This window comes from Sapajus apella, unplaced genomic scaffold (assembly GCF_009761245.1).
Source record: "Sapajus apella isolate SASKATOON/1434 unplaced genomic scaffold, GSC_monkey_1.0 scaffold17, whole genome shotgun sequence".
Lineage (NCBI taxonomy): Eukaryota > Metazoa > Chordata > Mammalia > Primates > Cebidae > Sapajus > Sapajus apella.
Genome location: NW_022436957.1, coordinates 4,817,778 through 4,889,866, shown reverse-complemented (window position 1 = coordinate 4,889,866; position 72,089 = coordinate 4,817,778). Strand labels below are relative to the sequence as shown.

Below are 72,089 nucleotides of genomic sequence, written 5' to 3'. Positions count from 1 at the left end.
TCTGGCCATGCCTCTGCTTTTCATTTGGTGTGTCCTCTCTCTTGGACATGCTAGAGGCTACATCATCATGTGACTCATAATTTTCTCCCTAGGTCCCTCCACCCTCTACGTGCCACTCCACCTGCCTGCTTCTCCTGCCACGGGGTGTGCAGGCATCAGTCTTTCAGATTTCTACACTCTCCCATGTTTGGCATTTTGACCATGCTTTTCATCTTTGCAGAGTGTCTTTTCCCACTTGTCTCCCTAGTATATTCAGATTTATCTCCAGACTTTTCTCAGGTATCCTTTCTATGACCTTATAGACTGAGTTAGGTTCAGGAAAATCTCCTAAAAGTTTGATACTCAAAGTGTGTTCCACGGACCACTGACAGCATCATCACCTGAGAGGTTGTTGGAAGTATAGCATCTTCAGTTGCACTCCTGAACTTCTGCATCAGAACCTTCGTTTTACCCAGATACACTGGTGTTTCAGCTGCACATGACAGTGTGAGCAGCACCATCCCCGAACATCCCATTCATGCTTTAATTGAAACAAACATGACGTGGTGGTAACTTCTTCAGAAGTGGTCAGCATCCTCCGCTAGGTTGTAATCTGAAGTCAGAGGCTATCTGATTCATCTTTGCACCCAAATTCTCAGGAACTTAGTGGTTATTTAATACATGTGTATAAAGAGATTAAAAAATGTGGTTTCCAGTGGAAAGGGCTTGGCTCTTGGATACAGATTTGGGAATCAATATGCATAAAAAGCAGACCTTAGCAAGTGGCTGGGATTGGCCAGGCAGATCATGCAGAGCAACAAAGAAGAAGGTCCAAGTCACAGACAATGTCAACATTGAGGCAGAAGATAGTACAGAAAAAAAGAGGATTCTATCAAAGTAAATGGAGCAGAGATTAGAGTAGATGAGAAATATTGGAGGCAAAGCACAGTGACAGTGGGAAGAAATGCTCAAGAAAGAAGGGCTGTGCAAGACATAGCAAGCCTCTGGTCAATGATGTTGGATGGTGCTTAAAGGTCTGGATTTGCAGTGAGTTAGGAGATCTCAGATTATTTAACAGGCTTTCATGCAAGTCATATGTAAAAAAGAGTGTTTCTCATGAAAGTGAGCAGCACGTAGAGTGATAACATTTGGCAACTTAAGGCAGGAGGCATTAGAATCCTAGTTTTAAGGGCAATGCAGAGCCCAAGCAAAGTTTTGCTTAGGAAGAAAATCTCATGTCTTCTCTGTGTATTGAATTATAAGCCCCTTATAACTGTGGCTGTATCTTAATGGTGATTACTTCTTCAGGATCCTCTGTAGAGAGTCCATTAACTATAGGAATGCATTACCTGTGTTTTAAGTTGTAGTGAATTGAGGCCAGGCGTGGTTGCTCATGCCTGTAATCCCAGCCCTTTGGGAGGCCGAGATGGGTGGATCACTTGAGGCCAGGAGTTTGAGACCAGCCTGGCCAACATGTCGAAACCCCATTTCTACTAAAAATACAAAAAAATTAGCTGGGCATGATGGTGCCCAGCTACTCAGGAGGCTAAATCAGGAGAATCACTTGAACCCAGAAGGCAGAGATTGTAGAACAGAGATCATGCCACTGCATTCCAGCCTGGGCAGCAGAGCACGACACTGTCTCAAAAAAAAAAAAAAAAAGTTAAAAACGTTGTAATGAACTGAATAAGAGATCCAAGGAGCAAATAACTATGATTACAGAAGTCTCAAAACAGGGGAATAGTTAGGTGACTCTTACAAAATTAGATACAGGATCATTTTGGGGAACACAGCCCATATATCCAACTGGGGCCTGGGTGAGGCTGAGGTGAGTGAGACACACACCTCGGTCACCCCCTAAGCACTTGCCTCAACTTAGATGTGGCACTGTGAAGTCCAACTAATGGAAATATTTTTCTTAGAGCTGATTGGCTTACATAGCACATAGGAGAGCTGTCCTGTTGCAAGTTTTTCAGAAATATGGATCTCTGAATACCTCTTTGGTATTTCACATCCTCTTCTCTACAAACTGAGTATTTATTCCATGCTGTCTCATTTTTTATCATAAGAAGATAAATTTTATGACTGATAATTTATTTTTCTGGAAGAGATTCACTACAGAAATAACTGGCAATTCTGACATTTCTGCATCAAGGAACAAGGTCACATTATCTCCAATTAACTAACAATGAGCTTCTCTCAGTAAGCCATATAATGAGTAATTTAGGGCTTTCAGCCTCTTTGGAGGTTAAAATGTTCCATGACGTGCAGCGTGGGTTTTCTCCTGAGAGACAAATTTAGAAAAATGTTTGTTCAGTTTCATGATAAAGGCCATGTTTACATGAGGGGGAAAATTTGAGTATTTGGAAAAACTTCAGCCAACAATGGAATTCCTTCCATTGTGTTGCATGCTTCATTTTTCTCTAAGCCCTGATTTAGCTTCAATTACTATAAAAGCAAGACAGTGGGTTACAGATGTTTTCAAGGAGTTTCAAAACCTGAGGGAAAATACATTTTCTGGCAAATGCAGACATTGCCACACTCATTTTGATCATTTCTGAGAATGTAATTCCCCCCAGAAAATCAATAACAAAACTCCTATTAAAGAATATCATGACCAAAGAAACTTCCTTTTTCTGCCTTAAAAATGTGGCCATAAGGCCCCTGTGGTCTAATGGCTTGAAAATACTTTAAGAAACTAAAATCTCACCAGTCTTTCGTTTAAGTATTTAAAGATGGCGCTTTACGACCTAGCCATATTTTAAAATGTGTGTTATGATGCTATACTTGGTTATTATCATAGGGTCTAAGTACAAAAGTGGACTCTGCCAAAACCTTGCTGTTATTAGTTTATCTATATGCCAAGAAAGAAGAAGCCTCTAGAAATGGACGTGGGGGAGCAAAGCATCGCTGAAAGTCATTTGAAAACAAGATTGGGTGGGAAAACTATTATTTCATGGAGAAAACTGATTAGGACAGCATTATTAGCCCACTGGATGCAGCTTTCTGGGGAGAGCAGGTAGATCAATAATAGAGAAACCAAGGTATCCATATAGATATAAAAGGGGTGGGATAGGAAAAGCAAGGTAGAAAGATGTTGTCTGAGCTCTGTAAAGAACTGGGTAGGCTCACAAGAAAACAGCAATTTGGCCAGGTTTTTCTGACATTCATGGTTATTAACTTTCTGCTCCAGCTGTTGTTAGCACACGAATTCAAACCTTGCAGTTTAACTTAGTTGTGGCAATGCTGTCTCTCCTATACTGCATTACACGAGAAGATTCCCTTACCAAGATGCTAAATAATTTAATGATGTTGGTAGTTTGGTAGTCGTGCTGCTGGTCAAAAGAGGAAGAGAAGACTGAGATTAATGGAAGTGGTGACTTTTAGCAGGAAGGAGATAGGTTGAGAGGAAAATGGGAGAATATTTTCATGAACGGGAGAAACAAAGAGAGGTGATGAGTGATTAGGGAAAGGCTTGAAGCATTGGGACAAGTTGCAGTGGGGGTGAGACCAGCACATAATGCTGAAAAGTCAATGACACCGTCCTCCATGAGACAAGGAAATTGAAGAGTCTCATGGGTGACAGTGAGGGTGGCTGTGAAGTCAATACTTGGCCAATGGACACTGCAACTTAGCTCCTCAGCTGCATCATGTAAATTGTCATCACATCAATTTCTACATCCTTGTAAAAACCAAATTCCTTCCAATGACCTACAAAGCCCTACGTGTTCTGCCACACTGTGTCAAGCAGACCTTTAAGATGGCCTCTAATGATTCCTCCTCCTCATGTGATCCCCTCCCTTTGAATGTGGTCTGTGACTCGCTTCTAAAATACAGAATACAGCAAAAGTGATAGGGTGTCACTTCCATGAATGACTTACAAAAGCCTCGCTGTCTTGTTAGAAGTTCCTTCCTTGCTGGCTTTGATAAAGCAAGCTGCTGTGCTAGACAGACTCGAATGACAAGGGACTGAGGGTGGCCTTCAAACAAGAGCCAGTGAGGCCCTGAGTCCAGCATCCCTCAGGGAACTGAATCCTACCAACAACCACACGAGCGGATTATTCCATGGTCAAGCCTTTGGATTAGATGCTCAGATGAGATCACAGCCCCGTGAGAGACCCTGAATCAGAGGATGCAATTAAGTCTTGCCCAGATTCCTGACCCATAGAAAATGTGAGATTATAAACTAGTGTTGTTTTAAGCCACTAAGCTTCTGGTAAGTTGCTTCGCAGCTATAGATAACTAATATAATTCCATACCTGTCTGACAACTCCAGTTTCTTTCTTGTTGGTTCTCTCCATTGCAGCCACGGTAAGGTCCTTATTCCATCACTTCCCTCAGGCATTTCCCAAAAGGTCACATGATCAGTGAAGTCTTTCAGATCTTCCTTACTATAATTACTTACCATCCTTATCATACATTCTTATTAAAATCATTTCTCTTTCCTGCTTTATTTTCCTCCATAGTATTTATCACTATGTAATATTCTATTCATTTGACTTCTTAATTTTATTTATTGTCAGTTTTTCCCGCATCCATACTACAATGTGAACTAGTAAAAGAAATTGATTTTTTGTCTGTTTTTTTTTAACCAATGAACTCACAGCTCCTATAATCATGCTTGACCCAGAGTATTTGTTTAATATACTTGTTGAATGAATCAACGAATTTGTAAGAATGGTACAATTAAACCAAATTCTTTCCAGATAAGCTAAAAACTTTTATATACAAATGAATCTCATCTTTCTTTGAATGTATATTACATACGATGTTCATTCAAAAACATAAATAAGTATATCGACATTTACATACACATATATTACAAATACATATGTATAAGTTGGATATAGATACAAACAATTTCCCTTTGCACCTGAGGAAACAATTGCAACAAAGGTGTTATTCAGGAATTCAGTTGGTATTTCTGCTCCCTAATTCTTTTTCACGTGATTTTTTAAATTTTTATTTTATTTTATTGTACTTTAGGTTCTGGGATACATGTTCAGATCATTCAGGATTGTTGAATAGGTACACACATGGCAATGTGGTTTGCTCCCTCCATCCCTCGTCACCTACATCTAGCATTTCTCCCCATGTTATCCCTCCCTGACCTTCCCACCCTCCTGCTATCCCTTCCTTGGCCCCACCCAACAGACTCCAGTGTATGAAGCTCCCCTCCCTGTGTCCATGTGTTCTCATTGTTCAACACCCGCCTATGAGTGAGAACATGCAGTGTTTGATTCTCTGTTCTTGTGTCATTTTGCTGAGATTATGGTTTCCAGATTCATCCATGTCCTTACAAAGGACACAAACTCATCATTTTTTATGGCTGCATAGTATTCCATGGTATATATGTGCCACATTTTCCTTGTCCAATCTATCGTCGATGGACATTTGGGTTGCTTCCAGGTATTTGTTATTGTAAACAGTGCCGCTATGAACTTAAGTGTGCATGTGTCTTTACAATAGAATGATTTATAATCCTTTGGGTATATACCCAGTAATGATATTGCTGGGTCAAATGGAATTTCTATTTCTAGGTCCTTGAGGAAATGCCACGCTGTCTTCCACAATGGTTGAACTAGTTTACCCTCCCACCAACAGTGTAAAAGTGTTCCTATTTCTCCACATCCTCTCCAGCATCTGTTGTCTCCAGATTTTTTAATGATCGCCATTCTAACTGGCATGAGGTGGTATCTCAATGTGGTTTTGATTTGCATTTCTCTAATAATCAGTGATGATGAGCATTTTTTCATATGTTTGTTGGCCTCATATATGTCTTCTTTTGAAAAGTGTCTGTTCATATTCTTTGCCCACTTTTGGATGGGTTTGTTTGTTTTTTTTCTTGTAAATCTGTTCTAGTTCTTTGTAGATTCTGGATATTAGCCCTTTGTCAGATGGGTAGATTACAAAAATTTTTTCCCATTCTGTTGGTTGCCAGTTCACTATAATGATTGTTTCTTTTGCTGTACAGAAACTCTGGAGTTTAATTAGGTCCCATTTGTCTATTTTGGCTTTTGTTGTAAATGCTTTTGGTGTTTTAGTCATGAAGTCCTTGCCTATGCCTATGTCCTGAATGGTTTTGCATAGGTTTTCTTCTAGGGTATTTATGGTGTTAGGTCTTATGTTTAAGTTTTTAATCCACATGCAGTTAATTTTAGTGTAAGGTGTCAGGAGGGTCCAGTTTCTGCTTCCTGCACATTGCTAGCCAGTTTTCCCAACACCATATATTAAACAGGGAATCCTTTCACCATTGCTTGTTTTTGTCAGGTTTGTCAAAGATCAGATGGTTGTAGATGTATGGTGTTGCCTCCAGGGCCTCTGTTCTGTTCCATTGGTCTATATCTCTGTTTTGGTACCAGTACCATGCTGTTTTGATCACTGTAGCCTTGTAGTATAGTTTGAAATCAGGTACTGTGATGCCTCCAGCTTTGTTCTTTTTGCTTAGGATTCACTTGGCTATGCAGGCTCTCTTTTGGTTCCATATGAAGTTTAAGGTGTTTTTTCCCAGTTCTGTGAGGAAGGTCATTGGTAGTTTGATGGGGATAGCATTGAATCTATAAATCACTTTGGCCAGTATGGCCATTTTCATGCTATTGATTCTTCCTAACCATGAGCATGGAATGTTTCGCCATCTGTTTGTGTCCTCTCTTATTTCCTTGAGCAGTGGTTTGTAGTTCTCCTTGAAGAGGCCTCTTATATCCTTTGTTAGTTGTATTCCTAGGTATTTTATTCTCTTTGTAGCAATTGTGAATGGGAGTTTTCTCATGATTTGGCTCTCAGTTTGTCTGTTATTTGTATATAGAAGTGCTTGTGATTTCTGCACATTGATTTTGTATCCTGAGACTTTGCTGAAGTTCCTCATCAGTTGAAGGAGATTTTGGGCTGAGATGATAGGGTCTTCTAAATATACAATCATGTTGTCTGAAAATAGAGACAATTTGACTTCCTCTTTTCCTAATTGAATACCCTTTATTTTTTTTTTCTTGCCTAATTACTCTGGCTAGAAATTCCAATACTATACTGAATAGGAGTGGTGAGAGAGGGCATCCTTGTCTAGTGCCAGATTTCAAAGGAAATACTTCTGATTTTTGCCCATTCAGTATATTGGCTGTAGGTTTGTCATAAATAACTTTTATTGTTTTGAGATATGTTCCTTCAAGACCTAGTTTATTGAGAGTTTTTAGCATAAAGGGCTGTCGAATTTTGTTGAAGGCCTTCTCTGTATCTATTGAGAAAATCATGTGGTTTTTGTCTTTGGTACTGCTTATGTGGTGGATTATGTTGATAGACTTGTATATGTTGAACTAGCCTTGCATCCCTGGAATGAAGCCTACTTGATCATGATGGATAAGCTTTTTGTTGTGCTGTTGCAATCAGTTTGCCGGTATTTTACTGAAGATTTTCGCATCTATATTCATCATGGATATTGGCCTGAAGTTTTCTTTTTTCATTGAGTCTCTGCTGGCTTTTGGTATCAGGATGATGTTGGTCTCATAAAATGATTTGGGAAGGATTCCCTCTTTTTGTATTGTTTGGAATAGTTTCAGAAGGAACGGTACCAGCTCCTCTTTGTATGTCAGTAGAATTCAGCTGTAAGCTCATCTGGACCTGGACTTTTTTGGTTGGTAGGCTATTAATTGCTGCCTCAACTTCAGCCCTTGTTATTGGTCTATTCAAGGTTTCAATTTCTTCCTGGTTTAGGCTTGAGAGGGTGAGTGTCCAGGAATTTATCCATTTCTTCCAGGTTTACTGGTTTATGTGCATAGAGTTGTTTGTAGTAATCTCTGATTTTAGTCTGTATTTCTGTGGAATCAGTGGTGATATCCCCTTTATTGTTTTTTATTGCCTCTATTTGATTCTTCTCCCTTTTCTTTTTCATTAATCTGGCTAGCAGTCTATTTTGTTAATCTTTTCAAAAAACCAGCTCTTGGATATATTGATTTTTTTTGAAGGGTTTTTTTTGTGTCTCTATATCCTTCAGTTCTACTCTGATCTTAGTTATTTCTTGTCTTCTGCTAGCTTTTGAGTTTTTTTGATCTTGCTCCTCTAGTTCTTTCAATTTTGACAATAAGGTGTCGATTTTAGATTTTTCCTTGCTTTTCATGTGGGCATTTTTTGCTATAAATTTTCCTCTAGACACTGCTTTAAATGTGTCCCAGAGATTCTGGTATGTTGTGTCTTCGTTCTCACTGGTTTCAAAGAATATCTTTATTTCTGCCTTCATTTCGTTGTTTATCCAGTCAACATTCAGGAGCCAGTTGTTCAGTTTCCATGAAGCTGCGCAGTTCTGAGTTAGTTCCTTAATTTTGAGTTTTAATTTGATTGCCCTGTGGTCTGAGAGACTGTTTCTTATGATTTCCATTCTTTTGCATTTACTGAGGAGTGATTTACTTCAAATTATGTGATCAATTTTAGAGTAGGTGCAATGCAGTACTGAGAAGAATGCATATTCTGTGGATTTGGGGTGGAGATTTCTGTAGAGGTCTATTAGGTCTGCTTGGTCCATATCTGAGTTAAAGTCCTGGATATCCTTGTTAATTTTCTGTCCCATTGATCTGTCTAATATTGACAGTGGAATGTTAAAATATCTCACTATTACTGTGTGGGAGTCTAAGTCTCTTTGGACGTCGTTAAGAACTTGCTTTAGGTACTTGGGTGCTCCTGTATTGGGTGCGTATATATTTAGGATCATTAGCTCTTCTTGATGCATTGATCCTTTTACCATTATGTAATGCCCTTCTCTGTCTCTTTTGATCTTTGTTGGTTTAAAGTCCATTTTATCAGAGACTAGGATTGCAACTTCTTTTCTTTTTTTGCTCTCCATTTGCTTGATAATTCTTCCTCCATCCCTTTATTTTGAGCCTATGTGTGTCCTTGCATGTGAGATGGATTTCCTGAATACAGCACACTGATGGGTCTCGATTTTTTTATCCAATTTGACAGTCTGTGTCTTTTGATTGGGGCATGTAGCCCATTTACATTTAAGGTTAATATTGTTATGTGTGAATTTGATCCTGCCATTTTGATGCTAGCTGGATATTTTGCCCATTAGTTGATGCAATTTTTTTCATTGTGTCAATGGTCTTTACCATTTGGTACTTTTTGGAGTGGCTGGTACTGGTTGTTCCTTTCCTTGTTTAGTGCTTCTTTCAGGAGCTCTTGTAAGGCAGGCCTGGTGGTGATGAAATCTCCCAGCAATTGCTTGTCCATAAAGGATTTTCTTTCTCCTTTGCTTATGAAGCTTAGTTTGGCTGGATATGAAATCCTTGTTGAATTTTTAAAGTTCTTTTCTCTATTGGATGTTGAAAGTTCTTTTCTTAAAGGATGTTGAATATTTACCCCCACTTTCTTCTGGCTTGTAGGGTTTCTGCTGAGAGATCCACTGTGAGTCTGATGGGCTTCCCTTTATGGGTAACCCAACCTTTCTCTCTGGCTGCCCTTAGCATTTTTTCCTTCATTTCAACCTTGGTGAATCTGATGATTATGTGCCTTGGGGTTGCTCTTCTTGAGGAATATCTCTGTGGTGTTCTCTGTATTTCCTGGGCTTGAATGTTGACCTGTCTTGCTAGGTTGGGGAAGTTCTCCTGGATAATATCCTGAAGAGTGTTGTCTAGCTTGGATTCATTCTCTCCATCACATTCAGGTACACCTATCAAACGTAGATTAGGTCTTTTCACATAATCCCATATTTCTTAGAGGCTTTGTTCATTCCTTTTCACTCTTTTTTCTCTATTCTTGCCTTCTTGTTTTACTTCATTGAGTTGATCTTCAATTTCTGATATCCTTTTTTCTGCTTGGTTGATTTGGCGATTGAAACTTGTGTATGCTTCACAAAGTTCTCATGTCGTGTTTCTCAGCTCCATCAGGTCATTTATATTCTTGTCTAAGCTGTTTATTCTAGTTAGCATCTCATCTAACCTTTTTTCTAGGTTCTTAGTTTCTTTGCATTGGGTTAGCACATGTTCTTTTAGCTCTGAGAAGTTTATTATCATCCACCTTCTGAAGCCTGTTTCTGTCAATTCGTCAGATTCATTCTCTATCCATCTTTGATCCCTAGCTGGTGAGGAGTTGTGATCCATTGGAGGAGGAGAGACGTTCTGGTTTTTGGTGTTTTCATCCTTTTGGCACAGGTTTCTTCCCATCTTAGTGACTTTATCTACCTGTGGTCTTCGTAGTTGGTGACTTGCTGATGGGGTCTCTGAGTGGATGTCCTTTTCGTTGATGATGAAGTTATTTCTTTCTGTTTCTTAGTTTTCGTTCTAACAGTCAGGCCCTTCTGCTGCAGGACTGCTGGAGGTCCACTCCAGATCCTGCTTGCCTGGAGGTCACCCGTGGGGGCTGCAGAACAGTAAGGGTTGCTGCCAATTTCATCTTCTGTTATCTTTGTCCCAGAAGGGCACCTGCCAGATGTGGCCTGAGCTCTCCTTTGTGAGGTATCTCTTCGGGTATAGGGGGGTCAGGGAGCTGCTTGAGGAGACAGTCTGTCCCTCATAGGAGCTCAAGTGCTGTGCTGGGAGCTCCATTGTTCCATGCAGAGCTGCAGGGCAGGTAGTTTTAAGTCTGCTACAGCAGAACTCATAACCACCTCTTTTCCCAGGTGCTCTGTCCTAGGAAGGTTGGCCTTATTTGTAAGTTCCTGTCATGCTGCTGCCTTTTTTCATAGATGCCCTGCCCTGCATGAAATAGTCTAGTCACAGTCTGCTAGAAGAGGTGTTGCTGAGCTGCTGCAGGCTCTACCCAGCTGCTGTGTGAACTGCCTCAGTAGTGGCGGACTGCCTCGGTAGTGGTGGTTGCCCTTCCCGCCACTGAGCTGGACTGTCCTGGGTCCAGCTGTGCTTGCTGCAAAATTCTCAATCCAGAACTTTTCAGATTGCTTGTTTTGTGAGAGTGGTCCCCGCTGAGCCAGATCACCTGGCTCCCTGTCTCTGCCCCCTCCCTTTCAGTTGAATGGGCAGCTCTGTCTCCCAGCCATTCCAGGCACCAGTTGAAATAACCACCCAGATTTGTGTGAGTTTCTGTGCATAAACCCTGCACAGGCTGAAACTGCTGTGCTGAAAACTCCTGGCACTTTTCAGCCTGGGAATCTCCTGGTCTATGGGCAGTGAAAATTTGTTTGGAAATGCAGTAGGCACTCACCCTCTGCATTGTTCTTGCTGGGAACTGCATTCTGGAGCTGTTCCTATTCGGCCATCTTGGATCCTCCTTCACGTGATTTTTGTCTCAATTTCCAGAGTGTAGCTGTGCCAGTGCAAAACCAATTAGCGGATGTGGAAAGCTGCTTTACTTTGAAAGGCAATGCCTTCAAAATCCAGGCTGTCCTTGGCATTTAAAAGTCTGATAGTTATGAAACTGAGGTTGCCACCATAGGGGTTTCATGGGGCCAAGGCTTTGGTAGCAGGGTGAAAGGACCTCTGGGGTCTGGGGATGGCAGGGCCATGTGGGCAAAGGATGAGAGAGGAGTTGGGTTGATCTAATGAAGGCTTCTCTGTGGAGGGAGAAGTGCTCATTGTAATGCAGATATAAATAAAATTATCATCCCATGTGCCATGTTCTCCTTGTTTCTCATGAGGTGGGGCAGGGGTGCATCCCCATCGTAGCTCATATAAATTGGCTGTCCAGGGCTGTCTGGCCATCAGGAGTGTCAGATGTGGATTGTGACAAATGAGAAAGGAAAGTTTTCATTGGCAAATGACCTTCCATGCCCACAATCTCTTTCCAAAATAGTTTACAAAGATGGAAATGACGCTTGGAGGGAGTAGGCATCTAAATCACGTCACTCATTTGAATATGGCATTTTCCTTCTAGTCACAGAATACTGTAAGGGGTAGTGGAGTCACCATCTGCAACCCTGCAAGTGCAGACAGTGACTTCACTATCCTGACACTACTGTTTCCTGTCCTCATAGGTCATAGCAGCAAAGGCTTGTGTTTCCCTAGAGTGCAAGGCCTCTTGGGCCCCGCAGAGAAGTTGGATTTTCACCGTTCTCTGGCTGGCCTCCTCTGTTCTCACTCTTTCCTCAAACTCCTCCTCCTGTCTTTTTAACACTACCCTTTTGCTTTGTAACAGCCTTTTGCTTTGTATGACTGTGAATGCTCAGTCATAGCTGGTGAATGCTCAAAAAATCACTCTCATGGGCAATGTGAGCTTTTGCATCCAGGACTCTGGAAAATGCAAAAACCTTCAATGCCAATGAGGCATACATTTGCAGCGCTGAAAGAGAATAAACTGGGGACTAGATGGTAGAAAGAACAGCCATCCAGCGTTGGCGTGCCAGCCTCTCTGTTTTACATGCTGTATTTCATCTCATCCTCTCAACAGCCCTTGGGGGTTAGTGCCATTTTTACCCTATTCCATAAAGGTGGTAACTGAGATATTGAGAGTTAGGTGACTGGCTCCCAGTGAAATATTTAGTAAGTGGCATATACCAGATTCACATCAGTATTAATGTGACTCCAACATCCACTTTCCTTTGTTTTTTAAATCAAAGAAACACATGCACATGATTAGAAACTAAACTTAAGTGTGCAAAAGAGCTCATCATAATGAAGGGTAACAGTTTTCTGTCCTCTGCCTCCCTCCTAACCCTTACGCCCATTCCTCAGACACAGCTTCTTTTTAATTGCTTTGTTTTTTAATTCTCTTATACCTCTATGACTTTAAAAACCATTTTTATTCTTCTCTTTCTTGATATGTTGAGTTTAGACAGTATCTATGACAGATGTTATCTCTGCCACCACGGCTGTTTTCAAGCTATCTATAACACATCACAAAATGCAGAGTTGGCAAGAGAGGAGCACATCACCTCTTGGAAGTTGCCAAGTCCTGTTCATCTTTGGTTTTCTTCTTTCTTTTCTTTCTATGCTTCTCTCATTAAAATAAAAAAAAAATCTATCGGCCTTTTTAAAAAAAGTTCATTACTTCATGTCAGGCGTATTACACAGATTTTACTACCAAGGTTGCCTTTTGTTTCTCCTTTTCATCAAATTAACCTGTTCAAAATTTAAATTAGTAATGAATTGCTTGGAGAACAAATATTTATTAAACAAGTATACCTAGAGTCTTGTGTCTTACTGTTTGTTCTAGCTGTCAGACATTGCATTTAGTAGAATTATTCACAGACACACAAATACATACTAAAATACCAATCAAGGATAATTTACCCAAACAGCAATGCTAACATTTCTCATTTCTAGTAGTGATCATAAAAGATGGAGCAACTTGAAAGCTTCTATTTGGATCTATTCTATTTGTATCAATCCTATTTGAATCAATCCTAGCCTTTCGGATCAAATTTGGTCCTCTATCCGTGGTGACATTAGATGTAACCACAGGCAGTAATTTGCAGTGGCTATTGTTTCAGCTACTGTCCCTTCTCAGCTCGTGTTTCCTGCTGCTGCCCCTTCTTGTGTCTTCAGATCTCTAGTTCTGGGTTTTGGATTTCAGTATGTTTGTCTAACCCCTCTCATTTTAGTGAACTGAATGTTTTTTCCTTTTCTGTCCCTATGAGCTTAAATTGCTTACTTTCCACTGACTATTTACACTTGTTTTCAGCATTTCCTTTGGACAAAGATCTTTCTTCTCCATGTCCTAAACCAGGGTTGGCAGTTTTCCTGTATAAAGCCAGATGGCACACATCTTCAACTTTGTGGGCCACTTTAGTGTGAAGATGGGCATAGGTAATAGGTAAATGAATGGGTGTGGCTGCATTTCAGTCAAACTTTACAAAAGCAAGTAGCTGGCTGGCTTTGTCCCTTGGGCCACCGTTTGCAGACCCCCGCCTAAATTTGTGGCATCCTCTCTGCTCTGGCTAGTCCCCTGTCCAGCCCAACCCAGGGGGAAGGACTTGGATAAGAAAGTATGATAGCTATTTCTTTTTAGCTGTGATAACTTGCCAAGGAGATGACTGAGAAAATGTAAAATGTTGACCCATCACTGATTAAATTGTGCCCTGTGCCTTTTTAGCTGTATGATTCTAGATGTGCTTATTAATCTCTCAGTTTGCACACATTGATAGCATTCCCTATCATAGATGGCTGACATAGTCTGGCTTTGTGTCCCCACCCAAATCTCATCTTGAATTGTAATCTCTAGGTGTTGAGAGAAGAACCTGATGGGAGCTGATTTGACCATGGGGGCAGTTTCCCTCATGCTGTTCTCCTAATAGTGAGTGAGTTCTCACAAGATGTGATGATTTTATAAGTGTTTGGCATTTCCCCTGCTTGTACTTCTTCCTCCTGCCACCTTGTGAAGAAGGTGCCTGCTCCCGCTTTCCCTTCTACCATGATTGTAAGTTTCCTGAACTCCCCCAGCCATGCAGAACTGTGAGTCGATTAAACCTCCTATGTTTATAAATTATTCAGTCTTGGGTAGTATCTTTATGGCAGTGATGACATGCTGGACATGAATTCTTTTGAAAATCTGGGTAATCTTTTTCAGATAAGTGGATGATTAATTTTCTGTGATTGTAGAAGGACTAATGAAGTATGGAGGCTGTGATGTATGGCAGAGAATCTAGCTTTGAAGCTAGAAGGTTCTGGGTTTGAATTTGTAGGTCTGTCCTCACACTGTGATCTTGGCCAAATTGCTACATCTTTTTGAAGATAAATGCTGCATCTAAAAAATGGGAATAATAATTCCTATCTTTTAAAATAACTATAAGGGTAAGAAATACTGTTAAATAAAGCTACCCACATAACGCATTGCACAGAATACTCGCTCAATAAATGGCAAGTAGTATTATAATAAGAAAATGTGAATGTGAGTAGAATGCAATATGCATTGTACTATTTGGTGCGTGATGAAAATTCTTGATTTAGTTAAACCAAAGTGGTAGAGTAAACCCACTAAATTAAGAAAGTACATCAAAGGCAAATTTTTTAAATTTCATATTTTAAATTGACAAATAATAATTGTACATATTCATGAAATACATAGTGATATTTCAATACACAAATGTGTAGTGATCAAATCAGGGTAATTAGCATACTAATAATCTCAAACATGTATAATTTCTTTGTGCTGGGAACATTCAATATCTTCCTTCTAGCTATTTAAAACTATATAATATATTATTGTTAACTATACTCATCTTACAGTGCTATAAAGCACTAGGACTTACTCCTCCTATCTAGCTATAATTTTGTATCCTTTAATGAATTTCTCCCTATCCCTTTCTCCTTCCCGTCTCAGCCTTTAGTATCCTCTGATTTACTTTTTACTTCTATGGGATCAATTTATTTTAGCTTCTGCAGATGAGTGAGAACATTCAGTGTTCAACTTTCTGTTCCTGGCTTATTTCACTTAATGTCCTCCAGTTCCATTCATGTTACCATGAATAACAAAATTTCATTTTTCAATGGACGAATTCTATTCCATTCATTTATATTGTTGGACACCTAGGTTGATTCCGTATCTTGGCTATTCTGAATAGTGCTGCAGTCAACATGAGGGTGCAGCTGTCTCTTTGATATAAAGATTTTTTTTCTTTGAATAAGTTCCCAGTAGTGGGATTGCTGGATCATATGGTAGTTCTATTTTTTTGTTTTTCTGAGGGACTTTCATACTGTTCTCCATAGTGGCTGTACTAGTTTGTATTTCTACCAAAATTGTGTAAGGGTTTCTCTTTCTCTGCAATCTAGCCAGCATTTCTATTTTTTGTCTTTTTGATAATAACCATTCTAACTGGAGTAAAAGGTACCTCATTATGGTTTTGATTTGCATTTCCCTTATGATTAGTGATGTTGAGCACTTTTTTGTATATTTGTTGGTCATTTCTCTGTCTTTTTTTGAGAAATGTCTGTTGTGATCTTTGGCCATATTAAAAATTGGGTTGTTTGTTTTCTTGCTGCTGAGATGTTTCAGTTCTTGGATATTCTGGATATTAATCGCCTGTTGGATAAGTAGAATGCAAATATGTTCTCCCATCCTATAGGTTGTCTTTTCACTCTGTTGATTATTACCTTTGCTGTGCAGAAGCTTTTTAGTTTTATATAATCCCATTTGTTTATTTTTGCTTATATTGTCTGTGCTTTTGAAGTCTTATTAATAGTCTTTCACCAGACGATTGCCCTGAAGCATTTCCCCTATGTTTTTTGTTTTCTAGTATTTTTATTATTTCAGATCATACACTTAGATCTTTGATCCATTTTGAGTTGATTTTGTATAGGGTGAGAAATAAGGGTCTAGTTTCATTCTTCTGTGTATGGGATATCCAGTTTTCCCAGCATTGCTTGTTGGAGATTGTCCTTTCCCCAAGGAGTGTTCTTGGTACTTTTGTCAAAACTCAGTTGAATGTAGATATGTGGATTAATTTTGGGGCTCTCTACTCTGTTATATTGGTCTATGTGTCTGTTTTTATGCCAGTACCGTGTTGTTTTCATTACTACAGCTTTGTAGTATATTAATATTTTGAGGTCTGGTAGTTTGATGGCTCCAGCTTTGTTCTTTTTGCTCAGATTGTAAAAGCAACTTTTTAATTGTCCACTGTTTTAAGTTCACATTAACCAGTAATCAGTAGCCTTCTAAATAGGTTTTTGCTTAATGAAAACAGCAGCAAAACATTGCTACTTAGATTCTTACTCTGTGCTCAACTTTTGCTATATCCTGAGGAGCACAGCCCTGGCTCCAAAGGAGGGAGAAGGAGTTTCCCAATGGACCACCTAACAGTCATGAATAGACAATTACCCTTTGAGCACATGAAAAGCCAATCCTCCTTCTGCCATACAAGGACAGTATACAATTGCTTTAAAGTGACCAGACAACAGCAATTTTGGAGAACATGACTTCAGTTCTCTAAGCTTTAATTTTGTCATTGGTACAACAAGAAGGCTTGGTGCTTTTAGCCTCTGAGGCCTTTTCTTATTCCAATATTCTACGGTTTCTAGCCATTTCCTTGCTGAATTCAGGAAGGTTAGATTTTCTTTCCAAACACCCATTTTCATTACTCAAACCAAATTTTATTCTTTGCTCTCTGAGGCAAGAGAACTGGCTTGTTCTTTATTGTCTCTTTCCTAGTATCCACTTTAGTGCTAGAAATTTACAGATGTTTAGTAATAAGGAGAAGGTGTCAAAGGAACCAAATAATATACGGGAGTTGATCCCTAAATGTTGCAGGGGTTAGAGGCATGAACCACCACCTCCATTTGGTAAAAAGTTTGAGGAGTTTTGACTCCTCAAAAACTTAACTACTAATAGCTTGCTGTTGACTGGAAACCTTACCAATTACGTAAACAGTCAGTGAAGACATATATTTTGTGTTTTAAGTATTATATGTTTCTTGCAATAAAGAAAGTTAGAGATAAGAAAATGTTATTAAGAAAGTCGTAATGAAGAGAAAATATATTAAGTATTCATTAAGTGGAAGTGGAACATTATAAAGGTCTTCATCCTCATTGTCTTCATGTTGTGTAGGCTAAGGAAGAGAGGAAGAAGGGGGATTGGTCTTGCTGTCTTGGGGTAGCAGAGATGGAAGGAAATCCACTTATAAGTGGACCCATGCAGTTCAAACCCATGTTGTTCAAGGTTCAACTGTAACTCAGTATTAACTAGAATAAAAGATACTGACATAGGACCCTCGCATTGGGATTTTATTGCCTTGCATGGAGATAGCCTTTATATATCTTGAGGCAGAATGAATTTTAGGGGCCATGCTATATTGTCTATTCTACTCACAAACAATGACTTGAAGCTGCATGGTTTCCAGGCATGATTTAATGATGTGGCCATTATCCAACCAATACTTACACCTCTATGACCTCATGCTTGGAAGGGCAATGGTTTAGCCTTTATGACTTCAACTGAAAACAATGTAAAAACCTAGCATATGACTACATGTCTCCCTAACAGTTCATAACATTTCCAAACACAAAACCAAAGCAAAGTATTCTGATAGACACCACACAATTTCAACATTTGGGTTCTCAATGCTGATACCAAACAATAGAAGGGTGGATTGATAAGTCATTTCACAGTTCATTTTCAAAATTTCCATTAGCATGGGAAAAGCCAAAGTCTGCCATTATCATAAAGCTGTATTAAAAGTCAAGTTATATCTATGCACCTGTTAAATAATAAGAAAAAAAAATATCTGCAATGTATTAACTCCCTTTGCAGTGAAAAGTAATCGGTCATGGGAGATTATCATCAGCCAACACTTGAATTTCAGACATATAACCTCTGCAGAAAAGTTTAAAAACAATTAGAAAAATGCTATCTCCTGCTTTTTACAAAAGTTATGCAAGAAACGTCAGGGGATACACATTTATCTCCTAGAATATTCACCTGTTTCCCCATCTTCCTGCTGTTAGTTTGGCTGATAGCTGCAATTATTCAGATAGTGAGAATTCATCACATCGTGTTCTTTGACTAAAGTCATGCTAGGAAATTATTTTCTAATCATTGGAGACTGTTTGAAATACCGTTGGCTATGGGGGACTCATTTAGCACTTGAATTGCATTTAAATCAGTCATTCCTCCACTGCTTGTTTGTCTTTTACCTTATTTTTCAATAAAAAACAAAGAGTCCTCTGTCCAACTCCCACCACCACCATGTTTTTTTTTTTAAAGTTCTCTACTGTGACAGCTGCATAACCCATATGGCAGCAAGGTTCTGACTCCTGCACTTGCTGGCTGTGCTGTCCCTGAAGCTCTGCACTATGAACTCAACCCAAGATCTTCATTGTCTCCATAGCAACTGAGGCAACCTTGAACAGGTTACCATCAAGACAACAGAGCAGCTACAGGTCCTGGCATTTCCTTTTGGCAAATGGGATTGAGGACAGATATGTTGTTTAATAGATACATGGCGCTTAAACCAGTTCCTCTAAATTCCTGAAAAACCAAGTAAAATGTCTGCATATCAGGAGTACTTGGTTTTGAGAGGCACTCAGTGAAGAATCCCTTAATCAATCAGACACCTCCATTCTCCCAACAATTTCTTTTAATATACACTACACTAAATACGAGCACAGTACACCTATAGAGATCTTATCCAGTTCCATTCTGCTAAGTCCTAGTGGTTAAAGATAGACCCTGTAATTGTGGAAGAAAAATAATTTTCCACTGATTTTGTTCAGATTGTTGCAAATGGTATATGGCTATCAAAGCCTTCATGTCTATCAATGTTTTCGCTTCTCCCTGAATCTCTGACTGTAGTTTGTGTCTGGTATGGAACTTTCTGTTCATTCCTCTTTTGGATTATAAGTGAGAAGTCAACATAATGAAGTTTTCACATCCATTTTTCAAATAATTTAGTGTCAGTTAGACATTATTTAATAGGAAGAGGCTCTCCAGAATAATGCATACAATTGCGTTATAACCCTACCATTGCCAGGGACCTGATCTGGATCATGCTGACATCTTCTGGTACATCCTGTGTTTCAGGCTCCCCTAAGGGGCCTCTTGAAGCTTTGACCCCACCAGCCCTGTGAACTAGGGAGAGTTGGTTGTCAACTAATGCCCCTTGGTGTGTGGTTGTTTGCATAGTGGTCTATATGGTTCACATGATTTTTTAGTACTCCTTTCTCCTTTGTTGGTACCTGTGTCATATGATGGTTAAGTATTTTGAATATCATACCTGGAAAGAGGTATTATTATCACTCTTTGATAGAATGTAAAGAAAAACCTAAACTTACAGAAGAAGACTCTTCCACAAAGTTACCTTCTTATAATGACTAAACTGTATAGATTCACTTTTTGGATCCAGTTAGCAGGGATGCTTCAGTTATACCTTTTGAGAACCACATTGCCTTAAAAAAACTTATGTAACTTTTACCTCTTTCCTCAACATTTAAGGATGAGGATGCTTTTTGTATTTTCACATGAATACAACCCTCAGACTTTCTACTGGAAATTACTCTCTCTATATATATATATATACCCATTTTCTCTTTGTTGATTGTTGTGTGGTTACATTTAGAAGCAATTTAAGAAGATTTGTGATAAGGAAGAAAGACTGTGAGCTATTGATCAAATGTCCAGGTGAGGGATGGTTATAATAGTGACAGATGGATAATCAATAAAATTCAGACTCGCCGAATGAGTGAGTCTGGGCAAGGATATTGGGCAAAGATATTTGCTACATCTCCATTTGCTGAAAGGCTGAATGAGTAAAGTTAGAGAATGTAAAATGATCTTTTGATTTAAAGGAAGAATGGACTTCATTGTCTCATTGAGAACAAACTCAGTATGGTTCAATTTCCAAATTTAGATTGTGGTTTGATCATTTCATTTTAAAAGCACAATAGCACTTGGAGAGTCCATGCTAACCACTTTCTCAATGCCTGACAAATACATAAAAACGTGTAATAAATCCAGTTGCTCTGAGATGGAAAAGAACGTGCAAATCACTGGTATTTTTAGAATATCATTATACTTCCAACTCCTCATGTGCTCTCATCAAGTGAGCACAATTCACAATGTTAAGGCAATTTTTAAAAAAGTGTTTTTTGATAGAACCACATTTGAGATGGAATCTATAAAAATATGTTCAAAATGAGAGTTACTAGCTCTGAAATTATAGAACTAGGGTTTACATAGTAAAAACCACCCTCAAACCTCTAATATTGATTTGAATCCCTTCAGCATTGTCTTATAATGCATGTTAGTCATTTGCCATGCATGATGATTCTTTTCCTATCTGCCAATTGTCATTTCTAAAGAGTGGGAAAGACAGCCTGGCATTTGACTCTGGAAATAAACAATTTAAAAAACTTAAGGAAAAAACTGACTTAGGAATGAAATATTCATGTATGTTTTTATTGCTCATTACTTTAAACCATTCCTTGGATGCAAATGTTAACTTGCTGATTAGTGATTCTAGTTGCCTTCTCTATAAACGAGCAAGCAAAAACGTAATTGGTGATGAAGTTTAGCAGCAAAGAAAAATCTATTCTTCATCCTCCCATATTTACTGACTCTCTCAAAAGAATAAAAATTGAGGAATCAGATAAGCTTTGGAAAAAAGCAATTGTTGAAATGTGTGTTGGTGGACTTATTTGCATATATATGTATTATTTTGGAATGGGGCTTGCAGGAAATTATACACTGCTAAAAGTGACCTACAGAGAGCATCTAGAAAAAATTCACTTTAACAATCAATGCAAGGAAAGTAAACTCTATTGAAAAATAGGAGTAGGTCACAGATGGGTAAAAGTACCCAGATAGAAGAACAGTCAGTGGACAGTTCAGAATCTCAGTAGCAACATTGTAAAGTGCAGTCAAAAACTTTTGGTTGTGAAGAAACTGAACTAAGACAGAAGCTGACAATCCCTGCTGTGGTCACTGGGGATCCCAGTCAGCCAAAAGGTTTGGAAGTCAGTGGAAAGATGGCAGGTCATAACTGAACTCTCAGAAATCCATCCCTCAAGAAGATCTGGATAATGAATCCTGTTCAAGTGTATACAGTTTAGTAGTTTATAAATCTGAAACATTTTTTGCTTTGTGGATTTCTGTTTTGGTCTTTCAAATGCATCATTGTGGGGTGTTTTTTTGTAGTTGTTGACAATAGAAAACTTTGTCAAGATAAATGTGGCATAATGTTATACAGGAGATGTACAGAATTTGTTTCTCTTGTATAACTAAAACTTTATGTTTATTGAATAGCAGTTCTCCATTTCTTTTCTGCCCAATTATGAGGAACCATCACTCAACTTTCTGTTTCTATGAGTTTGGCTACTTTAGAGACCTCATATAAGTGCATTGTGCAGTCTTTGTTCTTCTGTGACTGGCCATTTCATTTAGCATAGTGTCCTCCAGGTTCATCCATACTATCGCAGATGGCAGAATTTTCTTCCTTTCTAAGGCTGTATAATATTTCATTGTATGCATATGTCACATTTTTGTTATCATTCATCCGTTGATGGATATTCAAGTTGTTTCCATATCTTGGCTATTGTGAATAATGCAATAAATATGGGAGTGCAGATGGGATCTTGACTTCAATTCTTTTGGATCTGTACCCAGAGGTGGGATTGCTGGAGCACATTTTCAATTTTTTGAGGAAACTTCATACTGTTTTCCATAGTGGCTGCATCATTTTACATTCCCATTTACATGCACGAGAGTTCCAATTTCTCCACATTTTGATAACACTTATTATTTTTGTTTTTGTTTTGTTTTGAAGTGGAGTCTCACTTTGTTGCCCAGGAGGGACTGCAGTGGCATGATCTTGGCTCACTGCAACCTCCGCCTCCCATGTTCAAGCGATTCTCCTGCCTCAGCTTCCCAAGTAGCTGGGACTACAGGTGTGCGCCACCACACCCATCTAATTTTTGTATTTTTAGTAGAAGCAGGGTTTCACAATGTTTCTCAAACTCCTGGTCTCAAACTCCTGGATTCAAGTGATCTACCCACCTCAGCTTCCCAAAGTTCTGGGATTACAGGCATGAGGCACCACACCTGGCCTATTGTTTGTTTTTTGAAAATAGCCATCCTAACAGGTGTGAGGTGATATCTCATTGTGGTTTTGATTTGCATTTCCCTGACAACTAGTGATGTTGAGCTCCTTTTCATATGCCTGTTATCCATTTGTATATCTTTTTTAGAGAAATGTCTATTTAGATCTTTGCCCATTTTAAAATCAGGTTATTATTTTTTCTTTTTTGCTACTTAGTTGTAGAAGTTTCTTATATATTTTAGATATTAACTTATCAGATATGTGATTTGCAGATTTTTTTTTTTTCATTTCTTAGGTTGCCTTTTCTCTCCACTGATTGTTTCCTTTGCTGTGAGGAGGATTTTTGTTTGGCAGAGTCTGGCCTGTTTTTGTTGTTGTTGTTATGCTTTTGGTGTCATAGCCAAGAAATCATTGCCTAGATCACTGTCATGAAGCTTCCCCCCATACATTCTTCTAGGAGTTTTAAAGTATTAGGTCTTATGTTTAAATTTCTAATATGTTTTGAGTTGATTTTGGGGTATGCTGTAAGATGAGGGTCCAATTTAATTCTTTTGCATGTGGAGATTCAGTTTTCCCAACACCATTTGTTGAAGAGATCTGTTAAGTTTTTCAAAGCAGAAATAAAGGAGTAATTATAACACCTAGACTCTTTGGCTAAAAATTTTGCTGGCTATATTATGCTGTTTCCATTCGAGCAGCATGCGAGGAAGCTTCAATTACCAGTGCACACACATGCATTGGTTGATACACAAGCACACAACACACGTGCAAACTCTGGAGGCAACCTATAATATATGCCCGTAGCTGCTGGGACAGCCTCAGGTTGCTATTTCCAAAGCCATAGACCTTCTTTCTCCTTGCAGATGATCAAGTTTTCTTCCTCTTGTTTTTGCAGATTTTATCATTCCTTAAATCTGGGGATTCTTCTTCCCCCAACTTTACTATACAGTAAGACAAAGAAGCTAATAATACCTATTTCCTTGCAGTGCCAAACTGCCCAGACACATACATAGACATTTTTTTGTTTCAGGTTTGTATTCTAGTTAACTATAGGAATTTTTAAAATTTGACAAAACATCACAGAACTTTCCAGTTTTTCTTAAAGTCATCAGTTCTTAGTTTCCTTGGGTTTCACTTGTGGTTTCTTCCTTAGGGTGTTTTGTGGACATAGTCAATTTTCCCATTTTATTACCCAGAGGTTACAGTTCCTCACAGGTACTTTTCCTTCTAATTCCCTTTTACTTGTAATTAAAAAATAAATGTGCAAAAATTAACAATAGCTATCCCAATATTTTAAGTGGGGAATTTGTATCTCAAGATTCCAGGTTATGTTATCTTTTGTGGTGGTCATTGGGTTGTTAGATCACAGATATTCTAGTTCTTCTCTTTTTCTGGGTACATGGCAAGATATTAGGTATGACCACATGACATGATTTGGCCAATGAAATTGATTGGAAGAAACATGACTTACATTTGGGTAACTTCAAGGCAGTGAACAATTCATTACATTTCTTTCCCCTCACTCAAGTGATCATAAAAATACCTACTGTTTTGGAGTCTGGGTTCAGGTACTGGATTCCCAAGGGACCTAGTAGAGCTTTCTGTGTATGGGTCAGGGAACATGAGTAAATAATAAACTGCCCTATTAGGCCACTGGAATTTTAGGATTATTTGTTATACAGCATAACTAGCCAATCGGACTAATATAGAATTCTATGGAACCTCTCCATTCTTGTAGAGGATGCTGTAGGGTACTGCTCAGATCACTCTTCAGGGCTGAGATACTCATTTCCACAACTGCTTGGAATATTGATAGCTAGTGGACCATAGCTGCCTCCTTCTCTAGAAAATGTATGTGGGGAAGGGAGGTGCCTTATTTAAATCTTCTTCCCTTCCTAAAAACAGCCTATACCCAATTAGTGGCATTTGGGGGTAGAAATATGCAATTCCTTTACCTTAACTTAGAACAACTCAAAAGGGCTGTCCCAGCTCCAGAATTTCCCATTGGGTCTGCGGAGGCCTTGACTGCACCTATATCATAGTCCAATTTTTTCATTTTCCTCACTTTCCCACAGGTCTTCATCCTGAGAGCATAACTGATTAGACATCCTGCATGCAAATTGCCATCTCAGAGTCTATCATCCAGACAAACTGAACTAAGAAAGCCCCATGTAAGAACTATCAAATTTAGTCATTTTTCTTCACACTGGCTAATGGTAAAAGCATTGTGTAAAGAAAGCCTAATTTCACCTAATATACTAAATAATTACATTGATCTTATATGACATAGATAAGATTAAATGTCATGGTTACAATGGCTGAGAGCAATATTCTTTTTCTAAATGATACCATCACCTGGCATGGAACATTCTGGTCCTCAGTGGAGCCACAGCAACAGACCAAGGTACATGGTCATGCTATTTCAGTGTACAAAGTAAGCTGCTCTGTAAATGGAGCTCAAAAAGAAGAGACAGGTTTAAAATAGAATAAGGGGAATTCTGAGTGTGATGCAAAGAAGAATTTTTCAATGGACCTAAATCATGAACTTTGCAAGAGCTTTGTTATGGGAGCTCTTGAAATTGCATTTCTTTGGAACATTAAAACTTAAGAAAAAATACCATCTGTGCTAAGTGGTGGAGTTGCATTACTCTCTGAAAACAAAGAAAAAAAAAACACAATAGTTGGCCTTCTAAGGACACTTCCAGAATTAGAGCATCAGTTGAATGGTGACCTGTCCATTATGCCACATTTCTTTAGAAATGTATTTCAGCTTCAATCAACGAGAAGGACTTCCATTAGAAAATGAATTACAGCTGAAATTCCTGGAGTGACTCTTCTCTGTTTTCCACCCTATTACCTCTGAAAACCAGAGATAAGTTATTGCCATAAACTGTGAAGAAATTCCACTAATTTCATCTGATAGAACTAGCTAGAACATTATAGGCCTCTTGGTCAACTTGGTCAAGAATGTAGGTGCAAAGATCTCTCTTCCGTCACTTCCCTTCTCTTAGGTCAGAAACAGGGTCTCTAAATATATACAATTTTTATTTATTAATTTTTCCTCAATAAAGAAAATAATAAAGAAAGGCAGGGTCTCCAAAGCAAAGATGGAACCATACCTTTTTAAGGTAGCTGTTGTAAGTCCCCACATTTTTGTCTGAAAACAGCATCTTGGAAATATTTGGCAGGAAGAGGACTGGGTGGAGCTGGTGGCTGCATGCAATATCCTGGGACGGATAGTCTGCATAAACCAAATAGAAATGCATCTAGAGAATTGCAGCTCTTCGTGGACTCCTTTGGAATGGAGTATGGATATTCTGGCATTGGAAAACTAGGAAGATCTCATTTCAGTGTATCAGGCAAATGGCAAATGAGAAATGAGAACTTGCTCTACATTGGGGTTCAAACCAGGAGCTATGTATATCAGTCAGTTGGTCTTAATAGAAGGATGGAATCTGAAAAACATTCCCAATGGATTTAAAGATGAGTGCGATCTATGCACCTATTTGTGGGCAGAAAGCCACAGATGGGTAAGTCCTTTTTTACACATGACCAGAAAACAAAAACAAAACAAAACAAAACAAAACAAAACAAATGTAGATGCTGTGGGGAAACCTGCAGAATTAGAAAACAATATCATTCTGAAACCTCAGAGGGAGAGTGAACCTCTAATAGGAATCAAATCAAGAAATGTAAAAGAATTCTAGAAAACTATGTAGACCCAAAAAATGATGTAAGGCAATAAGCCAGAGAATAAAGTCATAAGAAGAAAATAGTGTAAGATTAAAAAAAATAACAAAACCAAAGGATAACATGAGGAAACAAGATGTGTAAGATAAGAAGGAGTACAAGAAAACTAAAAATGCAATAGCAACATTAAAATGGGCGTCAGAGGTAGTTAAGATTGTTTTGAGGGGAAAAAGACAAAACTGAAAAATGTCTTTAGTTTATGAAAAGCACTAAGAAAATGGATTGACATTTTATGCACTTAAGGAGAAAAAACAATTTATCTACAAGGCATTAAAAAGTCAGTGGAATTTCCATCTTTACTTGCAGCTCAGTTCTCCCTTTCCTTCTTTAGATAATGTGGCCCTTCATTTATTTTAGGAGCTCTTCTGCCTGGTGTTATCAATCAAATGAAACTGTCACTTGTCAAGATTGACCATGGGATTCAGGCTCATCAGTTAGGAAGCCCATTCTCTGAACAGAGTTGAGCACATGACTCAAGCCAGACCAATGACATTGAGTTAATAATTCTTCTTCTTTTTTGGTTATGTTAAGTGAATTGGGTTTTATTGCTTGTAACTGAAAGAAACTCACATAATCTCAGCCTCTCCTCTGAAAACATGAGTATCAGAAGATAATGGAGAAGCATCTTCAAGATTTTCAAGAGGAAAAGTGTTATAGGAAGGACATCATTAAATATATAGACACCCAGAAAATATGTCCCCCACGAATTCTTCCTGAACAACTGTTTGATATCTTAGTTCAGTTTATGTGTATTGATTGCAACTGAAGAACTTGGTCTGGTTGACTTGTTGCTTTCCATCTACTTTCAGGAGGCTTGGATTATCTGCTATGTCAACAGTCCTCTTGGAGATGGTCAGAAGTGGTTATGCTTGTTATAATATGGGCCCATGACACCAGTCAATATCTTCAGAACCAAGGAAGGGGAATTAACACAAGAGAAACATTCTGTGCTTGATTTGTAACTCTGCCCATAAGCAGCCCTCTCAACTGGGTGTTAACAGGCTTACTGATAAGATATTTTCGAGAAATTTAAGTCTGATACACCCGGAAAGAGTAGGCAGAAACAGAGAAAGCAGAAACCACGGAGTAATAGAAGACAGGCAGCCACCAGGACAGTTGATGAAAAGGCAGAGAAACCTATCTTGAAATGCTTGAAGGTGAAAAGGGAATTTATTCTTTCACAACTGAGAAGTTCAGGAGAATTGTAGTTTTAGGCACACTGCATCCAGAGGTACCAATAATGTCATCTTTGTCACTCTCTGTACTGCCTTGTGTGTCGGCGTAGTTCCCAGGTACAGTTTCCTCAACCTTTATTCTCTAAATTCTAAGTCTGCAGGAAAAAGATATCTTCTCTTTTCTAAGAGTTTCAGCAAAAGTCCCTGCAGAGTGCTGCTCTGCCTCAGACACACCCATCCTTGGACTGACTGTGATTTCTGGGGAAGCTGCACTCTGCATAAACAGGTTTGGATGGAGATACCAGCTGAAGCTCATCCTTCCCCATGGCCTGAGAACAGGGGAGATCAGAAGGGAGCTGTTCCCACAAGATGAGGAATGAATATCCAATAGGCAAACACTAATGAACCCCTGGACACCTTCCATAAACCTAAGACATAGGGTAGAGAGATGAAGTGTGGAAAGGCGTTGATAGGAATATTAGAAGCAGATAAAGAGAGTGTCTGAATCATTAACCTAAGCTTTACAGGAGGAAGCTCTGCACACCGTTGAGCACATGATGATTTAAGCTGGTTGACTGGGAAGATCGCATTTCTCGGTAGCCAATAGCAAGATCTCTCCACCTCAGCACTATGGACGTTTGGGGCAGGATCATTCTTTGCTGTACAGGGCTGTTCTGTGTACTGTACAGTGTTGAACAGCATCCCTGGGCTTCCACCTACTAGAGGCCAGTGGCACGCCTTCCCCAGTGGTGACAGTGAAAAATGTCTCTGGACATTGCCAAATGTCTCCTGGGGGGAAAAATTATTCCAGGTTGAGGACCACTGCTTTATATCTACAAGCAGGATAACTGGGGTGTGTGACTGTTTTTTAATTGTATCTTGGCTTTTGTCTTTTTGACTTCCCCATGTATCATTTCAATAAGCCCAGACAACTGTGGTCACCCTTGTGGTATCTCAGCTGCATCTTGAAAATTATATTTAGTGACAGGTTTTATTCAATGTTCTTTTCTTTGAACAGGGAAGTACTCTGGAATACCCATATTGGATGTGATCAACATTCAAGTCTTTATTACATCACCTTCTTTCAAAAGCCAGTGAATTCTTACGGACTATTTCTACATATTTGAGATTATTCTGCATGTACTGATTTTGGCCATTTTATTTTCTTTGAGATGGAGTCTTGCACTGTCACCCAGGTTGGAGTGCAGTGGCACAATCTCGACTCACTGCAACCTCTACCTCCTGGATTCAAGCAATCCTCTCGCCTCAGTCTCCTGAGTAGCTAGGATTACAGGCATGCACTACCACACCAAGCTAGTTTTGTTTGTTTGTTTCTAATGTTTAGTAGAGATGGGGTTTTGCCATGTTGAACTCCTGACCTCAAGTGACCTGCTCACCTCAGCCTTCCAAAGTGCTGGGATTACAGGTGTGCCTGGCCTGATTTTGGCCATTTCTTTTTTGGGGGGAATATAAAAAAAAGTAACAGTAAACATGTTATTTATAAAATTATAGGTGCTGATTTTTAGAAATATGTGCAATTTTGAATATGTCATGTGATTATCACACGTAAAATATTCACAGCAAAAATCAGCCATATCCAAGCACTAACAGTGTGAGTGTTTATTATCACTATTTTTGTACTTTTTGGTATTTTTCAATTTCCAAAACAAATTTGTTACTCAAAAAACAAAATAGGATAACTGAAGAAGGGAAATGGCCACCCAGGTGATATCTGAAAATGCCCAGTTGAGGAGCAGACCTGGATTTTTGGCCACATGGCTTGTTAGGGGAGGCCTAGCTTTTTCTGTGCACCTGGAGGAAATGAAGGTGATAGGGTCTCCTTGGCAAAGAGACCTGCATCAGGGCTTTGTTGAACATGAGTCCTCCTTGCCTTGTCTCTGTTGATTAATGAGGAGATGCTGCCATCTTTCTTCAATTTCTTTGTCTGAGCACTGCCCAGGGATGGTGTATCATTACCCATATATATGAATGAGTTAGTTACACTGTGATCTTTTCCTAAACTATTCTAAATTCAGTTATCATCATAGAAAGCCAACACTCTGGGGTATTTTGCTGCAGTATTTCTAAATGTATAAAGAGCCTTAATTAATTAACAACTGCTTGAGTATTTACACGCTTTCTTTATCCCATAACACGTTTTCTTTCTTTCTATTTTTTTTTTCCAAATAGTATGACAGAGCCTTGCCCTCAAGTCAAGGAACTTAATCTAATTGGGATGGCATAGGATAGCATCAGTCATACAAATGACCATGTAGTTGAACCTTATAGCTTATTCCAAACTCTAGACATCATGAAAGTCCAGAGGAAGAAATGTGACAATGCTAAAAGTGAAATTCAAATATAATATAACTTTAGTTAAGGAAGAGAGAAGTAACCATGGGAATGTGGACACTGCAGTCATCTGGGAAACTCTAGATACACATCCAGAGAAACCAAGTGAAAGTCCGCACCTGTGTGTTTGCTTTTATTTTGTAATACTTTGCAGACAAAGTTTGTTGCTTGGACATCAGCTGTTCCTGTCCTGGGACTCAAGCGGGAGAGGTAATTTTTGTGCAGATCTGAATGGATGGGCTAGTCAGTCTCCCACTATGGCTCCTGACACTTTCCACACTGTGGATATGATCAGATTTAATGAATCAGAAACTAAATGAAAAATCAGCTTTGTGGCTAATGAACATTTCAAATGATATGCACTTTTTATGGATTTGATGATCTTTACATAATTACTGACAGCTCAAATCCTAAGGACTCAAGGAAAATGAAATTCTCTCTTCAAGTTGATTAAAAAATACGTAATGTAGCTCCTAAGTCACACATTGCAAAGCCTTGTATTGTGAATGCAACAATGCTTGTAATTGACCAATAATTGCTTAGTCATGGCAACTAGACCTATGTCTATAAGGCTGGCAAGAAACTACTAAAGTGGGTTTATGTACTAAAAAATGATTTGATCGATTTTTAGTCTCCCCTTTAGTATAGCTTCTTTCTACTCCTGAGTATAGACATTCCTCAAGGAACTGCCTTTTTTTCTTGTAGCTTCCTTTTCCTCAGTTTACCTTTTAATGAGTATGGTCAAACCCAAGGTTACAAATATCTTAGGTGATTCCCTAATTTTTGCCTGTAACTAATTAGCTCAACATCTATCTACTAAGTATCTGTAATGAGCCAAGGTATTTTCTAGGTATAGAGGAAACAGCAGGGAGCAGGACAAAGTCCTTGCCATTGTGAAACTTACATTCTAGCAGGGCTATTCAGAGAAGATAAGAATCTGTGTAAATTAGTATTCCCTCCTTCCCTGCATCTCTACCTGCCATAAATATACTTCAGGAGAATGAGGCACAAGAGAAAGAGAGAAAAACTCTTTAAGTCCGTGGAGTGAACTTTCTGCTTTCTATGTGAGTATTTCCACACACTTCCAGAACATCTCCATCTGGATATCCATAAGACATGTCAAATTCAACCTGTCCAAAAACAGACTTTCCAATATTGAGAAAAAACCACAAAAGAGTCTATACTGTATGGTTTCAGTTATAAAAAGTTCAAAATGGGCAAAGCTTATCTGTGGTGACAGAAATCAAATTAGAACTTACTTTTCAGCGATGCAGGTAATCAGAGGGTGCTTCTGAAGTGCAAGTAGCATTTGTTTCTTGACTGGGTGTTATTTAAATGGCACTGTTCACTTTGTGAAAATTCAATTCGCTGTACATTTAAATGTTTTAATTGTAGTTTAATTACAGAAAATGAGCATACTTCATGTGTAAAGTTTGATGAATTTTCGCAAATAGAGCACAATCATGTAAACAGCAACTGAATGAAGAAATAGAACCTTCCTAACACACTAGAAGCACCTCTTCTACACCTTTCTGGTCACTAACTTCTATTCTGCTTTCAAAAAGCATAGGCTAATTGTGTTCCTTTTGTACTTTGATAGAGTATGTTCTCTTTTGTATCTGACTTCTTTCACACAGCATTACCTTTGCAATTCTTGTGCATGTGATATATCACCCACTCTTACTGATAAATAGTATTCCATGGTGTAAATATAACACAATATATTCATCCATCCAAGGTTTGATGGACATTTGGATTGTTTCTGCTTTTTTGTCATAATAAATACATCTGCTATGAGCATACTGTACATGTCTTTTGGGGAACATATGTCACCATATCTGTTGAGTATATTCCTGGAAATGGGATTGTTGAGTTATAAGATATGCACGTGTTCAGTTTAATTAGATACTGCCTAACAGTTTTCCAAAATGGTGCACCAATTTATACTCCAGGAGTGTATAAGTATTTGGCATTGTCTGTCTTGTAATTTAGACATTCTGCACAGTTTGAATTTGTACACTTTCCCGTATTTATGTTATATTTCAATAAAGAATTTGTTTTTTAAAAAAATAAACTAGATCTTCACCTTTCTTGTAAAACTTTATCTTTCTTCTGCTCTCTTTTTCTCTCGTAATGGCTCACCACCATTCTTGGCTTCTAGGCTCAATGTCCTAGAATTGTCTTACTCATCTCACATTCTCTCTTTTTATTTAATCAAGTGAAATCTTATTGATTCTATTTCCAATGTATCTCTCATAGCCCACAGGCACATAAGTTGACCTTTCCTGGGGATTCAAGGAATACTCCAAAGAGAAGAAACCCTTACGTTATGCTTCGAAGGACAAGTAGGGTAATGAGGTAGGCAAGGGTCTCATAAAGGCATATTTGAAAAAGAGAACAGCATGTGTAAGTATGCAGAGGAAAGCAATGATAGGTGTGCTCAAGGGTACCATCAGCTTTACAGTGTGAATGAGGTCTGGGGAAAGATGGGAGATGGGATTGGAAACATAGAAGGTCAGCAGATTGTGCAGGAGGTTGTATGTAATGACAATCAGTTTGGACTTTTGTGATTACAAAATGCAGATAACTAGTAATGCTTTAAATAGGAGGAGGACTTGATTGTGCTTGCATTTTAGAAAGATCAACATCACGAGAAAATGAAAAATAGATTAGAATGGCAAAGCTGTTCTCAAGGAGACCAATTAAGAAACAATTACAATATTCTAGATATATTTTGAAGATCTTAGCAAAAACAGTAGCAGTGGATATCACAAGGAGAAGGAGGACATGTGGTGTTAAGACAATGAAATTGAAAAAAGCTAGTGACTGGAAAGGTGATGAAGAGGGAAGGTGGTACCATGATTCTAAAATTTTGGGGGGTGGTTGCTTAAGAGGGTGGTGGTGCCAAGAACAGGGATTACATCTGGAGGGTGATGAAAATAAGGAAGGAAGAAAAGACAACGCCTTGAGTTTTGACTATGGTGTGGTTGACATAGGAATAAAACATTCAAGTGCAGAAGTCCAGTAAGCAGTTTAAAATATGAGCTTAGCAGGAGAAATGGACTAGGGGCCTGTCACTGGAAATTGTAGACATTCCACGGGTGTTGGAAAAGACAGATGAAATGAGATCCCTTAGAAAGGATAAGAGCAAGAAATGAGAGTGGAAGGTCAAACTCTGGGAAGCACCAACATGGAAATGGCAGGCAGTGAAATGAAAACCCATGAAAGAAACAAAAGCAAAATGGAATGTTGCCTTAACAACCAAGACAGTAAAAAGTTCCTAAAAGATGGGGATGGCCAACAATGTCAAGTATTGTGGAAATGTACAGGAAAATAAGGACCAAAAAGCAAAGCAGTGGTTTTGACAACAGCAATTTTAATGGTGTGGTTGGGGTGAAAACCAGATGGCAAAGATCAGAAGAAATGGGAGGTAAGGAAATGATGGCTGAGTAATGCCTATCCTTTCAAGAAGCTTCTCTCTGAAGAGAGGTGATATGGGGATATAAATAAAGAGTCAAGGACACTTTTCCATCTTGTTTCTCTAAAATATGTAGCATAGTGTCATACAAATGACAAGCATTCAATACGAGAGTATCAGAGTAAAAACATATCATCTCTATTCCTTTTGCTTGTTTATTATAATTTTTTTATAGGTTAATGGGCACGAGATCACCATTTAAATATATTCTTATGTCAATGGTTCATAAATTAGAGTTCTGAACATATATAATCTAAATTCATAGGCATATAAACCTCTGGCTGGCTTTTTCAAGAAATATTATTTAGTGCTTACATATAAATATTTTGTGGTACATCCATATTTTATACATAAAGAGGCAAATTTCATAGTGACTATTATTGTAACTGAGTAATGATTTGAATTGAGGAAGATTTTAAAAGACAAATGTGGAGAAAGCTGGGTGTGGTGGTGGGCACCTGTAATCCTAGCTACTCGGGAGGCTGAGGCAGGAAAATCGCTTGAACCTGGGAGGCTGAGGTTGCAGTGAGTCAAGATCACAACACTACTCTCCAGCCTAGGTGACAAGAGCAAAACTCCATCTCAAAAAAAAAAAAAAAAAAGACTATATTTACTTCTAGTGCCACCCCCAAAATTTTCTCTTCTTGGTGGGATGTGAGTGGTGCTGGGGAGGTAGTTTGTGGGGAAAGAAATCTCAAAGTATTTATTAAATTGTTTATGGATAGAAAAGACAATCTGCCATGTTGGGAAATATGTATGCTTGGCTAGGATTGGCCTCTAATGAAGTGAAAGAGCAAATCAGTGGAATCTCTGCACCTTGACGTCTAGCAAATTGGACAATGTGCCTTGTTTTCAGATAAGGTGTAACTCCTTAGCATTGTGTAAAGCCAGATGATTGGGCAGAGGGTGTTGGTGGTGTTTATTCTCCTGTACACCAGTCTCCTGCAGGGGGCCTCGAAAAACTCCCTAGAATTCCTGGGGCCTTCAGAGCATGAAGTGAAGCTCTCTAAACTAGTGGATCTCCAAGGTCTCATCAAGAATTAGCAGTCCAGGACTGATTGTTGCTACATCAGTGGGTGCTTGATCTACCTGCATAGCATCTATCTAGGTTAGATTAGAGTCCCCTGGGATAGGAACTAGTGAGTTTTATTGTATGCTGGATAGGTAAAAGTTGATTATGTCCAGTGATATGGTTTGGTTCTGTGTCCCCACCCAAGTCTCATCTCAAATTGTAATCCCCACATGTAAAGGCGGGATCTGGTGGGAGGTGATTACATCATGCTGAAGAACCATGCTGTTTTTGTGATAGTGAGTTCCCATGAAATCTGATGGTTAAAAGTGGTACTTTTCCCTTAGCTCGCTCTGTCTCCTGCTGCTATGTAAGAAGGTACCTGCTTCTCCTTCACCTTCTGCCATGATTGTAAGTTTCCTGAGACCTCCCTTTCCAGCCATGCAGAACCGTGAGTCAATTACAACTTTTTTCTTTGAGTCTCACTTTGTCGTCCAGGCTGGAGTGCAGTGGTGCTATCTCAGCTCACTGCAACCTCCTCCTGGGTTCAAGTGATTCTTCTGCCTCAGCCTCCTGAGTAGCTGGGATTACAGGCACCCTCCACCATGTCTGGCTAATTTTTGTATTTTTTGTAGAGGCAGGGCTTTGCCATGTTGGCTAGGCTGGTCTCGAACTCTTGACCTCAGGTGATCCACATGACTTGGCCTCCCAAAGTGGTGGAATTACAGATGTGAGTCACCATATCTGGTCTCAGGTTGTTCTTTATAGCAGTGTGAAAATGGACTAATACATCCATCCACCTCAAACACTGGGGGACAATCATCACAAAAAATGCGAAGCATGGTGTCGGTCTTATTGTCCTGTGTGTAATTCATCAAGAGAAGGATTGCATAAATTTCACCTATTATTTGAGGCCCTGATGGGGTGGAAAGTCAACAGTTACCTTCCTTTTGTTCTTCCTAAGAGCCTTATTTTCTCTGCTATGGAATGAGTTATACACAATGATACAGAATGAATGACTTTCATTAACATAAGGGATATTTTCAAAACATATCTGAAGAAGATGGGATACAAGGGTGTTTGGCATTTTAATCAGATGATGTGTCAGATTTTGTTCCTTAAGCAATCAGTCAAGTGGAAAAAGAAAGAAAGCAAAACAAAAGCCAGTTTTTGGTAGATCGAAGAAAGCTAAAATGATACTGAATATCTAGAAATACACAAACAATAGCAAAACACAGCTAGACGATTCTTTAGCCTCAAGCTGTGCATTGTAAGTCTGTAGTGAAGGCCATAAAATTATGCCTAAGAGACAAAATAAATATGTGCTTTCATGTAATTGGATTCAGGAAACAATAGGATTCCCTAAAAGACAAAGAATGAGGATGACCTGGGATAAAGTGGAAAACAACAGGGCACATCCATTCAGTGACACTGAAGGTTTGTTCCTCTAAGCACAATTTTAGCTCTACCCCGCAATATCCAATGTTTTATTTTCATTGTTCACCTCAGAATATTGTCTAACTTCAGCTTTTGTTTGGGGCTTTTATTATTTTAGAAGTATATTGCCTAATTTGAAAATAATTGGAGGTATGATATTAATCTTATTTTGTAATTGATTTCTATTTTAATTCATTTCTGTTCTGAGAACATAATCTATATGACTCTCATAGTTTGTGACTAGCTTTCTGGTCCAATATTTGATCTATGCTGGTGAATTTTTCAAATGCCCTCGGAAAAAAATGTGTATTATATAGTTGTATTTTGCATATTTGTCTTCTGCAAATGTTAATTTGAGCAACCTGGTTAATAGTGTTCAACTTTTTTGTCTTAACTGAGAAGAATGTAGAATGTTCAGTCAGTGGTCAAAGATATAATCAAATGATGAATGAGGATAATTGGATAATTTTTCAGACAAACAAAAACATCTGCTTTTTCAACAATGCCAAACTAAACCCATATTTTTATAATTTTTATAATTAAGATTAGAAATCAGGATATTTGACTTAGAATATGTAAATTGACTACCAATTAAACTTTCAATTTACTTTTCCTGTTATGATGAGAGAATCATTCTGTACTTTATAGTTGAAAATATCTATCCTAAGAACATCAAATGCTGGTACATAAGTATCTGTATTGTGCTAAACTGAAAAAAACAGGGAACTATTTGCCTAAAAATATATTTCACACTTATCACAGAGGGACATCTTATAATCTTATAATTCTATTACCAAACTGCTCCTGGACCATATAAAATATGACACAGTTTTCAAAACTCTGACATGACAGATTTTTCTAGTTCTCTGTTGTGTAAAGTGGTTAGCCTAAGTACATTCACTAGACATATATTGTTAATGCTGGTCTAATACTGTTGAAATATATGTTATAGCAACATATATTTGTTATATGTTGTTCCTAATTTTGCCTCTATCTCCTCAACTTAACAAAGTGTTCCTGTTGAATCTTATGCTTCATAAGATTTTTTTTTATATGAACCTTCCTAGCACCATTTACTGAATAGGAGATTCTTTCCCCATTGCTTATTTTTGGCAGGTTTGTTGAATATCAGATGAATGCAGATGTGCAGTGTTGTTTCTGAGGTCTCTGTTCTCCTCCATTGGTCTATATGTCTGTTTTGGTTCCAGTTCCACGCTGTTTTGGTTACTGTAGCCTTGTAGTATAGTTTGAAGTCAGGTAGTGTGATGCTTCCAGCTTTGTTCTTTTTGCTTAGGATTTTCTTGGCTATATGGAGTCTTCTTTGATTCCATATGAAATTTAGAATAATTTTTTATGATTCTGTAAGAATGTCAATGGTAGTTTGACATAGCAAAGACATGGAACCAACTCAAATGCCCATCCATGACAGACTGGATAAAGTAACATGGTACATATACACCATGGAATACTATGCAGCCACAAAAAGGAACGAGATCATGTCCTTTGCAAGGGCATGGTTGAAGCTAGAAGCCATCATTCTCAGCAAACTAACACAGGAACAGAAAACCAAACACTGCATGTTCTCACTCAAAAGTGGGAGTTAAACAATGAGAACACATGGACACAGAGAGCAGAACAACCCATACCAGGGCCTGTTTGGGGGTAGGAGGGTGAGGGGAGGAAACTTAGAGGACAGGTCAATAAGTGCAGCAAATCACCATGGCACATGTATACCTATATAACAAGCATACACGTTCTGCATATATACTAGTTTTTATTTTAGAAGAAATTGAAAAAAATCTTTTGGAAAGAAGAAACACATGCAGAAATAAGTTCAGTTTTTACACTTGAGTAATAGTGGTCAGAAAATTGTTTTTTCTTTTATTTTAAATACTTTTACTTAAAAGCCCCCTTCTAAATGTACAGTTATTTCTAATATTATGAATTGCTACAGTCAATAACTGTTATAAAATGACAAAAAAAAATTCACCTTCCTTCTTGTTCAATTGCAGAGTTACCATCCTTTGATATAACTTTAGACCAAATTGTTTGGAATTCATAACTCTTTATTATATAGCTATACTACATACAATTTGGCATCCTCTCCTTTCAAGCACTACTCCTATTGCAGTAGCAAGTAGACTGTTTATCCCAGGGATGCTTTGCCTAAGCATGAGTCAAACAAAACTAAAATTTGATATGATGCCAAAGAGGAAGGTTTTCGTGAGATTTGTCCATTTTTATGTTTTATGTGCCAATGTGCTTTCCACACAGAGAGTTCATTTTGAAACTTGTGAAATGTTGTGGACCATTCTTATATCTTTGAGCTACACAAGGTTGTTTCAAGGTGACAAAAGTCCTGCCACATTAAGAGAATAGAATATATGTTTAGTCCTAAAGCATAGATAGCTCCTATTGGATGGTTGTCTTTGCAAGCACTTGGCCTTGCCTTTGGTATTAGAAGGATAATGTAGCTCAAAGGCAGTGGCATGTCTGAGGAGCCCAATCTCTGTGGCCTGTTTAACAGATGCCAGCAGTATTTCTCAATGTCAGAAACTCATTCACACTGGATGGCTTTCTAATTGATTGTGACACACCAAGCGTGTTTATCAGAGCCCAGAGTGTTTAACGCTTTGGAAATAATAACCACGTTGCTACTACTATTTAACCTTTATACATGACTCAAGTTGTTGAAGGGTCATTCAAGACAAAAAGAGTTCCTAATCATAAAACCCAAATATTTAATATGTTATAAGGCAATTAGTTGTAATGAAGCTTCGTGGTTCCCCTACTGGGGAACTTTTGGGTATTTATAGGGTAATTTTTAAATTGTCACGATTATTGGTGGATTGCACTGCATCTTATGCAGAGTAAGGTAGTGTCCAACAAATACATTGAACAATACAGCATGACAATCCAGGTGGCGTTTTACATCCAAGTAAGTAAAAAGCTGTTCACAATTATCAGAAGCTAAAATTAAACAATTTTATGTAAAGCAGAAACATTTTCCCCACAATTTTAATATACATTAAAGATTATAACTTTTATATAGTTTGAGGATAGATCGTACACTCTTTTGTTCATGAGTTTACCAGGAGTATTTCTCCATTTTGGAAGTTCAGCTCCACAATATGCCTGCCATTCGTGGTGATTAAGTTGCCCATAGAAAGTAGCTAAAGTCAGCCTGAATTGGTAACTGCTGTATTCATGATGACTCTGTGTATATAGGCAAGAATCAGATATTTACAAAATGTTTTTAATATAGACATGTCAGAAAATTGCATATTCAAGTACATATTAGTGTCCTTTTAAATTTTACTTTTGTTAGACCATGTTTTCCATGTTGTTGAAAGTCTATATTTACAAATTTATATTATTTCTCAGTTTTCTGTAAAATGTGAGCAATGCATTTTAGGAAATCAGAAAGTAGCCAGCTTTCCAATAGATACCTATGAACTCCAAACAACATACCTCAAATGTCAAGACAGGGTTGTATTGGACAAAAGATAGACACTCAGACAGATAGAAAAAACTGAGTACACAAATGTAGTCATATAAATGTCATCAGTTGGGTTTAGACAAAGGTGCAAAGAAAAAATGGGGAAAGGACTGTCTTTTTAACAAATGATGCTAAAACAATTGAATGCTTATTTGCCAAAAAAAGTTACTTTGCCTAAACCTCACACCATATACAAAACTTAACTCAAAATGGATCACAGATCTAAATGAAACATGTAAAATTACAATGGAAAATCTTCATGACATGAGATTAGGCAAAGTTGTCTTTGTTATGACACCGAACGTATGATCTAAAGAGATAAAAGTAGTCTGCGCGCAGCGGCTCACGCTTGTAATCCCACCACTTTGGGAGGCTGAGGCGGGTAGATCATGAGGTCAGGAGTTCGAGACTAGCCTGGCCAACACAGTGAAACCCTGTCTCTACTAAAAATATAAAAATTAGCTGGGCGTGGTGGCAGGCATCTGTAATCCCAGCTACTAAGGAGGCTGAGGCAGGAGAGTCGCTTGAACCTGGGAGGTAGAGGTTGCAGTGAGCTGAGATCTTGCCACTGCACTCTACCCTCCAGCCTAGGTGATAGAGCTAGGCTTTGTCTAAATAAAATAAAATAAAATAAAACAAAATAAAATAAAATAAAGATAAAAGCAATAAATTGAACTTCACCAAAATTGAAAACTTCTGCTGCATGAAGAAATCATAAATACAGTAAAAAGGCAAGTCACCAAGTTTACAAAAATGTTTGCAAATCAAATGGTCTAGAAAATATGGAATATGGTAAAGATAAAAGAGGAGGTTATTACTGTTGATGGGAGCTTCCTAAGTCAAACAATTGTGTGTGAGCTTAATGTATGTAGGATGAAGTCTGAGATCTCCTTGGCTGAATGGGAAGCCTGTATAACAGATTGAAAGCGGGACTAGGAATGATGTTTTTAGATGATACTGATGGGTGTAGCTTTTTCTTGCATGATTGTCAAATACTTATGGAGGGGATTGAGTTCGTGTATGACCCAACCCCCTCATTTATTGCTGAGTTTACGGATGGTGACGTCTTGGTTGATAGCATTTGGCTGATTAGTGTCTGAGTGTGGTCCAGCCTCAGCCTCCTACTTCTGATACAACAGCTTCTCCATACTATCTGTGATTTAGCCCAAAACATGCCCATCACCTCTCTCTTGGCAGTATTGTTTTTAAGAGGTCTCAGCCAGGCAATGGCTATCTGGGGAGTCATTAAACCTGTTGAACTGACACTTTTTCTTCAGCATAATGCTACTATATACTGATCAGTAAGGTAGGTGATAAAAAATGATATCGTTAGCTAAATTGTGATGGAACCACAACTTTTTCCAGTTACCCTCTTGTAGTAGGTAGAATAATGGCCTCTCTAAGATGTCTAGATCCTAATTCTCAGAATCTGTGACTATGTGAGGTTACATGTCAAGAAAGAATCACTGTTGCACATGGAACCAAGGTTGCCAATCAGCCAATCTTAAATGGGGGAAATTATCCTGGATTACCTGGGTGGGTCCAATGTAATCACAGGCATCCTTAAAAGAAGCAGAAGAGGGAACCAGTGAGCTGGCAGCATGAGAATGAATAGGCAAGGTGTTGCTGGCTTTAACGATGGAAATCAGGGCTACAAGTCAAGGAGTGCAGGAAGCCTCTAAAAGCTGGAAAAGGCAAGGAACGGATTATTCTCTGGAGACTTCAGAAGGAACCTGTCCTGCTGACACCTTGGATTTTGCTCAGTGAGTTGCATTTGGGATTTCTAACAGCCAGAACAGTAAGATAATCCATCTTTATTGTTTATGAAACTCACTTGTTGTAATTTGTTACAGCAGCAGTGGGAAACTAATAGACTACTGCATTCATCAGAATTCATAGACTTCTGAAGGTTTTAGAAATACTTTTTTTGTCTCTCTTTTTCCTTTTTTCCTCTTTATTTGCTTCTTACGTAAGCAAGAAATTTGTATAGAAAAATTGGAAAACATAAATAAACAAGAAAATATTATAAAATGTATCTGAAATTCCCAGACCCAGGGACGGTGAGATGTATCATTCTAGTGCTTGCTGCTCCATGCTTCTTCCTGTGCTGATATAGAGATAAAAGGCATGCTTATTCATACATCTGCATATTTTCACCCATGCACATTAATATCTATGCACACGAATGCATGCACATGTGCACATGCCCACACACAAGCATTCACCTTTGCAAATGTGTGAGCATGCGTACACACACCAAAGTTAGGATCCTGGCCCCAGAATTGATTTTTAACAACTTTGGGTATTCAAAAAACCCACACACCCCTGATATTTTGGAGATCTGACATATTTAGGAATGTTTAGAAGAATGTGCCCTAGCTGCTGAAAGTACTTTCATAATCATTTTGATCAATGATAGCATGGATGTCCTATATGTATAGCATCTCATATGATAAACTGGGGGACAAAGAAGCGTTTATTTATATTATGCCATCTGAGTTCTATTATTTTGTAGTCATACTTGATAAAGAGCTTTTGTTGACTTCTGAGTGCCATTCTCTGTAGTAACTTATGATTGTGCAGGGCGAAAAGCACATCAGAAACCCCATCACGTTAACAAGGAATTATGGAGACCTTCAGGGATTACATAAAGACACCAATTCACTTAAAATACACAGAGCAGTGTCTGCATATAATTTAGAAAGGAGCTAGCCTCTACTACACAAATCAGGAACCTGTTTTTCTATGCTGAGAGAAAAGGTTTTTTTTTTTTTTTTTTCTTAAACTAGCAGGCCAGAATCCTGTGCCAACATCTCTCTGGGAAGCCCAGGCAATAATTTGCAATCTTGTCTTTCATTAGCATAGTGCAGAGCATTTAGGACTCATAAAAATACCACTTAGCAGAACGATGTAAGTTCAAGTACTCTGTGAGTTGTGCTTTTTCGTTATTATTTTTCTGTTTTAAAGATAAAAAGCTCCATTAATTTCAATTTTGTCAGATTCAATATGGTCGGTGTACATCGAGTACTCTATATTATACAGATACCTGCAAAACTGTTCTTGACCTTCAGATGTAGTTTAATGGGGAATATGACTTCCCAAATAACCGCAATATAAGGCAAATTTCCCATGACAGATAAAAGCTCTAAATGCATTGCAAAGAGAAAGAGTGTCTCACATATTTAAAAGCATTGGGTGAACGACTGCATTAAAGAGGAAACATTTAGGGTAGGTTTGAAATTCTGATAGGATTTGTCTGCCTAGGAAGGAACATTAATAATATCAGAAGCATGTGGGTGGGGTAAATTTTGGTTTTCCTGGAGAGAGGTCCAATAAGAGGAGAGCCATGTGACAAACCTGAAACATGTTTGAAGTCTTAATCTGGAGGTCTTTGGAGGCTGGCATTTGGAAAAAGCTAGCTTACCTTTCTTCCAATTTGGAACATTAGTGCTTTATGAAGAGCTCGACTTTCTGTCTGATATGGTTTGGCTCTGTGTCCCCACACCAGTCTCAGGTAAAATTGTAATCCTTATATTGAGGGGCCTGGTGGGAGGTGATTAGATCATGAGGGCAGACTTCTCCCTTGCTGTTCTCTTGGTAGTGACTCCTCACGAGATCTGGTTGTTTAAAAGTGTGTAGAACCTTCCCCTTCACTCTCTTCCTCCTGCTCCACCATGTGAAGAAGTTGCCTGCTTCCCCTTCACCTTCTGCCACAATTGTAACTTTCTTGGGACTTCCCCAGCCACGCTTGCTGGATAGCTTGTGGAACTGTGAGTCAATTAAACAGTTTTTGTTCATTAATTACCCAGTCTTGGTTCTTTATAGCAATTTGAAAATGGACTAATACAGTGTCCAAGCCACTCAGTAGTCTGGTACATCATTTTCCCTGACTCCCTTCCTCATGGACTAGGTCACAACATCTTTATGCCTCTGTTTTTCTCTATTTGGAGATAATAATTTCTTTTAAATTATGTTTTAATTTAATTTCCCTCTAATCTAATTCCTTAATACATTTATATTGTTTTAATAAAACAAATGCTAGTTTGCACACCAAGATAAATGAAATGTTAAACTATGATACAAATATTCTTACTAGGAAAGTATTCATATCAGAATTTATGAAAGGAATATAAAACATAGAAAATATAAAGAAAATCTCCTCTGAGATTTTGAACTTAGCCTTCTCAGATTCCTACTAACTGCATCCAGGTTTAGGCTTTCTTCTTTATACCAAAACCAAACAAACAAGAAAAGACAATATAAAAGAATGAGAGAATTTTGAAGCACTCCTAACAGCTTCAAGGAGACATTGTTGAAGTTTTATTTTAAGAACTTTGAAGAAAAGTAAAAGGAGTTTATGTTATTTAGTCTGTAGAAAAGTGGCTGAGGTATTCAGTCCAATATCATGGGCCAAGACTGAACTCTTTCTCTGAGTATGCATAGCTTCTAGGGCAGGAATTCAAAATGACCTGGAACTTGAAACAGCCTGAAACAGCTCTAAGGTGGCTTTTTGCAGTGCTGTGGGCAACAGTTGCCAGACCATAGCTCCCTTCCTTTCTTCTCAAATACAACACCATTATCCTTTAGTGCACCAGAATGGAACATTACCTTCCATGCTGTTTTCACACTGAAAGTGAAAAAGGTATCATGCGAACATGTATTTTTAAGTTATGAAGATAGTTTGAAGATCATTTAGTGCTGGCTTTCATGTTAAATAAACAAACAAAACCAGGTCAGGCACAGTGGCTCGTGCCTGTAATCCCAGAACTTTGGGAGGCTGAGGAGGGCAGATCACTTAAGGTCAAGAGTTCAAGACCAACCTGGTCAATATGGTGAAACCCCGTCTCTGCTAAAGATACAAAATTAGCCGGGTGTGGTATCGGGCACCTGTAATTCCAGCTACTCTAGAGGCTGAGGCAGGAGAATTGCTTGAACTCAGGAGGCAGAGGTTGTAGTGAGCCAAGATTGTACCCCTGCACTCTAGTCTGGGGGACAAGAGTAAAACTCCATCTGAAACAAACAAACAACAAACATCTCACACACATACACACATTCACATGCAGACATGTACACACACAGCAACAAGAAAACTTTTCTCCTATTTGCTAATGTAAGTCTTTCTAATTTTTTATTTCTTTGGGAAACTGTAGGTAGAATAGACTATAGTAACGGCCAAGGAAGTACTATAGGATGTGATGAGGGTTCATTGGTTGAAAGTGAAAGAAAATGCTCACTCTACGGCCAAGAGAGCAATTTAAGATACTATGGCTGTATACAAGACAATACATTTGTATTTGGTTTCTCCTGGATAGACAGGGTTAAAACTCTCATATCACTGTTCATTTCATTGGTTGTTTTTCTTTTCTTTTCTAGGGTTTTGGGTTTAAGTATGTTGACGCTGTGTTAAGCACAAAATGATTCATGTCAGATTGTCAGAGTAGATTGTGCCCTTCTCTTGTTCAATGTGCTCTGCCTTTAGTTTATTCATTTATTTTTTTGCATTATTTTACATTTGTGAGATATTGATTCCCAGATCCATATTTTCCTCTTCTTCATATTTTTCTGATACATATTTTTGTATCATTTTAATTCCATTCTTACATATAGCATATACTTAGGTTTTTATTTGGATCCAAGTTGGAAGTCATTTCCTTTAGAATGTGAGTTTATCTCATTCATATTTCTTGTGCAACAGATTCACTTGGCCTTAATTCTGCTCCTTTATGTTATGTTATGGTCTCTGTTTGTAGTATTTTCTTTATTTCCAACTTTTACTACAGTATTTGTATGCTTTGTGTGTGCTCTTTCTGGTCATATAGACATTCAAGGCTGTTGATTAGTTTTCCTGATGACTGCCTTTATAATTTCATAACATAATGAACCTCTGCAGCTTGATTTACCAACTCTAGGCAATATTTATTCACTCCCAACTCCAAAACAACCTTTACTCCCCATTTTAGAAGACTGGAGGTGGAAACAAGCTGAGTTAACGATAAGTATTAAGGCATTTGAGGGTGAAGGTTGTGGGATATGTCTGGAAAAGTCTGGAGCATGACGGTTTGTGGGCAAGCCTAGGCAAGCCTATGGGCAAGAAAAATAGTGAGGAAACAAAAAGGGTTATGGGCCGGGCGGGGTGGCTCACACTTGTAACCTCAGCACTTTGAGAGGCCTAGGCAGGCGGATCACCTGAGGTCAGGAGTTTGAGATCAGCCTGGCCAACATGGTGAAATCCCATCTCTACTAAAAATACAAAAAAAAAAAAAAAATTAACAGGGCATGGTGTCAGGAGCCTGTAATCTCAGCTCCTCGGGAGGTTGAGGCAGAAGAAACGCTTCAACCCGGAAGGCAGAGGTTGCAGTGAGCCGAGATTGCACCACTGCACTCCAGCCTGGGCAATAGAGGAAGACTCAGTCTCAAAAACAGAAATCATAAAAGCGCAATCCATTGACGAAAAGGATGTAACTGGGCATGTTGGAAGCACAAAGGGCATGGAAAGGAGCCTGGGCAACACCCGTAGGGCAATGGCCATTCCAGCCAAAGGGGCAGGGGTGGCTGGAACGAGCCCAGGGACGAGATCCTAGGAGGCCTCGTCCACTTGGCCTCCATCCGGAGTCCTTGCATCCCACCCCAAGAGGAGGAGCCAGAAGATTGTGGGGACGGAGGCCCCAAAGAGCCACACCCACTCCAGTCCACAGTAACCTATGGTCGGTCCCTTAGGGGGAAGGAGAGGCGTGGCAGCAGGGGTTTGGCGCTACGCAGTCCTTCACTCGCATGCGCACTGAGCTGACCAATCAGCGAGGAGCGCGGGAAGCCAGGTCGGGTCTCTTTCCAATAGAGTCTTGTGGTGCCAGCGTCTGTAGGTTCTGTGAAGGAGACATATCAGGGGTCCCTCAGGTGACACGCTTGAGGCGGCGAGGTGGGAAGGCGGGCACGAGACCCTCTGGGAACCAGGGTGTGAAGAGCTGGGTGCCGGCTGACCTGTGAGGAAATGGTCCTGAGGTCCTCACCTGGGGCCTGGGTCAGGGCGAGGCACTGAGGGTAGACCGGGGTGAGCTGGAGCAGGGAGGGAGTTGGAGCCACCTGGGTAACCCCCCAGGACCCAGAGTGTCCTGGGGGCTTCTGTAGGTGTGCAGGGGGGAGGGGCTGACGGTGGGAGGGGGAGTGGGGCGGGCCGGGGGCGTTGTGGGGGACAGTTTGAGTGGGTCCCCCCTGCCCAACATCCTGTCAGGACAGGACACTTCAGGTCACTGGGGATGCCCTGTGCATCCAGGAGGGCGAGTGGCAGTGAAGCCCCTGACATTCCTCTGGAGATGGCTAGGGAGACCCTGTGTCACTCTGCGGCCCTCCCAGCCAGTCAGGGTCTCTTGGGGATCCAGGGGCAAGGCTGAACTCTGTCCCAAAGGCGCGGGGAGGATCCTGCAGAGGCCGTTGAGTTCAGGTGTGTGAGGCAGCTGTGAACTCTGCAGCCACCCCGGGGGACGGGCTGGACGAGCCAGGACGGGAGGGGACACTGGCATCTTCTCCGTCCCCTCCTGCTCCCACAGGAGACTCGGGGAGGGTCAGCCCCACCCATCTTGAACTCGCGGTCCCGATGGCTTTCCTTTTCGACGCCTCTTTTCCTTAGCTTCCTTAGTTGTCTTTGCGCTCATCAGGTTCAGGGGTCGCCTGTAGCTTCCCAGGACGGTCAGCCATGGCACCCGTCAGCAGGAAGCGCAGCAGGAGGGCTGCCAAGGCCCAGTTGAAGGTTCAAGTTATGGCCGCCCACGAGAAGGAGCATGCAGGTAAACACAGCCCAAGCGGACCCGGAAGAAGGCGCACACCCGAGGACAGTCTGTCTCCTTTCTGCGCGGGGGTCACATGGGTAGCCCGAGGTCCCCCGGCCCTTCGTGGCTTTGGAGTCCACCGTGCAAGTGCTAAGACGCCCCAGGTTTTCAAAGCAGGCTCAAGGCCCTTAGGCTTCCGGTCGGAGGCTTCCCCTCATAGCAGGGTTAAAGATGATCTCAAACCAGCTCTTCTGCATGGCTGCGAAGTCTGACCTGTAGTGGTCCAAGGGGTCTGGCCTCTAGTGCCCTGTTTACTGGGACTTGAACCCGAAGGGCTTCCAAAAATGTCACCATAAAATGGTCAGGAGCCGGTGATTCCATGTATAGCTCTGCTTTAAAGCTTTAATTGGCAGAGAGCCAAAAAAGTCCGCAAATAGTACATTTCTCCGTGAAAAATGTCCACAATACCGTCTTCCTCTAAAAATTTGTCTTTTTTATTTTAATGCAGGAAAGGATCCAATAAACGATGAGCGTGAGGAGAGAAATCCTTTTGCAGAAACAGGGGAGGAAGATGTAACTACTGGGCATGGCGAAATAGAACCTTTTGCTGAAACAGATGAACACAAGGGGTAAAGTGTTAAGTCACTGTTGCCTGTCGGATAGTCTTTTAGGAAAAGTCAGCTTTGGATCATGTTATCACTTTTCTAGTCTATGCAGAACATTTCACGTAAGACAATTTTTCCCAACAAACATGGCATTTTGTGTAGTCCTATGTTAAAATTTTGATGTAACTTTTTTTTTTTTTTTTTTTATAGGGTTGATACCAAGAAGCCAGAAGATACTGCAGGTACGCTTTAGGAAGTATCTGTAGTTTATGAAAATTGTTTTCAACCATACAACTGTTACAGCAGGTTATATGAATTAGTGGACAACAAGACTGTCTTAAATGCCTTCTTCTCATATGTAGCATTTAACATAAGTATTTACCTTAATCTGTTTGATAAATTTTTCTTACCTTTTTGATTGTTGGTGTGGAATGTGAGAATGCTTCTAACAATGGTGAAGCGAGAGGGATGGCTTTTCTTTCTTACACATGGAAATTTAATTGTTTGGGGGATTTTAGAGGCCATTGGAGGAGAAACAGGTCTATTCAATCCTTTTGGTGTACGCAGATTAAGTAATATATCAGTTTTTTTTCAATTTTTTACTTTAGGTTTGGGGGTACATGTGCAGGTTTGTTACATAGATACATTGCATGTCACAGGGGTTTGCTATACAGATTATTTTGTCACCCAGATTATAAGCATAGTACCTGATGGGTGGTTTTCATCCTCACCTTCCTCCTAGCCTCCACCCTCAAGTAGGCCCAGGTGTCTGTTGTTCCCCTCTTCCTGTCCCTATGTACCCAGAGTTTTTAATATGAGTTTTTCATCTTCCTAATTCAGCTATTCTGTTGTCACAGCTTTCTGATTTTGTTGTCTTTAAAGTACAAGAGAAAACTGAATTCTCTAAAATGATTTTCTATTATTATTCCAGCAATAAACTGTGTAGTAGAAAAGGAAAGACAACTTCTACCCAGTGAGAAACATGTCATTGGATCCAAAAACTTGTAAATTTTGTATTGCCATGTGACATATTAGTTGCACTGTTATAGGACCATATTTTCAAAAATGTTTGAGAAAATTTCTGTAGAGACAGTGGGGACAATACTCTTATTTTTGAAAAGCTCAATTCAGTTTTCAGCTTTTCTATAGTGATAATTCATACAAGCAGAATATTTGAAAAGCTTTGCTCACTTGGTGGTGACAAAGTGTTGGTTTTGTGAGTTGCCTAATACATTGAGTGTGTTATAGATCGATACCGTATTTGAAAAATATTTGTATTATGGTGCAGATATTTTATGATTGCTGAAAACTATTCTTAGTGCTTGATGGTAGATCTCTTATGCAAAATCGTGTTTAGGAAAGCATTCCTTGCAGTATTACAGTTTTCTGAAACACAACACTATGGACAAAAATGTCATATAAAAACTCCAAGAAAGTATTTCAAAAGTGTTTTTGAATGTATTTCTTTATTTAAACCTACATTTTCATACCCATGGATGTTGCTTCTTTTATTAAAATACAGTTAATAGCATAAATCAGTAGATTGCTTAAAAATACTTTTCTTATTGCGTATTAACTTATTTCTACCATTTTGGTGGTCTTATTAAATAAGATACTTTTTCGTGTGCTTTACATAATCAGTTGTGACAGTATTTCATGGAACCATGTCCCTTGATTGTAGGACATTTTATAAATGTAGAAATTAAAGTCTATGCTTATAACCCTTTCTGCACACTTAAAAAACAGAAACTTTTAATTACTTGCTTTTTCATCATCTGACAATTAAGTGATTTGCAGTTATACCAATTGGAATTGCAATACTAATATTAATGCCTGAAAGATTTTACAGAAAATGAGTAAATCTTGCTTTTTGAAATGATCTTTGCTTTATATATTTTAAATATCCTTCTGATATTGCTGAACCATAATGTCCCATATTGATGTCAATATATGCAAATAAACTACTTGTCAACATTAACATAGTGCATTTTCATTTACTATCTAGCTGGCATTAGCGAGGATCTTGCTGCAAAAAGAAAAAGGACTGAAATGGATACAGAGGCTCGCCGCAAAGCAAAGAAAAAAAGTAAACGTGCTTTGAGGAAAAAACAACTTATAAAGTATGTTGGCTTTTTTGCATAATGATATTTATATTATTTCTTTGTATTCATTGGTGCAAATAATTTCAAAAATCATCCTGTACATATTTTCGTCTCTAGTGAACAACATATTTTACTTGACTGTTCCCTAAGCAAGTAAGTTTCTTTAGTTCTATAACCTCGGTTTAACAGAATTGAGAGATATTACCCAGAAGCCAATGAAGATGACCTCTTTTTGCCTTCCAGATAAAAAGAGTCTGCCTATAAAATTAATTTTTATCCATTTCTAGAAGTATGGAAGCTGAATAAAAGATAAATGTCCTCAATGCTTAGTCTGTACATCCTTAACGATACTCAATTATGTAGAAAGGGATAAACTTATGTTGTAAATAAGTTATCTATTTTAGTTAAATTGTTTCACTATTTCTTTTACAAAATCATTGTTGTGCCAAAGTGGAGAAATAGTTAAGTATTTCTTTTGGGAAATCTTACAGGATGATTGGCTATGATATTCTTGAACCTACTTATGAGAACCCATATGTTGTTCAGTAAGAGGAAATGAAAAGTAAACTGCTCTTAGAGAAAATGATTATTTCTGAGAGATTTATACTGCAGTAAACCCTCCTTTGTCTTTGGCACGTAAAGAATGTAAGACAGCTGCTGTAGTAGTCAGTTAGGAAGGAATCCCTTCAGATTGAGAGCAACTCATTTCACCTTTCCCCCCAAACAAGATTTCAGCTGCTATTACTCCCTTGCTACTTTACAGTATAAATTATCACAAGTCAGTTTGGGTTTGAATAGGATTAATTTTTCATCTCTTTATGACATATGACCATGTTACTTACTATGTGTTACAGGCAGAAACGTGATTATAAACATTCTCTGAAGTTGCTGAATGTCCTTGATGAATGCATCGCAGATGAGCAGAAACATGAAGAAGAAGAAGAGGGAGAAGAAGAAGAACTGATTGTTGGTATCAGGCTTAGCTTTATGATTAACCTATTGTATCAATGTCTCTGGTAGTATTAATTCATGCAGACATCCAGCAAAGAAGGAAGAGAGCATGAGCCCAGAGAGGGGGGCCCGTTAGTGGACTCATGGACTAGGGGAACATAATTGCCATGCAGCGTTAGGGGTCAAACTGAAGTCAGTGTCATAGCGATTAAGAAGTTAAAGCAAGCCCAATTGGCATATTTGTGTAAGAACACCTGTAGGGTTGGAATTTTTGGGGTTGGAGTGTAGCTGAGCGTGTTGATCTAGGGAGAGTTGGGCAGCGCATAGATACAGGGATGGGGTTGCGATGACTGGCTGTGGTCATCACAACCAGTGATGGAATTTCAGCTGGGACTGAGTTACCTGATCACATGGGGGTGGGCAATGGTCAGTGAAAAGTACTCCATTCAGTGGGTGTCAGGTCCCAACAGACTTTTGAGCTGTAGTACTGAAGTGAGTGACCCACAATGGCAGGGAGGTAGTGGCTGTATGTTGGGAAGATGGAGAAACAGCTGAATGTGGTGGTCAAGGTCTGAGACTCTGCAGCTACACTGCTTGGGATCCAAGTCCAGTTTGGCTATTGCTAGCTCGGAAATCATGGGCAAATTATTTATCTCTGTGCCTCAGTTTCCTTATCTACTAAAGGAGACATGGTAAGAGTACCTACCTCAGAGTTGTTTGGAGGATTAAAGGGTTCCTATGTAACAGGTTTATTTAAATTTTTCAGGATGTGATCTGACCCATGGTTGCTCTTCATTGTTGCTATTATTAATATTACGTAGGTGTTGAAGTCATTGGGAATGACAAAATCTAGGAGGATGACTGTGCGAGTGAGCGCTACGTGGAGGAGAGGAGAACACTGTAATTGGTAGTTGGAGACTAGGTGAAGGTGTAGAAAGGCAGTCATTATTGGATGGTTCATCTATGTGCATATTGAAATGACCAAAATTTAATACATGTTTAAAATCTTAGAATATTTCTTAATTTCTGTGTAGATCTTACCTATCTATGGTCAACAAATTATAGGAAGGTTCATCAAATAGTCTTCATCTGAAATAAAGAATTAGGACATACGTGTTGAATATGTATAAGAAAGAAAATTTTTTACTCAATGACGGATAAAAAAGGTTATTGCATCATTTTAGCATGTGATTGGTGAATGCAGTTGTTTCAAATTCGTCCTAAGTGTTGTCTAAAAGAAAGTGTTCAGAAATATTGATTTAAAGAGTATTCCTTTAAAGTTAATGCAGAATTATGTTTTGTAAGTATTAAAATTTGCCCAATTTTTACCACTATTTTGTTTTGTAATTCTAGAAAATATTTCAAGAACAACAGAAGAGGTGGTACCGATATAGAAGTCTTAGGAGAGAGAGACTGACAGCGATGAAGCTGCTACGTGAGCAATTCATAAAGGTTTGTTCTATTTGGTAACATAATAGACTATAAAATACAACGTGCATAATAGAAGACAGTCTGCTTCTTTCTGAATGTATGGAAAGACATTTTAGTTATACATTTTAAATTACTCACCATTTTCACATTGAATGTATTATTCCAGATTTAATATAATTGGTAAATGTGTTTTTAGGATTCATGAATAGTTTTGTGGGAGTTATTTAGAACAGGAAAAGGTAAATTGGAAATTTTACCTAGAAATGTACATCTTACGTATATAATTGATACTTTACTAACACATTAACCTATTTATGCAGGAGTTTGCAATTTTTTTGTGTGTGTGAAAAATCAGACCCTGGCTATGACCTTTGAACAGTAGGATATACATGATTCCCACAAGCTTAGAATTGCAATAATGGAACACTAGACATAAATGGGTTTTAATGAAGATTTTATTTTCAGTTTTCAGGACATCAGCAACAAATCTATGGTGAAAGGCAGGAAGTCCATAAATCCTTTCTGGATGTATTTTATATTTGTGTTGTTTTAACAGTTTTAGATAAATAGGAAGTAGGCAAGTGTAACTACTGAGTGTCTCTTTTGTTTCCTGCTGTAATACAGGAGTGTTTTATGGCATATTCACTTTCAAAATTATCAGTGACTAGTAATGGTTTTACATGACAATTTGCAATCGTAAGAGATGGTTCAGATGTATAACAGAATGGGAAAGCCAGCAGATTATTAACAAGCTGTGAATTCGGGATTATCGGCTGCTGGACAGCACATTGGCAAATTGCCATCAGACAATGACCTCTTCTTCATGTAGATGTATATAATTTAGGAAACAATGCAATTATTTTTAGGGCAGTAAGGTATTCTTTTTAATAACCTTGTGAAAATACACGTTCATATGTCACTCTTCTACACTAACTGAGATGTGTTAAATAAACTGGGAAAATAGTTTGAAAATAACCTTTTCGAGCAACTTGAGGATGATCTATACAAAGTTAATTAAAGAGAAGTCACAAGTAGAGAACTTGTTGCTACAATGTTCCCCAGAAACCATTTATTAATTGGTATGAACATGAAACTAGAAGTTTTCCTGTCAACATTAATGCCACATGTTACCACTTAGGGTAGGACCTTTGCTATCATCTTGGACTCTTCTGAGTCCATTATCCTTCCCATCCAGTTATCACCAGGCAAGTTTCACCTCTGCAATGGTCCTTTAATTTCTATCTTTAAATTCCCACTGAGGCTGCGCTAGTTCAAGACCTCATTCTTCCTTGCTCATACTATTTAATTTAATTATTTAATTTATTTATGCATTTTGAGATGGAGTTTAGTGAAACTCCATCTTGTTTCACTAAACAAGATGGAGTTTCATCTTGTTGCCCAGGCTGGAGTGCAATGGCGCGATCTTGGCTCACAGCAACCTCCACCTCCCTGGTTCAAACGACTCTCCTGTTTCAGCCTTGCTCGTACTATTAAACTCTTTTATGAGTTCTCTCTTCTCTTCCAAGCCGTCCTTCATTGATCCCCAATACTATCTTCCTAAAACCCTTCCCTTCCTAAAATACTTCCTAGCCCTTCCCTCTTCCCTACGTGTCAGTGGTACCCACGTCTCAGTTCTTAGATATTCAGAGACTCTCCCCTTAGTCTAAGAGGGGATTCATGATCCCCTCTTAGTCTTGTTTTGCTGCCCTCTGTTTTTGCTCCCGCCTCTCCAGGTTGACAGCCTTCCCTGAAGGAACTCACCGTTACTCCCATGCTTTGCTCATGCTCTTCCCTCGCAATGCTTTTAAAATCGGTTTTTTTTTTTTTTCTTTTTGACCAATTGAAAGCTTTTGCCAGCTAAGTCCACATCGGTCTCCATCTTTGGCTACATGTCTGAGTGAGTCGCCCTTCCATAGCAGTTACACAATTGTTGTATTACTTTTTTTTTTTTTTTTTTTGAGACGGAGTTTCGCTCTTGTTACCCAGGCTGGAGCGCGATCTCGGCTCACCGCAACCTCCGCCTCCTGGGTTCAGGCAATTCTTCTGCCTCAGCCTCCTGAGTAGCTGGGATTACAGGCACCTGTCACCATGCCCAGCTAATTTTTTGTATTTTTAGTAGAGACGGGGGGGTCTCACCATGTAGACCAAGATGGTCTTGATCTCTTGACCTCGTGATCCACCCGCCTCGGCCTCCCAAAGTGCTGGGATTACAGGCTTGAGCCACCGCGCCCGGCCTTTTTTTTTTTAAATTCGTGCATTTGCTCATGTCACAGGAATATGGAAGAGATTGTGTATTCATTTTTTTTTTTTTTACTTCTTCCTCAGCATTAACATACAAATTTTAGGGAGCAGGGACTGTTGAACTATGTTTGAGTAAAGAGTATACACTTCAAAAATAGTTACATTTTCTCTAACTTGATGAGGTCATATCACCAACCATTTATCCCTTCAATGGAAATCACATTCCGTAGACTATTGCTGATAATACATGGGTCACTACCTGCTCAAAAAATATAACATTTCATGATACAAGACTGCCAGTCGTTTTCTGTCTTTACTTCATCTTGACCTTAAGAAGTTCTTCAACCCATTTTATTCAAGCAAAGTACATGACTGTTGGACCTACTAAAATAATATGTCACTGAAATCTGGCATTAAAAATTTTAAGTGGGTATTTGGAGCTCCATGTATGGACTACAGTTTTTTCAATTTGAAATAAATAACCAACATCCTTTGGATATTATAATCTGTTTCCTTTTGACATTTAATTAATCCTGTTTAATGCTAGATGTAAAGTGGTGGTTTGTCAGTGAACTAGACTTTTTGTTTTAGGTTATCAAGAAGTTTGAAGACTATTGTCGTGAAGTTTTTTCTGATGAAGACAGTGAATTTGATAACTAGTCATGTTTTTAAATTTTGTCAGAGACTGTAAGTAGTGCATATTTAATCTTAAAATCTCAGGATTGATGTAAGCACTGGAATATTTTATTTGCAGAAATGTGTATCACAGTTACTTAATTTTTTTCTTGAAACAGCTGTAGGAAGAGTTGGCCCTTAGTTGTCTCTCCAACCTCAGTTATGCAGATGACTGAAGAAGGAACTTGAACCTGTTACATGATACAAGCATAATTTGAACTACACTAAACCACATGACAATGTTTTGATAATTCTTGTGTAAATCAGTTTATCTTCTCTATCATTTTTCTGTTTGTTAAATGCCAGACCTTGTTTCTATGATCTGTTGAATGAACCCTAGACACTTCTGTGAGAAAGCAGCAATTGCACAGTTACGTACATGGTCAATTAAATTTTAACATTAAAGATCATTTAAATTTCAGTTTGGTCTCTGTGGATCTGTCTCAGTTCCAAATATGCAGAAAGCACAGTCATAGAAAAGTACATTTTTCTCTAATAAAAGAAAACAAAACCTCCACTGGATGCGGTAGCTCATGCCTGTAATCCTAGCTCTTTGGGAGGCCGAGGCAGGTGGATCACTAGAGGTCAGGAGTTTGAGACCAGCCTGGACAACATGGTGAAGCCACATCTCTACTAAAAATACAAAAAAAAACCAGGTGTGGTGGCACGCAACTCTAGTCCCAGCTACTCAGGAGGCTGAGGCAGGAGGATCTCTTGAACCTGGGAGACAGAGGTTGCAGTGAGCCGAGGTTGCAGTGAGCCAAGTTTGCGATACTGCACTCCAGCCTGGGGGACAGAGCACGACTCTGTCTCAAAAAAAAAAAAAAAAAAAAAAAAAGAAGATGATGACAAAACCAATCTTACTGTGTATTCTTTTGTATTTGCTAATTATAGTAAAGAGATAATTCCAATGAAAGTAGGACTTCAAAAAATAGATATACTCAAAATTATTAAAAGTACCTTACTGTCTGTGTTCTTGAAAAAATTATACAACTGTAAATGATTAAGGCAACTGAGGAAGATATGTTAATATCAGTGCTGAGCCACTGGTTTGTGGGTCAGTCATTTCCATAAAGACATCAAAATGCCATTTAGTTTGTTTTGGTCCACCATTCAATGATACCTCCCCTTAGTATTGAATGAAAGTAGTTTGTTAACATTTATGTATGCTTACAAATATTTCACATCTGTGGCAAGGTAAATTATGTAGAGTGCTTTCTTTTTCCAGTTTAATATTTGTGGATTATTTGGAAGTGTATACATGCATCTGAAAACTCTAAACACCTACCTTTCCTTTTTTAATGTGCAGTGTTCACATGTAACAACATATAACAACATGTAATAACATGTTAAAATGTTTTGCCTGTAACAACATGTTAAAAAGATGTACATGTTTTTACATGTAAAAGAATTTTTACACAACATGTTAAAAAAAGAAATGTTCATTTGCAAACACTTTAGTAAATATGAAATTCAGAATATATTTGGAGTAAGTCAATTAAATGTATTCTTTTGCTGAGTTTCTGAAATTCCATTCATGAATTGTTCAAAAGAGAGCGGCTTCCTCTTATTTTTCCTTGTGCTTTTCATTTTAATTGGCCCCTATATATCACTCTTATCTTTTCTAGGTTTTCCAAGTTTAAGAAAAAAAACAAGTTCATTCAGATTCTGTTTTTCTGCCTGCAATCACTTATACAGGAATAGGTCCCTATGGGGAGCATTTAATTCCTAAAGTTTGCGTTTTCATAAAGGATTTTCCTTTTACCCAAAGCGTGTCTTGGTACTACTAAGTACTATGAAGTACCACTTCATTTGACCCAGCAATCCCATTACTGGGTATATATCCAAAGGATTATAAATCGTTCTACTATAAGGACACGTGCACACGAATGTTGATTGCAGCACTGTTTACAATAGTAAAGACCTGGAACCAACCCAAATGTACATCGATGATAGACTGGACAGGGAAAATGTGGCATATATACACCATGGAATATTATGCAGCCATCAAAAGCGATGAGTTTGTGTCCTTTGTAGGGACATGGATGAACCTGGAAACCATCATTCTCAGCAAACTGACAGAAGAGCAGAAGATCAAACACTGCATGTTCTCACTCATAGGTGGGTGTTGAACAATGAGAACACATGGACACAGGGAGGGGAGCATTACACACTGGGTTCAGTTGGGGGGAAATAGGGGAGGGACGGTGGGGGATGGGGAGCTGGGGAGAGATAGCAAGGGGAGAGATGCCAGATGTAGGTGATGGGGAGGAAGGCAGCAAATCACACTGCCACGTGTACCTATGCAACAATCTTGCATGTTCTTCACATGTACCCCAAAACCTAAAATGCAATAAAATAAATAAATGGGAAAAAAAAGTACTACATCATGTTTCTACGAAGATCTTTATTTGAGATCTCTTTCAGTAGTTACAGAGGCAAAATGAGCAGAGGTCCATGTGTGAGTTCTATTGCACATACTGGACTATCTGACTACTATTTACTCTACAGTGGAAGGATGAGAAAGAGGCCACAATGTACTTAGTGATGGAACAGTTGATACTTATGCCACCCCTTACTACCTAAAATGAGTAACTGTGTACTTGAAGTCATATTTTTTTTAGAGACTGGGTGTCATCTGGCCCAGCCAGAGTGCAGTGATACAATCATAGCTCACTGCAACCTTGATCTTTTGGGACTCAAGTGATCCTCTCACCTCAGCCTTTGGAGTGGCTGGCACCACTGGTGTGTGCACCACTCCCAACTAATATGTATATATCTGTGTGTGTATATACACACACACATATAAATATATTATAATTATATAATGTAAATAATATATATATACATATATACATATAGTTTTTTCTTTTTTTATTGCATTTTAGGTTTTGGGGTACATGTGAAGAACATATAAGATTGTTGCATAGGTACACACATGGCAGTGTGATTTGCTGCCTTCCTCCCCATAACCTATATCTGGCATTTCTCCCCATGTTATCCCTCCCCAACTCCCCACCCCCCGCTGTCCCTCCCCTATTTTCCCCCCACAGACCCCAGAGTGTGTGATGCTCCCCTCCCTGTCTCCATGTGTTCTCATTGTTCAACTCCTGCCTATGAGTGAGAACATGTGGTGTTTGATTAGTTTTTTCTTTCCAGAGATGAAGCCTCCCTGTATTGCCCAGACCAGTCTCAAATTCCTGGCCTCAAGTGATCCTCCTGCCTCAGACTACCAAATTGCTGGGATTCCAGGCATGAGCCACTGAGTCTGGCTGCATTATCTCACTTCTATGTGGAATCTATAACAGTTGAACTCACAGAAACAAAAAATAGAGTGGTGGTTTCCAGGAGCTGGGGGAGGTGGAAGGTTGGGGAGATGTTGGCCAAAGGGTAAATAAAAGATTTCAGTTAGGAGGAGTGAGTTCAAGAGCTCTATTGTAAAACACTGTGATAATAGCTAATGATAGTATTGTATTTTTAAAGATTGCTAAGAAGGTAGTTTTAAAGAGTTCTCACCACAGAGAAAATTATACTCAGGTGAAGTAATGCAGATGTCAACTAGCTTGATGTAGCTATTTAACAATGTATACATGTTTCAAAGCAACTTGCTGTAGACGATATATACCGTTTAAGTTTGTCAATTAAAATAAGTTAGTGAAATGTTTAGAATTAAAAACATACATTTATTACCTTGCAGTTCTGTAGTTTCATGTAAAGTCTGGGATGAGTGTCTTTGGGTTACAACTCAAGATGTCAGTGGGCAGTGTCCCTTCTCAGGGTGGTAGGGGAGGAGATGTTTTCTTGTATTTTTCAGATTTGGAAAGCTCCCTCCATCCCTTGTCTCATGGCCTCTTTCTTCACCTTAAAAGCCAGCATTTTGGGGGGAACCTTCTCATGTCACTGTCTCTCTGGTTCCTTTCTCCTGCCTCTCTCTTACACTTAGAAAGACCCCTGGATTCCACTGGACTCCCGCAGAGATAACCCAGGATAATATCCACGTTTCAGATCAGCTGATTGGTACCTGTCATTGGCACCTTCCAACTCATTTCCTCCCTTGCCTTGTCATCTCACATGTTCACAGTTTTCAGGGATGAGTTCCTGGACATCTTTGGAGGGTACTTATTTTGCCTACCAAATGCACCCTTTCTTTAAGTGCACCTCATCTTAAAAATGGCATTGTTTTAGGCAGGCACAGTATCTCATGCCTTTAATCTCAGCAGTTTGGGAGGCTGAGGTGGGAGGATCACTTGAGGCCAGGAGCTTGAGAACACCCTGGCCAATGTAGCAGGATCCCATCTGTACAAAATAATTTTTTAAATGCCACCATTAGAAAGAGGGAGGTAGAATGGATTCCATCCTGGTCTTAGCCCTTGTTCAAAGGTGTTGACTTGCATAAACTGAGAAGCCACAGTGGCAATAAAAAGTTCATCCCTTGCTACCCTCAAGGAGAAATGCCAGCTCCCATAAGCATATGACGTCTTTGTATATGTGTCCGTGTGCTAAGAAACAGATTCGCTGAGTTAATGGAGGCTTTGAAGTCTGTGCTGTCTTCTTCCTGGCTGCAAATTGTATGCGATGGCTCAAGGGATCCTCTCACTTCAGGCCTCTCAAGTACCTGGGAATACAGGCATGTACCACCTCTCTGGCTAATTTTTGTGTGTGTGTTTTGTAGGGACATGGTCTCGCTGTGTTGCCCCAGCTGGTCTTGAGCTCCTGGCCTCAAGTGATCCTCCTGCCTCAGCCTCCCAAAGTGCTGGGATTACAGGCATGAGCTACTGCATCTAGCTGACCTACGCACTTTGTTTTTTATTTTATTTTAATTTTTATTTTGCTTCTTATTTTGAGACAGGGTCTTGCTCTATCACCCAGGCTGGAGGGCAGTGGCACAATCATAGCTCACTGCAACCTCTGTCCCCTGGCCTCAAGTGATTCTCCCATCTCAGCCTCCTGAGTAGCTAGGTTCACAAGCACACATCACCCTGCCCAGCTATTTTTTGTGTTTTTAGTACAGAAGGGATTTTGCCATGTTGAAATACACTCTCTTTATATAAAACATATGTCTATCTATTCCTGAGTACAGATCAAAAACATTTTTTATTATTTGAATTTGTAAGAGGTGTATGTGTAAATAGAAAAGTAAATGCTTATGATAAAATTAATCATAATTAAAATTATTGCATAATTAATATATTTGCTTAGTGAAATGTTAATATTTTCTTTAAATATCATTACTAACACACAATAAACTAAATCCTACCTTGGGTTTTATTACACAGTTTAGGACTTTTATTGCATGTCATAATCTTTGTAGTACCATAAATGAATTTTAACATCTCTAAGCACAGGAGAAGATCATATATTTCATTGCCCTTACCTTACAGCTAGTAAACAGTTGATCATTTCAGAAATCAAGCATTTGAAGCTGTGTGAACATGAGCCATTCCTCATTACAGATGCCCCTGATCACATGGATAAGTGATATCCAGCAATTGCAACTTACAAAGTGTATCAGTCAAAGATCTGATTGGTTCTGCAAACTTAGATGACTCATTTTCCCAATATTTTCAAGTTGCCCCCCCATGTTTTCATACATGTCATTTCTGATTTACTATTAAGCATATTCTGCCTAATTGTTTCTCTCGACTGCTAGTGCAATGTTTTGAACTAGTGCCATAGCAGATTTATTTTCTTCCCTTCAGTGTAGACAGATACATTTGCTTATTTCTAAACCTCATCAGCTGCCAGTAAGGACCAGGAAGTAAAACCTAAGAGAGTGAAAGCAGTTTCAAGTTCTTGATAGACTTTTGGAGTGAGTTTGATGCAATCTCTTTGCTTTTCTAGCCAGGGCGATTTGGCCAAGTTATCTGTTCTCAACCATGCCCCTTTGGGCTGTAATACTGTTTTGTCAAACACAGAAACACTAACGTAGATAGCTCACACAGTTTCCAGACATTTTTTTCATACAAGGAAGTTTTAAAATGTATAAATCTCTATTTTTCTAAATTCACAATATATCACATATACATTTTATACATATTGTAAATATTTGCATATGAATATATACAATATATAATTAATGTAAACCATTTTATATTTCCTTGCACTTCTTAAAATTGAAGCCAATGAGAAACATTTTAAGTGTAATGATATAATTTATTGATAAAAGAAAACTATTTCCCACTCTTCTATAAACTTACAGAGCTTGGAATTTTTATCAAATAAATTTTGAATACCTTATAGCACTAGCATAGTCCTTTTTGAAAATATAGTTTATAAATTTAGCTATTATTCTTAGTAGAGACAGGGTCTCACTATGTTGCACAGGCTGGTTTCCAACTCCTGGCTCAAGTAATTCTTCCACCTCAGCCTCCCACTCCCAAAGTGTTGGGATTACAAGGAATGAGCCTCCATGCTGGCCTAGAATAGCCCTTTACTGAAAAAAGGCCACCATAAGTATCTGCTGAGATATTTAGTGAATGGATGGATTAACAAATGAATTAACCAATGAAGCAGTGTCTGAATTTAGGAGAAATTCTTGTTTTTAGGAACATTAGTTAAAATGTACTAAACAGCTCCATGCAACTTCTCCAGAATGATGGACATTGCCCTATAGACATATATGAAAAATGTATATATTTATTTATAACATACATATAACTTCCTTGATTAGTATATTCACTTTATGTCATACTTTTTTTCTACAAATGACTATAAAAGCCTGTGTGGTTATAATACAGTTTCTATAGGCACAAAAACAAACAAAGAAATAGCCCCATCCTTATTTGTGTTCAAAATTTGAAAGTTGCTAGTTTGGGGTTATTTTTAACCACGTGTGTATCCCTTTTTCTGAATTTGACTTTGTAATTTTTTTTATTTTTAAAATTTATTTTAATTTTTTAATTTCCATCGGTTATTGGGGAGCAGGTCGCATTTGGTCACATGGTATTTGGTTACACAAGAAAGTTCTTTAGTGGTGATTTGTGAAATTTTGGTGCACTCATCACCCGAGCAGTATGCACTGAACCCAACTTGTAGTCTTTTATTCCTCACCCCCTTTTCATCCTTTCCCCGAGTCCCCAGAGTCCATTGTGTCATTCTTATGCCTTTGCATCCTCATAGCTTACATTCCACTTACGAGTGACAACATACAATGTTTGGTTTTCCACTCCTGAGTTACTTCACTTAGAATAATAGTCCGCAGTCTCATGCAGGTCACTGTGAATACCATGAATTCATTTCTTTTGATGGCTGAGTAGTTTTCCATCATATATACATATGATGGAAATATATGTGTGTGTGTGTATATATATATATATATACATATATATATATACACATATATATATATACATATGCCACAGTTTCTTTATCTAGCCTTTGATTGATGGGCTTTTGGGCTGGTTCCAATTTTTTTCCAATTGCAAATTGTGCTGCTGTAAACATGCATGTGCAAGTATCTTTGTGTATAATGACTTCTTTTCCTCTGGGTAGATACCAAATAGTGGGACTGCTGGATCAAATGGTAGTTCTACTTTTAGTTATTCAAGAAATCTCCACACTGTAATGATCTTTTAAAATATGTGCTTTTTATTTCTTGCTTATATGTTTTGTATTTTGATATTGATTTGGAACATATATATAATCCATAGAGACCTCAGCCCATTTTTAATGATTCATTTTACAAACACTCTAATAGCTTCCTGTGGGTTTGGCATGGTAGGAAGTACAGGTGAAAGAAGACAGATAAGTACAGAACTAGTATTCTGGAGCTTGAGAAAATGAAGAACCCTGGCAATCACAGTGCAGTAGGAGAAGTGTTATGAGAAACGCATTTGCAGGACCCCTAGGGGCACCTGTCTGTCTCCTAGTGCGGCCCAGGAGGTATTGTCATGGAAGGCATCCCTCTTAAATCATCTCCTAGAGGATGGCATGTGATAAGGGAGGACACATATTCCAGGCAAAGGAGGCAAAGTCACTGGGTTATTAAATTATTGCATACAATTCCTGCACACTTCTGGTACAAGTATAAATTGGAACAATCCCCAAGGAGAAATATTTGGTAATATCTACCAATATTAAAATGTATTAATGATCTGATAGTGATATAGGACCCAGCTCTTCCATTTTTGAAAATGTTTCCTGCAGAGACACTTGTACATTGGTGACGTGGCAGATGCCCAGTTTTGTTCATGGCAGCCCTAGCCTTCGCAAAGAGTTGCAAACAGACTAGATCTTCCTCAGGAGAGGAAGGATTCAATAAAATATTGTGTGTCCAAATGGTGGGAATGCCACTACCATCAAATGATATGGAAGATTTTCTGAGATATGATGTTAGGGTAAAAAAGTGAGTTGTAAATCGATGTGTTCCATATACTATATATTATGTGAATAAGGGAAAATACATATATGCCTTTACTTGTTTCTTGTAAATGTATAAAGTCATCTTAACGTGTATGTAAGAAGCTGACAAAAATATTTGTTTCAGGGTGTGGTGACTAGATACAGGTTGAGGGATGAGAGGGAGAGAATGGTCCAAGAAACAACTACGGACTTCTCCAAGCTTCCACACTCATCAAATGATGGCCAATTCCATTTCGTCCCAACTCCTAAACATTTCTGCCAGCCCCAGAGTAGAATATCTTGTATCTATATAGACACACACACACACACACACACACACACACACACACACACACAGAGTCATGTGCTTGACTTATGGCCCAAATAAGATCCATGCATAACAATTATAGGAAAAATTTTTCTTTTGAATATATACTTTGTCAAACTTCTGCAATAATTATGAGTCCCTGAAGTTATGGATAGAGTAAAGGAAGTTTGTTATTATTATCAAACTCTCCTAGAAACATTTTTATTATGATTTTTCTTTCAACTTATAGACATCTATGTGTGTCTTTTTACATTTTGAAACACACAGCGCCATTGAAGGTTTTGTTTTGACATTAACTTTTTATTTTTTGTATTATAATTAGAAAATTTCAGATTATTTGAAATTTGAGAAGACATACTTTACGTCAAGTGGGTAACCAAGTTTTAGAAAATTTTCTGGAACCCTTGAAAGAATGTGTTCTCCAATTATTTCATGTAGTTTTCTATGTATGTCCATTACAAGGAGCTTATAAAACTATTAAATCTTTTATATTTATATTACTTTCAGTCTCTATGCCAATCATAGTCCTTTCTCACAGCTAATGAGAATGTGCTGAATTATCCCAGTATAATGGTGGATTTGTTCATTTCTATTTTTATTCTATCATTTTTTCTTTTGTGTGTATTATATATATTAAAGCCATTTAATTAGATGCATGTGGATTTAAATTGTTATAGCTATCTGGGAACTTAACAGATTTTCCCATAGGGATGACTGTTTTATCCATAAGAATAACTTTTGCATTAATATTTAATTTGTCTGATGTTGATACAGTTAAGCCTCTTTTCCTTGGGTTAATATATATTTCGTATTTTGTTTTCCGTCTTTTTCTTTTCAAACCTTTTGTGCCTTTATCTTTTCATTATAGAGTTTAATCTGTACCGATTGTGTTTATGGATTCATTTCTATCATCTTATATTGTGCTTTCTATTAGTATACTTGCTGTTCATATGACTTTTATTTTATCTTGCTTGTGTTTGTTTTATTTTAGCTTGATTATTGCCACTTTATTTTCTCGTTTATTTGGTTGGAAGTTACATCCTCTAATTTTATCCTTTTATTGGATATTATAGAAATTTATATATATATTTTTTGAAGTGTGTACACAAATAAAGTGAATGAGTACCTGTCTCTTCTTCAGAACAATATAAAGACTACACAAAGTGGGCACATAACTGTGGAGGGACAAAGGTGATGCTGTGGCACAGACTGACCACACAGAGCTGCGTCTCTTCAGCAATGATGTATGTCTGTGTGAAGGATGCCAAGGCACACTCTAAGATAATTTTGGAGGCGGGGGGGCGTGTGTGTGCACACCTGTGTGCATGCTCAGGTGTATGTGTATATCTATGTGCATCATCATTATTAATTCAAAAAGTGCATAGTTTTCATTTTCACAGGAAGTTACGATGCAAAGAACATGACCCATACAGCAAATACCGTTGGTACATTTGGATAGACTTTTTAAGGTAGCATCTCATTTTTGTCACGAATTTAGCAGCTGTATGCATCCTAAAAAGCTAGAGTCAACTTTAAAACTTCCCCAGTTTAGGAGAGCATAATGTAAACAGATCAATCACCATAGAAGGGGGATTAAACAGGCATATTTTGAGCAGGTGACTGGAACATGAAACCACTTTAGCAGAATTAGGCCTGTGTGTTTAAAAACATGAAAGGAACTGTGAAATATCTAAAACCCAATAGCTAAAAGAAAATTCACATGGAGAGACTGAGAAACTTCTGCAATAATTATGAAAGCCTTAAGTTATGAATGGAAAATGACAGTGTTGCAGAGATTTCTGTAATAATCTCCAAACATGAATCTTTTGCCCACCAAAACTCAGGACAGTAAGGAAGTAGAAAGTTATCCAAAGACTGGGCTAATTCCAGTTTCATTGGCCATGCCTAGCTAAGCATTTCATTAATCTTTAGTGAGAAGAGATTTGAATTACAGTTGACATCACGAAGTAGTTATATCTCTATTTGCCAAGATAATCATTCACCAAAATTTAATAATCGATTCAGTAGTATAGAGTTAGTCATTCTGAAAGAATATTTTCTGTTTGCTTTATAGATTTCTGAAGCAAACGGACAAAACAATTATTTTTAAAAAATCAAAGATCAGTACCAAAAAGGCAGAGTCAAAATTCTGCAAGAGTTTGGTGCTAAGCATGGGTTGGCCAGATAATACAGAAACGGTTTTTGAGTGATTAGTGTAGGAAATATTCTGGAAGGGTTTTCGCTGCCTTTATATGAAGATTTACAGTTTCCAGGAGCCATGGAGCCTGATTCAGTTGTGTACACACAGATGATGATGATGTCAATTATGCTACTGAGTTGCATATATATATATATATATATATATATATATATATATATTCTGTATATATATATATATATATATATATATTCTGGTTCTTAATCTCTCGTCAGATGTACACTTTGCAAATATTTTCTTCCATTCTTTAGGTTGTCTCTTCGATGATTGTTTCTTTTACCATGCGGAAGCTTTTGAGCTTCATGTTATTCCATTTGTCTCCTTTGCTTTTGCTGCCTGTGCTTTGGACGCCTTGCTCAAAAAATCTTTGCCCAGACCAGTTTCCTCAAGCATTTTCCCACAGTTTTGTTCTAGTAGCTTCATAGATTTTGGTGATAAACTATGAGCATGCAAATGCAACTCCATTCATCGGAGTCATGGACTGACATTGTGAGGACAGAATGGTTTGTGTTTTCATAAGTTTTCCTATGCACAGTTGATGACAGAGGCCTCCTAAAAATGAACTTTCATCAAAACAGTGAGGTCTCTGACCAAGCAGACAATAAAAACACTCCTTAATATGGGAGTCTTCAGTACCATATAAAATGTGCAAATTAGCACATTTTTGTCCTATTGAGCTACAAGATTCAACTCTGGAATATTATATGGTTTTATTCATTTTAATATTTAATGGAGGAGATACATTTTTGCTTGTAAAGGAATCAACTCATGTATCCAATTATGTATTAGGAAAATGGGGTCATTTCCTTCTATGTGGAAATACATTCACATATAGGAGGAAATACCATAAATATATGTGACAATAAGATGGACAATGCTGTATTAATAAATATAATAAAATGAATAATGTAATATGAAGAAAAAACATCAAGAGATGGAATTAATTTTAAATACAGGGCAGATTTTTTAAAAAGAAAATCAGTAGTGCATATCATCCTTTTGAATCTTTCAAAGGTGCTTAAATTAAATATAAATTTGGATGGAATAAGATAGCCCCATCTACCTTTCAGCACCATTCTAAGGATGCCTCACATGCTCAGTCATGACAGAGATTATTATTTTTTGATTAGCGTTTAGATCACCACCTGGACCATGATAAATGCCCAATAAATGTTTGTTGAATGAATAGTTTAATTTATTATTAGTGAACTTTTATTTTATTTTACCCTGCTCTTCTCTGTTTTTTTTTTTTTTTTAACTGCAATTACTCTTATCTAATTTTGAGTTGTACCAAATTCTCAATCTAGTTAAGATTCAAAATTGCATATCAGCTTACTAGCCTAGTGCTTTTCCTTACTCCTCTCCCTGACAGGTCCTCAATTCTGTTTGTATTCTGTGTATATTTTTTCCCACTTCTGTGGACCTGTGTCCAGGGCCCCTTACCCCCCAAAAGCCCTTCAACCAGTTATTCTCCAGCAGAAAATTTTTCCTCCAGTAAAAGTATTTTCTTTCAGGAATTGGCTAAAAGCTGTTTCCATAAACACTTCCCTATATGAATTGAGCCTACAATTTTCTTTCTCTTTCTTAGGATTTCTGCAGAGCTTATGCACACCTAAAGCATGCCAATTTACACTTGGTTCTGGGGTCTGTAGTTCAGTCACAGAAATATGACTCCTCTCATTAATGCAAGCTAGGATGTGCTCCCTAAAGCAAGGGATGTGTCTCAAATGCCTCTCCAGTCCTCCTACAGTGTCTAATACAGTGCTGCTTCCGCAACATTGAGCAGCAGTCCTTTGGAGTTTAGAATTTGATCATTGCAGACTTGAGTTTTAATGCTGGCTCTATAACCTATAAGGACTATAAGAAAGGTACCCGAACTGTCACTTGTGTCCTGTGGGGATACTATCCATTTTACAGGGTGTGATGGTTAATTTCAGGTGTCAAGGTGGCTTCCTTAAGGAATACATCAGGAATTGGTAAAGCATTGTTTCTGGGTGAGCCTGCAAAGGTATTCCTGGCAAGATTGGTGTGAGCTGGTGGACAGAGTGGGAAAGATGCCTTTAATAGAGACAGGCCCCATCCAATTCTCTGAGGGCCGGATAGAAGAAACAGGGCAGAGGAAAGGCACTTTCCTCCCTTTCTATCCTGGAGCTGGGACCCTTCTTTTCCTGCCCTTGGACACCAGAACTTCAGGCTCTTTTTATACTGAGAGTTACACCATCCACTTCACTGGTTCTGAGGCTTTTGGATGTGGACTGAGTCACACTCGTGGCATCCCAGGGTCTCCAGCTTGCAGACAGCCTGTCCTGAGACTTTTCACCTTCCAATTCCCCTAATAAATCTCTTGTCCATCTTTGCTGATATCCTGTTGGTGTTGTCTCTCGAGAGCCCCGATTAATCCATAGGGGTGATGTGAGGGAGAAATGAGGTCATGCATGGGGAGCATTTCACAGCCTGCCTGACACATGCCCACGTCCTATAGGCTGCAGGTGCAGTTATTCTAGAGCTTAGTGTCAGGGTTCAAAACAGTGGAAGGCCTTCCCTCTGGCACCCAGCCATCGTGTTGATCTTCTCCTGTCATTTTTCAATTCCAGAGTTTTTTGAGAGCAATTCTGTGTCTTTCCTAGCATTAATGCTGGGCTAAAATCAATCCATACACGTGGAAATCTGAAGCTGGAAATGAGCAAAGGGGAGAAAGTTCTCAGGAGTCAGAAGCAGAGGAAGCTGCGTGGTCAAGAGGAACCGACGTGGGCCTTCCTGCCGTGTGTTCTGTTTCCTGCAGTCTAATGAGAAAGAGATATATGTATGTATACATCATCTCATGCTTAGCTCTTTAATACGTACAAGGTGTTTCCAAATTTTCCCACCAACTGTCCTTGACAGTTGAGAACCTCAAGATTAACTGTTGTTCATTACTGTTGTCAAGGGGATCCGCCCTTTAGGGACACAGGAAGATTTGCCTATAAACGTCAGGAAGCTTTGATATATCTATTTTATTATAAAAGGCAACTACGGTTTTGCTGCTACATTATTTCTTTACTTTTCTCATTCCACTGTTTATTTTAAGCCTGAGCTTGTGGGTAGTTGGAGAAGCAGGGAAAATATTTAATACTTTTATTAACTAATTTAACTGTATATTTAACATGTAGAATAAAGACTTAAATGAAGATATAGTATTTATGAATGCTCCAACAAACTAAAAGATTATTTAAATTATTGATTTCTGATTAAACCATTTATTGTCTATGATGAATTAAAAGTTTGTGAAAATAAACTCAGTGACATTTTTGTATCTATAATTTCAAAATCATAGTAACTTTCCAAAGTTAAAAATGCCTGAAACACCAGTCTGCCAATCATCACAATAAAACATGAAGCCCCAGTGAAAGAGCTAGTCAGGATGGGTTTCCAGCAAATAGCAGTTGAGGCTCCAACTGCCACCAAATGATGAAAAAAACATGGTGTAAGAGCCCTAGATAATTTTTTAAATGCCAAAAGAATCATCACAGACGGTTTTGGCTTGCAGAGCTTGAATGGATATATGGCATTAAAATAAGGTGCATGAAATTAATTCTTGAATGTAATTTTGAAACACACTGCTAAAGTGCTCCCTAATATACACCAAACCCAAAAGTGACCACTGACAGACTCTATTTCAGTTTTTATGCTGTCATTATGGAAAAACTATAGCAGAAAGTTCACCAACTTCCCTTTGGAAAGAGACATACAACCACTGCCAATAGGCTTTCCTAAAAGACAGCAGGGGCTTTTCATTCGGACTTGTTTCCCGTCCATAACATACAAATGGTTATTGTTCAGGGTCAATACATCCTTGCAAATACACAGGCTTTGAGTTATACCAAGCATGCTCATTCTTATATGGTGTGTCCATATAAGAAACACAAAATAAATATACCACAAAATGATGGTGTTGAGGACATGGGGCAAGGCTCTGTTTCTGTGGTATAGCGTCCTAGGTTTCATAGGATTCCATAGGAGGCAGCTACAAGTTCAACATGCAAAGCTCTGAAATCCTTTCCTAAGCCAATGAAGTGAAGCCCTGACCGCACCAAGGAAAGGGATGAAACAGAACTCATTTATTGTTTCTCACAATATGCTACCAGTTCTTCAAAGCCAGCATTAATTTTAGCATCTTTAAAGCTGTGAGAATAATCTAGGTAACAAGTGAACACTGCCTATAAAGTCAGTGCTTTATATCTCAAACCCTTATTATATGAAAATTCATATTTTTACAATCACATAAAAGTTTAATGTGCTATCATTAGAAGATTAAAGGGCATGAGTTATTCTGTCCATGTAATTATTAACAACTGGAAATTAAATCATGATAATTTTGCACTTTACTCTTCTTAAAATGATAATTTCCTTTCTCCTTTTGCCTGAGAACCATGCTTCAACAATCATAACATCTTACCTTCTAAAATAAATGATCACAAATACAATATATATTTTATATATAATATATATTTATATATTATATACTTATATGTTACATATAAATATAAATATATATAATCTATACATGAAATCTATATAAATATATAAAATAGACATAAATATACAAATATATAGAGATTATATATAAATATATGGAGATAATATAAATTATATATATGCATACACATTAGAAATACACAGATCATTTTTGTATAAAGACCTGTGTGTTTATGTAACAACCTGTGTATTTATATAAATATTTATAAATATATATTTTATATATATATATATATATATATACACACACACACATTAGGGACACAGTAGTAATTTCTCCTATATATAGAAAAGACATGTGCCTTTATACAATTATTTATATATGTAGATTACATATATACACATTAGAAATACACAGGTCTTTTCTAAACACAGGAAGTTCTATATTATTCTCTCATTGCAATTATTGACAATTGGGTAGTGAATTGTGATAATTTTGTACTTTATTCTTCTTAATATGATAATTTCCTTTCTCTTTTTGCCTGTGAACCATCCTTCAACAATCATAACATCTTATCTTCTAAAATAAATGATTATATATATTATATATAAATATAAACATGTTTTATACATGTGTTTATATATTATGTATTGTATAAATATTTCTATGTGTAATCTGTATAAAAATATAAAAATAGATATATTAATATACAAATGTATACATTCTAGTATATATAAAAAGGACCTGTGTATTTTTAATATGTGTATATACAATCTATATTTATATATATAATATATATGAATATGTAACGTTTGTATATTTGTATTTATGTATTTTATATAGAAATATATAATCTATATATTTGTATACAGTAAATATAGTTGCATATTACATTTTATTTATATATTTTATATATATTTGCATATAGTAAATTCTACTATATATAGAAAATACCTGTATATGTCTAAGGTATGGAAATATAAAATATATTTTTTGCCCTCTCAGTTGCATAAATAAAAAGGCTTCTTTGAAGTAGATAGACTTTTCTGTACTTTGAATTTTTCTTATTGATTATTTTAGATTGTAAGGAGGGAACGCTTGAAAGGAAAGACAATGGAAACGATTCTTCCATCAGTTTATATAAATGAAAATGTATTTTAACAATGAAATCTAAGTAGGTAGAATACAGTTCTTGGTAGTTGGTGTACGAGCTAACAAGAGTGCATGAAGAAAGAAACCTTACAAGAAATGAAGTCATCCTGTCAAGCGGAAATTTGTCTCCAGTGCTCAGCCATGACACAATCCTTATCCTCCTGTCTGTGTGTGACCTGTCCCTCTGACCTCAACCCCGCAGGACCCCACACCACTTCCTTCCCACATACTACCCATTCGTTCCTTCTTTCCTTTCTCTCTCCCCACACACCACCTCTCCCTCCCTCACTCCCTCCCTCCCCAGACACCACCTATTCCTCCCTCCGTCCCTCCCTCCCCACACACCTCCTCTCCCTCCCTCCCCACATACCACCTCTCCCTCCCTCCCCACACACCACCTATTGCTCCCTCCCTCCCCCCCATATACCACCACTCCCTCTCCCCCCCCCCCCCCCCCCCCACCACACCACCTGTCCCTCCCCCCCCCCCACCCACCAACTCTCCCTCCCTCCCTCCCTCCCCACCATCAGAGAACAGAGTCACTGGGATCATTTTGCAACACATTGGATTTATTGACATCAGCATGGGGGCGCCCCCCGTGCTGGTGAGACCTCCGCGGTCTCCTGGTGGCTGGGCCTGAACTTAGTCGCTGCTCTGGGACGTGGTACTGGAGATGGTGATCACGTCACTCATCGGATCCTCCAGCTGGGTCTCCTGGCTCAGTGGGTCGTGCTCACTCACTGGCTCCTCGT

General features: G+C 38.4%; 1 protein-coding gene across 1 annotated transcript; it reads left to right on the top strand.

Moving 5' to 3' along the window:
- The first annotated feature begins 45,846 nt into the window (after positions 1-45,846).
- On the top strand, positions 45,847-55,264 carry FAM9B (family with sequence similarity 9 member B). Its single transcript, XM_032285839.1, is given in 10 exon segments — positions 45,847-45,969; positions 46,542-46,707; positions 46,710-46,856; positions 47,347-47,467; positions 47,654-47,685; positions 49,614-49,698; positions 50,400-50,511; positions 51,850-51,948; positions 54,760-54,855; positions 54,963-55,264. Coding segments are annotated over 9 exon segments (954 nt in total). The 3' UTR covers positions 54,829-54,855; positions 54,963-55,264.
- The last annotated feature ends 16,825 nt before the right edge of the window (positions 55,265-72,089 follow it).